General features: G+C 47.6%; 1 long non-coding RNA gene across 2 annotated transcripts; it reads left to right on the forward strand.

Moving 5' to 3' along the window:
* Positions 1-30,627: 30,627 nt before the first annotated feature.
* Positions 30,628-54,182, forward strand: LOC148142397 (uncharacterized). Of its 2 annotated transcripts, XR_015752087.1 has the most exons (7): positions 30,628-30,739; positions 30,848-30,954; positions 38,703-38,809; positions 42,009-42,091; positions 45,240-45,326; positions 49,054-49,158; positions 54,073-54,182. It is a non-coding gene; the product is annotated as an uncharacterized LOC148142397 (long non-coding RNA). The 2 variants fall into 2 exon arrangements; XR_015752086.1 differs by lacking the exons at positions 30,628-30,739; positions 30,848-30,954; positions 38,703-38,809; positions 42,009-42,091 and adding an exon at positions 44,188-44,294.
* The last annotated feature ends 17,907 nt before the right edge of the window (positions 54,183-72,089 follow it).

Genomic DNA, 72,089 nt, shown 5'->3' on the forward strand with positions numbered 1-72,089 from the left:
GCACACACAGCGAGGGAGGGACACACACACACAGCGAGGGTGGGACACACACACACACACAAACACACACACACACACAGCGAGGGAGGGACACACACACACACACACACAAACACACACAGCGAGGGAGGGTGGGACACACACACACACACACACAGCGAGGGAGGGACACACACGCACACAGCGAGGGAGGGACACACACGCACACAGCGAGGGAGGGACACACACACACACAGCGGAGGGAGGGACATGCACACTCACAGCGAGTGAGAGACACACTCACAGCGAGGGAGAGACACACTCTCTCACACACACACACACACATAGCCAGGGAGGGACACACACACACAGCGAGGGAGAGACACACTCTCTCACACACACACACACACACACACACACATAGCCAGTGAGGGACACACACACGCACACACACACAGTGAGGGAGGGACACGCACATACACACAGCGAGGGAGGGACACACACACACACACAGCGAGGGAGTGACACACACACAGCGAGGGAGTGAAACACACACACAGTGAGGGAGTGACACACACACACACAGAGATGGCGGGACACACACACACACACAGCGAGGGAGGGACACACACACACACAGCGAGGGAGGGACACACACACACACAGCGAGGGAGGGACACACACACACACAGCGAGGGAAGGACACACACACACACAGCGAGGGAGAGACAAACACACAGCGAGGGAGGGCCAAACACACACACAGCGAGGGAGGGACACACACACACACACAGCGAGGGAGGGACACACACACACACACAGCGAGGGAGGGACACACACACACACAGCGAGGGAGGGACACACACACACACCCAGTGAGGGAGGGACACACACACACCCAGTGAGGGAGGGACACACACACACACATAGCCAGGGAGGGACAGCCACACACACTTATAGCCAGGGAGGGAGGGACACACACACACACACACACAGCGAGGGAGGGACACACACACACACTGCGAGGGAGGGACACACACACACACACACAGCGAAGGAGGGACACACACACACACACACACACACAGCGAGGGAGGGACACGCACACACAGCGAGGGAGGGACACACACACACACACACACAGCGAGGGAGGGACACGCACACACAGCGAGGAAGGGTCACACACACACAGCGAGGGAGGTACACACACACACACACAGCGAGGGAGGGAGACGCGCACACAGCGAGGGAGGGACATGCACACACAGCGAGGGAGGGACACACACACACAGCGAGGGAGGGACACACACACACAGCGAGGGAGGGACACACACACACAGCGAGGGAGGGACACGCACACACACACAGCGAGGGAGGGACACGCGCACACAGCGAGGGAGGGACATGCACACACAGCGAGGGAGGGACACACACACACATCGTAGTTGGGACACACACACACACACACACACACAAACACACACACACACACAGCGAGGGAGGGACACACACACACACACACACACAAACACACACAGCGAGGGAGGGAGACACACACACACACACACAGCGAGGGAGGGACACACACACAGAGCGAGGGAGGGACACACACACAGCGCGGGAGGGACACACACACAGCCAGGGAGGGACACACACACACACACACAACGAGGCAGGGAGGGACACGCACACACAGCGAGGGAGGGACACACACAGCGAGGGAGGGACACACACACACACACACACAGAGGGAGGGAGACACAAACACAGTGAGGGAGGGACACACACACACACACAGCGAGGGAGGGACACGCACACACAGCGAGGGAGGGACACACACACACAGCGAGGGAGGGTCACGCACACACAGCGAGGGAGGGACACACACAGCGAGGGAGGGACACGCACACACAGCGAGGGAGGGACACACACACACACACAGCGAGGGAGGGACACGCACACACAGCGAGGGAGGGACACACACACAGCGAGGGAGGGACACACACAGCCAGGGAGGGACACGCACACACAGCGAGGGAGGGTCACACACACACAGCGAGGGAGGGACATGCACACACAGCGAGGGAGGGACACACACACACAGCGAGGGAGGGACACGCGCACACAGCGAGGGAGGGTCACACACACACAGCGAGGGAGGGACATGCACACACAGCGAGGGAGGGACACGCACACACAGCGAGGGAGGGACACGCACGCACAGCGAGGGAGGGACACACACACACAGTGAGGGAGGGACACACACACAGCGCGGGAGGGACACGCACACACACAGCGAGGGAGTGACACGCACACACAACGAGGGAGGGACACACACACAGCGAGGGAGGGACAAACACGCGCACCCAGAAGGGGGGACACGCACACACACAGCGAGGGAGGGACACACACACACAGCGCGGGAGGGACACACACACACACACACAGCGAGGGAGGGACACACACACACAGCGAGGGAGGGACACACACACACAGCGAGGGAGGGACACACACACACACACACACAGCGAGGGAGGGACACGCACACACAGCGAGGGAGGGACACACACACGCACACACAGCGAGGGAGGGACACGCACACACAGCGAGGGAGGGTCACACACACACAGCGAGGGAGGGACACACACACACAGCGAGGGAGGGACACGCGCACACAGCGAGGGAGGGACACGCACACACAGCGAGGGAGGGACACACACACACAGCGAGGGTGACACACACACACACACACACACAGCGAGGGAGGGACACACACACACACACACACACAAACACACACAGCGAGGGAGGGAGGGACACACACACACACACAGCGAGGGAGGGACACACACACACACAGCGAGGGAGGGACACACACACACACAGCGAGGGAGGGACACACACACAGCGAGGGAGGGAGGGACACACACACACACACAGCGAGGGAGGGACACACAAACACAGTGAGGGAGGGACACACACAGCGAGGGAGGGACACACACACACACACACAGCGAGGGAGGGACACGCACACACAGCGAGGGAGGGACACACACACACACACACACACACAGCGAGGGAGGGACACGCACACACAGCGAGGGAGGGACACGCACACACAGCGAGGGAGGGACACACACACACACAGCGAGGGAGGGACACACACACACACACACACACACTGCGAGGGAGGGACACGCACACACAGCGAGGGAGGGACACACACACACACACACAGCGAGGGAGGGACACGCACACACAGACACACACACACACACACAGCGAGGGAGGGACACGCACACACAGCGAGGGAGGGACACACACACACACGCACACACACACACACAGCGAGGGAGGGACACGCACACACAGCGAGGGAGGGACACACACACACAGCGAGGGAGGGACATGCACACACAGCGAGGGAGGGACAAGCACACACCGAGGGAGGGACACACACACACAGCGAGGGAGGGACACGCACACACAGCGAGGGAGGGACATGCACACACAGCGAGGGAGGGACACGCACACACAGCGAGGGAGGGACACACACAGCGTGGGAGGGACACACACACACAGCGAGGGAGGGACACACACACACAGCGAGGGAGGGACACACACACAGCGCGGGAGGGACACGCACACACACACAGCGAGAGAGGGACACACACGCACACAGCGAGGGAGGGACACACACGCACACAGCGAGGGAGGGACACACACGCACACACACAGCGAGGGAGGGACACACACGCACACAGCGTGGGAGGGACACGCCCACACAGACAGCGAGGGAGGGACACACACACACACACAGCGGAGGGATGGACACGCACACAGCGAGGGAGAGACACACTCACACACACACACACACACACACACAGTGAGGGAGGGACACGCACATGCACACAGCGAGGGAGGGACACACAGCGAGGGATGACACACACACACACAGCGAGGGAGTGACACACACACACACAGCGAGGGAGGGACACACACACACAGCGAGGGAGGGACACACACACACACAGCGAGGGAGGGACACACACACACCCAGTGAGGGAGGGACACACACACACACATAGCCAGGGAGGAAGGGACACACACACACACACACACACACACACAGCGAGGGAGGGACACACACACACACACACACACACACAGCGAGGAAGGGACACGCACACACACACAGCGAGGGAGGGAGACATACACACAGCGAGGAAGGGACACGCACACACACACAGCGAGGGAGGGAGACATACACACAGCGAGGAAGGGACACGCACACACACACAGCGAGGGAGGGACACGCACACACACAGCGAGGTAGGGACACACACACACACACACAAACACACACACACACAGCGAGGGAGGGACACACACACAGCGAGGGAGGGACACACACACAAAGCGAGGGAGGGACACACACACACACAGCGAGGGAGGGACACACACACACACAGCGAGGGAGGGACACACACAGCGAGGGAAGGACACGCACACACAGCGAGGGAGGGACACGCACACACAGCGAGGGAGGGACACACACACACAGCGAGGGAGGGACACACACACAGCGAGGGAGGGACACACGTACAGACAGCGAGGGAGGGACACACACACACACACACACACACAGCGAGGGAGGGACACACACACACACAGCGAGGGAGGGACACACACACACAGCGAGGGAGGGACACACACACAAACAGCGAGGGAGGGACACACGTACACACACACACAGTGAGGGAGGGACACACACACACACAGCGTGGGAGGGACACACACACACAGCGAGGGAGGGACACACACACACACAGCGAGGGAGGGACACACACACACACAGCGAGGGAGGGACACACACAGCGAGGGAGGGACACACACACACACACAGCGAGGGGACACACACACACACACGCAGCGAGGGGGGACACACACACACACACACAGCGAGGGGACACACACAGCGAGGGAGGGACACACACACACACAGCGAGGGAGGGACACACACACACACAGCGAGGGAGGGACACACACACGCACACAGCGAGGGAGGGACACACACACAGCGAGGGAGGGACACACACAGCGAGGGAGGGACACACACACACACAGCGAGGGAGGGACACACACACACACAGCGAGGGAGGGACACACACACAGCGAGGGAGGGACACACACAGCGAGGGAGGGACACACACACACACACAGCGAGGGAGGGACACGCACACACACACAGCGAGGGAGGGACATGCACACACACAGCGAGGTAGGGACACACACAGACAGCGAGGGAGGGCCACACACACACACAGCGAGGGAGGGACATAAACACACACAGCGAGGGAGGGACACACACAGCGAGGGAGGGACACACACAGCGAGGGAGGGACACACACACACACACAGCGAGGGAGGGACACAACACACACAGCGAGGGAGGGACACACACACACAGCGAGGGAGGGACACGCTCACACAGTGAGGGAGGGAGGGACACGCTCACACAGTGAGGGAGGGAGTGACACACACACACACACAGCGAGGGAGGGACACACACACACACACACACACAGCGAGGGAGGGACATGCACACACACACAGCGAGGGAGGGACACACACACACACAGCGAGGGAGGGACATACACACACACAGCGAGGGAGGGACACACACACACATAGCGAGGGAGGGACACACACACACATAGCGAGGGAGGGACACACACACACACAGCGAGGGAGGGACACACACACATAGCGCGGGAGGGACACACACAGTGAGGGAGGGACACACACAGACACAGTGAGGGAGGGACACACACACACACAGCGAGAGAGGGACACACACACACAGCGAGGGAGGGACACACACACACACAGCGAGGGAGGGACACACACACACACACAACGAGGGAGGGACACACACACACACACACACACACACACACACAGTGAGGGAGGGACACACATACACACAGCGAGGGAGGGACATGCACACACACATACACACAGCGAGGGAGGGACACACACACACACAGTGAGGGAGGGACACACACACACACAGTGAGGGAGGGACACACACACACAGTGAGGGAGGGACACACACACACACAGTGAGGGAGGGACACACACACACACAGCGAGGGAGGGACACACACACACAGCGAGGGAGGGACACACACACACAGCGAGGGAGGGACATACACACACAGCGTGGGAGGGACACACACACACACAGCGAGGGAGGGACACGCTCACACAGTGAAGGAGGGAGTCACACACACACACACACAGCGAGGGAGGGACACACACACAGCGAGGGAGGGACACACACACACACACAGCGAGGGAGGGACACACACACACACACAGCGAGGGAGGGACACGCACACACAGCGAGGGAGGGACACGCACACACAGCGAGGGAGGGACACGCACACACACGGCGAGGGAGGGACACACACACACATGGCGAGGGAGGGACACACACACACAGCGAGGGAGGGACACACACACACAGCGAGGGAGGGATACACACACACACAGCGAGGGAGGGACACACACACACAAAGCGAGGGAGGGACACACACACACACAGCGAGGGAGGGACACACACACACACAGCGAGGTAGGGACACACACACACAGTGAGGGAGGGACACACACACACACAGCGAGGGAGGGACACACACACACAGCGAGGGAGGGACACACACACACAGCGAGGGAGGGACACACACACACACAGCGAGGGAGGGACACACACACACACAGCGAGGGAGGGACACACACACACAGCGAGGGAGGGACACACACACACACACACAGCGAGGGAGGGACACACACACACACACAGCGAGGGAGGGACACACACACACACATAGCAAGGAAGGGACACACACACTCACACACACAGCGAGGGAGGGACACACGTACACACAGCGAGGGAGGGACACACACACTCACACACACAGTGAGGGAGGGACACACACACACACACACATAGTGAGGGAGGGACACACGTACACACAGCGAGGGAGGGACACACGTACACACAGCGAGGGACGGACACACACACTCACACAGCGAGGGAGGGACACACACACACAGCGAGGGAGGGACACACACACACACAGCGAGGGAGGGACACACACACACAGCGAGGGAGGGACACACACACACACACAAAGCGAGGGAGGGACACACACACACACACAGCGAGGGACGGACACACACACACACATAGCAAGGAAGGGACACACACACTCACACACACAGCGAGGGAGGGACACACGTACACACAGCGAGGGAGGGACACACACACTCACACACACAGTGAGGGAGGGACACACACACACACACATAGTGAGGGAGGGACACACGTACACACAGCGAGGGAGGGGCACACGTACACACAGCGAGGGAGGGACACACACACACTCAGCGAGGGAGGGACACACACACAGCGAGGGAGGGACACACACACACACAGCGAGGGAGGGACACACACAGCGAGGGAGGGACACACACACACACAGCGAGGGAGGGACACGCACACACACACAGCGAGGGAGGGACATGCACACACACAGCGAGGTAGGGACACACACAGACAGCGAGGGAGGGACACACACACACACAGCGAGGGAGGGACATAAACACACACAGCGAGGGAGGGACACACACAGCGAGGGAGGGACACACACAGCGAGGGAGGGACACACACACACACAGCGAGGGAGGGACACACACACACACAGCGAGGGAGGGACACACACACACAGCGAGGGAGGGACACGCTCACACAGTGAGGGAGGGAGGGACACGCTCACACAGTGAGGGAGGGAGTGACACACACACACACACAGCGAGGGAGGGACACACACACAGCGAGGGAGGGACATGCACACACACACAGCGAGGGAGGGACACACACACACACAGCGAGGGAGGGACATACACACACACAGCGAGGGAGGGACACACACACACATAGCGAGGGAGGGACACACACACACATAGCGAGGGAGGGACACACACACACACAGCGAGGGAGGGACAAACACACACATAGCGATGGAGGGACACACACACACACACACAGCGAGGGAGGGACACACACACACACAGCGAGGGAGGGACATGCACACACACATACACACAGCGAGGGAGGGACACACACACACACAGTGAGGGAGGGACACACACACACACAGTGAGGGAGGGACACACACACACAGTGAGGGAGGGACACACACACACACACAGTGAGGGAGGGACACACACACACACAGCGAGGGAGGGACACACACACACAGCGAGGGAGGGACACACACACACAGCGAGGGAGGGACATACACACACAGCGTGGGAGGGACACACACACACACAGCGAGGAAGGGACACGCTCACACAGTGAGGGAGGGAGTCACACACACACACACACAGCGAGGGAGGGACACACACACAGCGAGGGAGGGACACACACACACACACAGCGAGGGAGGGACACACACACACACACAGCGAGGGAGGGACACGCACACACAGCGAGGGAGGGACACGCACACACAGCGAGGGAGGGACACGCACACACACGGCGAGGGAGGGACACACACGCACACGGCGAGGGAGACACACACACACACAGCGAGGGAGGGACACACACACACAGCGAGGGAGGGATACACACACACACAGCGAGGGAGGGACACACACACACAAAGCGAGGGAGGGACACACACACACACAGCGAGGGAGGGACACACACACACACAGCGAGGTAGGGACACACACACACACAGCGAGGGAGGGACACACACACACACAGCGAGGGAGGGACACACACACACACAGCGAGGGAGGGACACACACAGCGAGGGAGGGACACACACACACACAGCGAGGGAGGGACACACACACACAGCGAGGGAGGGACACGCTCACACAGTGAGGGAGGGAGGGACACGCTCACACAGTGAGGGAGGGAGTGACACACACACACACACAGCGAGGGAGGGACACACACACACACACACACACAGCGAGGGAGGGACATGCACACACACACAGCGAGGGAGGGACACACACACACAGCGAGGGAGGGACATACACACACACAGCGAGTGAGGGACACACACACACATAGCGAGGGAGGGACACACACACACATAGCGAGGGAGGGACACACACACACACAGCGAGGGAGGGACACACACACACATAGCGCGGGAGGGACACACACACACACACAGCGAGGGAGGGACACACACACACACAGCGAGGGACACACACACACACAGCGAGGGAGGGACACACACACACAGCGAGGGAGGGACACACACACACACACACACAGCGAGGGAGGGACACACACACACACACAGCGAGGGAGGGACACACACACACACATAGCAAGGAAGGGACACACACACACACATAGCAAGGAAGGGACACACACACTCACACACACAGCGAGGGAGGGACACACGTACACACAGCGAGGGAGGGACACACACACTCACACACACAGCGAGGGAGGGACACACACACTCACACACACAGTGAGGGAGGGACACACACACACACACATAGTGAGGGAGGGACACACGTACATACAGCGAGGGAGGGGCACACGTACACACAGCGAGGGAGGGACACACACACACAGCGAGGGAGGGACACACACACACACAGCGAGGGAGGGACATACACACAGCGAGGGAGGGACACACACAGCGAGGGAGGGACACACACAGCGAGGGAGGGACACACACACACACAGCGAGGGAGGGACACGCACACACACACAGCGAGGGAGGGACATGCACACACACAGCGAAGTAGGGACACACACAGACAGCGAGGGAGGGACACACACACACACAGCGAGGGAGGGACATAAACACACACAGCGAGGGAGGGACACACACAGCGAGGGAGGGACACACACACACACAGCGAGGGAGGGACACACACACACACAGCGAGGGAGGGACACACACACACACAGCGAGGGAGGGACACACACACACAGCGAGGGAGGGACACGCTCACACAGTGAGGGAGGGAGGGACACGCTCACACAGTGAGGGAGGGAGTGACACACACACACACACAGCGAGGGAGGGACACACACACAGCGAGGGAGGGACATGCACACACACACAGCGAGGGAGGGACACACACACACACAGCGAGGGAGGGACATACACACACACAGCGAGGGAGGGACACACACACACATAGCGAGGGAGGGACACACACACACATAGCGAGGGAGGGACACACACACACACAGCGAGGGAGGGACACACACACACATAGCGCGGGAGGGACACACACACACACACACAGCGAGGGAGGGACACACACACACACAGCGAGGGAGGGACATGCACACACACATACACACAGCGAGGGAGGGACACACACACACACAGTGAGGGAGGGACACACACACACACAGTGAGGGAGGGACACACACACACAGTGAGGGAGGGACACACACACACACAGTGAGGGAGGGACACACACACACACAGCGAGGGAGGGACACACACACACAGCGAGGGAGGGACACACACACACAGCGAGGGAGGGACATACACACACAGCGTGGTAGGGACACACACACACACAGCGAGGGAGGGACACACACACAGCGAGGGAGGGACACACACACACACACAGCGAGGGAGGGACACACACACACACATAGCGAGGGAGGGACACGCACACACAGCGAGGGAGGGACACGCACACACAGCGAGGGAGGGACACGCACACACACGGCGAGGGAGGGACACACACACACACGGCGTGGGAGGGACACACACACACAGCGAGGGAGGGACACACACACAGCGAGGGAGGGATACACACACACACAGCGAGGGAGGGACACACACACACAAAGCGAGGGAGGGACACACACACACACACAGCGAGGGAGGGACACACACACACACAGCGAGGTAGGGACACACACACACACAGCGAGGGAGGGACACACACACACACAGCGAGGGAGGGACACACACACACACAGCGAGGGAGGGACACACACACACACAGCGAGGGAGGGACACACACACACAGCGAGGGAGGGACACACACACACACACACACAGCGAGGGAGGGACACACACACACACACACATAGCAAGGAAGGGACACACACACTCACACACACAGCGAGGGAGGGACACACGTACACACAGCGAGGGAGGGACACACACACTCACACACACAGTGAGGGAGGGACACACACACACACACACATAGTGAGGGAGGGACACACGTACACACAGCGAGGGAGGGACACACGTACACACAGCGAGGGACGGACACACACACTCACACAGCGAGGGAGGGACACACACACTCACACACACAGTGAGGGAGGGACATACACACACACACAGCGAGGGAGGGACACACACACGGCGAGGGAGGGACATGCACACTCACGGCGAGGGAGGGACACACACACACACACACACAGTGAGGGAGGGACACACACACACACACACATAGTGAGGGAGGGACACACGTACACACAACGAGGGAGGGACACACGTACACACAGCGAGGGACGGACACACACACTCACACAGCGAGGGAGGGACACACACACTCACACACACAGTGAGGGAGGGACATACACACACACACAGCGAGGGAGGGACACACACACGGCGAGGGAGGGACACGCACACACACAGCGAGGGAGGGACACACACACACAGCGAGGGAGGGACACACACACACACACACAGCGAGGGAGGGACACACACACACACAGCGAGGGAGGGACACACACACACACAGCGAGGGAGGGACACACACACACACACACACACAGCGAGGGAGGGACACACACACACACAGCGAGGGAGGGACACACACACACACATAGCAAGGAAGGGACACACACACTCACACACACAGCGAGGGAGGGACACACGTACACACAGCGAGGGAGGGACACACACACTCACACACACAGTGAGGGAGGGACACACACACACACACATAGTGAGGGAGGGACACACGTACACACAGCGAGGGAGGGGCACACGTACACACAGCGAGGGACGGACACACACACTCACACAGCGAGGGAGGGACACACACACACACACACAGTGAGGGAGGGACACACACACGCAGCGAGGGAGGGACACACACATGCAGCGAGGGAGGGACACACACACGCAGCGAGGGAGGGACACACACACACAGCGAGGGAGGGACACACACACAGACAGCGAGGGAGGGACACACACAGACAGCGAGGGAGGGACACACACACAGACAGCGAGGGAGGGACACACACACACAGCGAGGGAGGGACACACACACACACAGCGAGGGAGGGACACACACACACAGCGAGGGAGGGACACGCACACACAGCGAGGGAGGGACACGCACACACAGCGAGGGAGAGACACACACACACACAGCGAGGGAGGGACACGCACACACACCGCGAGGGAGGGACACACACACAGCGAGGTTGAGACACACAGACACAGCGAGAGTGGGACATGTGCTCAGAAAGCGAGAGGGGACACTCACACACACACACACACACACACAAACACACACAGACAGCGAGGGGACACAAACACACACAGTGAGGGAGGGACAAACACACAGTGAGGAGAGTTACACACACACACACTCACACACACACAAACATAGAACAATGGAGGGACACGTGCACACACAGTGATGTGTCTCCTCGGACGTGTAATCGTCCAGCTCTCACTCCAGTCTGCTCCCTCACAGGGTCACCGTCTCTGTGACTCCCAGGTACAACTAGGCCTCGGTCCTCAGTGCTGATTTATATTCTCCCAGGTGTGAGTCAGCCTCATGTTCCTGCTCCAAGTTGCTCCCTCACACGGTCACTCCCTCTGTGACTCGGTGCTGATTTCGAGCCTCCTGCTCTGCTTTTTATCCAAATCCAAGTCCCAGTCGGCCTTGACCCTCGCTGCTGATGTATATTCTCCCGCTTTGTGCTGCACTCGCTCAGGTTTTCTCCCCTTGTGACTCCCAGGTAATGGTCGGCATCAAGCCTCAGCTGAGATTTATTACATCCCATTCCGCACTGCTCTCTTACAGGATCGTCGCTGTGCCTGAGGACAGTGGGAAAGAGGAGGATTAGACAGAGCAGAGGGTGTTGCAGTGATTGAGGGAGCTGTAGGGGATGAAACAGGTTGTCTGGGGAGCAAAGGAAACAGAGAGATGTTGGCTTGTTCATGACGGAGCTTTGTACAGTCTAAAGGGCTTCAAAGTTTGTGAGAAGATTTGTGGCACGGGTGCTCATTTTTGTGGTTCTGTTCGCCGAGTTGGTAATTTGTGTTGCAGACGTTTCGTCCCCTGTCTAGGTGACATCCTCAGGGAGCCTCCTGTGAAGCGCTTCTGTGATCTTTCCTCCGGCATTTATAGTGGTTTGTACCTGCCGCTTCCGGATGTCAGTTCCAGCTGTCCGTTGCAGTGGCCAGTATATTGGGTCCAGGTCGATGTGCTTATTGATTGAAACTGTGGATGAGTGCCATGCCTCTAGGAATACCCTAGCTGTTCTCTGTTTGGCTTGTCCTATAATAGTAGTGTTGTCCCAGTCGAACTCACGTTGCTTGTCATCTGCGTGTGCGGCTACTAAGGATAGTTGGTCGTGGCATTTCGTGGCAAGTTGGTGTTCATAGATGCGGATCGTTAGCTGTCTTCCTGTTTGTCCTATGTAGTGTTTTGTACAGTCCTTGCATGGGATTTTGTACACTACATTGGTTTTGCTCATGCTGGGTGTCAGGTCCTTCGTCCTGGTGAGTTGTTGTCTGAGAGTGGCTGTTGGTTTGTGTGCTGTTATGAGTCCTAGTGGTCACAGTAGTCTGGCTGTCAGTTCAGAAATGTTCTTGATGTATGGTAGTGTGGCTAGTCCTTTGGTTTGTGGCATGTCCTCGTTCCATTGTCTTTCCCTGAGGCATCTGTGGATGAAATTGCGTGGAGTTTGACCCCACCCCACAGCTCACCAATAGGATAAACAACACACTGAGAAATCTACAAAAAACGGAGAGATAACCAGGTTTGACCTACAGAGAATGAAACCTGAAAGCAACAGCACTCCCAGATTCTATGGACTACCTAAAGTGCACAAACCAGACATCCCACTCAGACCCATAGTATCACTACCTGGGACACCATCACACAAACGGGCTAAAGAACTACAGCAGAAACTGAAACACCTAATCAGCGGATCCAGACACTCTATACAATCAACACAGGAATTCTTGGACATCATCAGAAATATACACATAGACAAGAAAAAACTATGGTCTCATTCGATGTCACGGCACTGTTCACCTCTATCGACAAAACCCGAGCCAGAGAAACAATAGCCAACCTGCTGGACATACAGAACAGACAACAGGACGGTGAACCTATCAACAAAGACTGCATACTCAAACTACCGGACCTGTACCTCACAACACACTTCACATTCAACAACCAAATATATGAACAAATCAACGGCACACCCATGGGCTGACCCATCTCTGGACTTATAGCAGAAGTGGTAATGCAAAGGTTAGAACAAACAGTCTTACCGCAAATTCAACCCGCACTCTGGGTCAGATATGTGGATGACACCTTTGTAATCATTAAAAACACAGAAATAGAGAACACACACCGGACCATCAATGCCACACCCACAGGAATCCGATTCACTAGAGAGGAAGGAAAGGACACCCAACTCCCATTCCTAGACGTGACGGTACAGAGAACACCGAACGGAGAATTCACCACAAAGGTATACAGGAAAGCCACACACACAGAACGAGTCCTGAACTACAAAAGCAACCACCCCAACACACACAAAGGAAGTTGCATCAAGACACTGTTCAAAAGGGTCATGACACACTGCAGTACACCAGAACTGCAAAAAGAGGAAGAAAAACACCTATACAATGTATTCGCCAAAAACGGATAACCCCGCAATTTTTAAAGTTGATCTGGGGAGGCTATTTGCAGATAAAGGGAAGTCTGGCAAGTAGGAATATTTTAAAACCGAGATAAAAGGAGCGTTTAGCACCAGTGTGTTCCTGTTAGTGTGCAGCTCAATGCTGACTGAATTCGGAAACACTGGCTGAGTTTCGAGGCTGTGGTCAAGAAAAAACGGGTCACATGTCAGATATAACTGGCTGACTCAAGGGAATCCCTTCAGGAGCATCAGGACTGTAGAAATACACTTAGGATGGAAATCAGGAATGTAAAAAGAGGACATGAGATAGCTTTGGAAGAGAAAGTTAAGGAGAATCCAAAGAGACTCTAAAAGTGTATTAAGAGCAAAAGAAGAGCTAGGGACAAACCCGGTATCCTTAGTGATCATTGAAGCCAACGATGTGTGAAACTACAAGATCCAAAACAAATATTTCACTTTGGAACTTACTGAGGATAAAGACTGGGGCGCTCAGGGAACTAAACAGTGTTTGGCCTGACTACTATTGGAATACTGTGTGCAATTCTGGTCTCAATGCCATCGGAAGTATGTCGTGGAACATGAAAGGGTTCAGAGGAAATGACCAAAGGTGTTGCCAGGGTTGGAGGGTTTGCGCTTCAGGGAAACGCCTGAATAGGCTGGGGCTGTTTTCAATTGAACATGGGAAGCTGAGGAGTTAACCGATAAAAGGTGTTTAAAATCATGATGGTCATCGACAGGGTCAATAGACAAGGTCATTTCCCCAGGCGAGGGAAACCTTTCAAAGGGATCGAAAGGACAACTGGCTCCCGCAGAGTGGATGGAATAAGCTGCCAGAGCAAATAGTGGAGGCTGATAGAAATACATTTAAAAGGCATGTGGATGGGTGTATGAATAGCAAATGTTTAGAGGGATATTGGCAAAATTGTGGCAAATGTGACGAGAAACGTCATGCAGGAGTTGGTCCGAAGGGCCTGTTTCCGTGCTGTACATCTCTATGACTCAATGTCTTGAAATGAGTCCACATTATAGAAAAGGAGGTGCTGGAGGTTTTAAAACACAAAGGTAGATAAATCCCCAGGATCTGATCAATGTCTCAGGACATTGTGGGAAGCTGCAGAAGAAATTGTAGGGCCCCCAGGCAAAGATATTTGTACCACAGAGAGCTATGTGTGATAGGCTGTTAGTCTGGAGGGTGGCATTGTGAACAGTGAAGAAGGTTTTCTGAGATTACAAAGGAATCCTGATGAAATGTGTGAATGGCTGAAAAACTGTAGGTGGAGTTCAATCTGAATAATTGCGAGGTAATGCATTTGGTACAACAAACACGGGCAGGGCTTATACAATTAATGGCAAGACCTTCGGTAGTGTTGTAGAACAGAGGGACCTCAGGGTTCAGCTACATAATTCTTTGAAGTTTGCAACATGGAGAGACAGGATAGTTTAAAAAAAGGTATTTGCCTCACTTGCTTTCATTGCTCAGTCCTTTGGATATAGGAGTTGGGAAGTCGCATTGAGATTATACAGGCCATTGGTGAGTCCTCTTCTGGAATACTGTGTCCAGTTCTGGTCGCCCAGTTATAGGAAGGATATTATTAAGCTGGAAAGGATTGGGAGGAGATTTACTGGGATGTGGCTGGGTACGAAAGGCTTCAGTATAAAGAAAGGCTGAATAGGTTGGTATTTTTCACTGAAACCTGAATGTTGACAGTTGACCTCATAGAAGTTTATAAAATCATGAGGGGGATAGATAGAGTTAATGAGAGTTGTCTTAATGTTTAAAAGACATTTGGATTAGTACAGGAATAGGAAATGTTTGAAGGGATATGATCCAGGAACAGGCAGGTGGGATGAGATCCTTATTAGAGTATGGTTAGCGTTAACTCAGCAGTGCGGTATGACTCTCTGACTATGATCATAATTTTGTGTCATCAATTAAGAAAGGGTGCAAGAGAAAGCCAGGGAACGACAGACTGATGAACGAGACATCAGGGTGGGTCAGTTGTTGGAGGTCATTCTGAGAGGTAGGCCTTACATGCATTTGGAAAGATAAGGCCTGATTACGGACAGCCAGCATGGCTTTGTGCATGGGATAACATGTCCCACAAACTTGAATGGAGTTTTCTCAAGCTGTGACCAAAAAGAAAGATGAAGGCAGAGCAACAGACGTTGTTTCTGGCTTCCGCAACCCCTTGTTCAGGATGTAGCATGATTCATTGGTTAGTAAGGGAATATCACAAGGGATCAGGGAGAGCTAGTCAACTGGATACAAAATGGGATGACATTGGGAGACAGAAGGTAGTGGGAGAGGCTTGCTGTTCAGACTGGAGGCCTCTGACCAACAGTGTGCTTTAAGGATCAGTGCTGGGACCACTGTTGTGCACCACTTACATAAACAATTTGAGTGAAAATATAGGAATCCCTGTTAATATGTTTATAGATACCAAGATTAGTGGAAGAGTGGGCAGGGAATATAGTTATCGAAGGGGATGTTAATCAACTGGGCCAAGGAATGAAAGATGGAGTTTAATTCAGGTGTTGGATTTAGTTCAGACAAACCAGGGAGGACTAACACGGGTAATGGTTGGGCCCTGGACAGTGTTGTAGAAAAGAGAGAGACCAAGGGGTGCAGTTACATTGTTCCTTGGACTGGCATCACAGGGTGACAGGGTGTTGAAAGCGGCAATTGGCACACTTGTCTTCATTGGTCAGAGCATTGAGTACATGAGTTGGAGATATTGGTAACACTGTCGTCAATATTTCTCCTGGGCAGAGGAGGCCACGGGGTGACCTTATAAAGGTTTATGAAACCATGTAGCGTTTAAGTAAGGTGAATTGCCAAGGGTAGGTGAGTCCAAAGCTAGAGGCATAAACGTGAGGCGAGAGAGCAAGGATTTAAAGAGGGAGCTGAGGGGCAACATTATCCAGAGGATGGTGCATAGACAGAATGGACTGCCAGAGGAAATGGTAAAAACAAGTACAATTACAACATGGAAAAGACACTCGGGCAGGTACATGGAGAGGGGAAGGTTTGAAGGGATATGAGCCAAACACAGGCAAACGCGACTCATTCCATTTAGGAAACCTCGGCCGAAGAGTCATGCCCCACAGAAACAGACCCGATGTCTCCAGTTATTGGAGGAGGAGACTATCGAGACAAGGCATGTTGTAGAGACTGAAGCAAGTTACAGCGATACGGATGGTCATCTGGACTGGAGGTTTCAAATATGTCAATTAATTGGTAAGAGGGGAGAGGATGACTGAGATAGGAACTGTTATAGGAGTTAGAATGATTGAAGACACTGGTCCTCTATACAAGCCATAGATACAGTGTTGGAGAGGGAATAGGGAACAGAAAGATCCCAGGCAGCATTAACACCCTCTCGTGGGAGGCCTGCTTTCCCCTCAGTTGTTCTGATGCTCCCTCAGAAAGCACAGGCCTGGACTGATAACTGGGAACTCCCGATGCTGTCACATTACAACAAAACTTGCAGCAGGCGTGGTGATTGAGCCTGGGGTGTGTCTGTACTTTGCTCCCCCTCCAGCACTTTCTCTATGTCATGTCTTGTTAGCTGATGTTTGGATCCCCCTTATTACGTTCTGCTCTGTGCACTGGAATGATCTTACCTGGCAGCAGGATTTATTGAAGACTCCCGACCTCCCTGACTTTGTCTTTCTGGCTGACCAACCATTGTCCCAACCAGCAGTTGGCAAGTCTATTGAGTCAGGAACTCCATGAGTACCTGTAGAAGACACAGAAATAGGCAGAATGGGGAAATTAGACGAATGCTTTGAGGGTTACACATATAGAATGGCACTGAGCCCACAGAGATCTGGAAAATCCCAGTCTCCATTCCTGACCTGTGCTGCCTCATCTCTCTGGAGTGGAGAATTCTGTTTGCTCAGGATCTGGAGTAGCTTCAAGAGTGAGAGACGCTGACAGAGGCAGCAATTAGACCCACACAGTGAGGGATACCACATGGAGAGGTACTGAGTCACATCACCAGAGTGCCGGGTCAAACAATTGTGCAGGAAGAAAGAGTTTTGATTCATGTTGCACTGGGATATACAAACTGTGAGCAGGCGAAGTGATGGCCTAGTGGCATTATTGTGTGAAAATGTATCCAGAAACTCAGCAAGTGTTCTCTGGACACAGTTTCAAATCCCACCATTGCAAATGATTGAATGTGAAGTAAATGCTTCAAAAACGATGTAAATAAAAGCCTGTGAGTGAGTATTAAACAATTGCTGATGTTAAGAAAAATCCATCGGGTGCATTCCTGTCTTTAGTGAAGTAATCTAAAATGGGACTGGGATATCACAGGTATTACAGCTGAGGGAGGGACAGGACAGGCAGCTCAATGTTCCAGGGGACAGATGCTGCAGGAAGGACAGAAGGGGAGCTGAGAGAGGAGGAGAGCTGCTGGTTCTGACTGGGTGAACCATCCCAGCAGGACTGAGAGAGGATAGTCCTGTGGGACCGCCCAGTGACGCTGTGTCCGTGGGATTAATCAGTAACAATTGGTCTTCCCTTTTCTCTGATTGTTCTCCAGACCTCGAGAGCCCCGCCCTCCTGCACCTTGACCTTCTCAAGATGGCGGCCGCCCGCGCTCCCTCTTCCCTCAAACAAATGGCGGCCGCTTTCCTGATCAGAGACCGCCGCCTCCCTACCCGGGCCGAGAGGATATTTTTCGAATTATTTTTAACCTGTATTGGGGACTTGTGAATTCTCTCCGCTCCTTTCTCCCAGCGAGGCTCCCACACACCGGCTCTGAGCGCCGCTCTCTGAAGCCGATCGCAGCCGCTGCCGGAGAAAGCAGCTCCACGTCTCTCTCTCTCTCTGTGACGATAATTGTGACACTGCGCATGCTCCACATAGAAACCAAACTGCGCGTGCGTCTGAGATTACCGGTGAGTTTATAGAGAATATTCATAACTGCACAGGATCATGGGTCAAATAATAGTCATTAACAATTGCTCTGGAGAGTTACAGTCATTGAGATGATTAGTATGCAATTACTAATCATCCAATTTAATCAAGCTGGCTAGGTATGTAAATTACCAATCGTTCTGAGAGTTTGAAAATAAGTTTCTTACTCGAGTTGTGTAAACCGACCTGTGAATTATTCTCAGCTCGTCCCCCTACAATATTGCAAAATCACCCATGTGTTTATCTAAGGATTGTTTAAATCTCCCTAATGTACGTGATCAAATTGATATCTCAACTGTTTCTTAAAAAATCTCACATTGATTCATGGGAGATGTTTAATGCTCCACAATGTAGTGAGGATGATCAATCCTGCAAAATAGTTTGTTTTCTGACCAATCCTGAAGCGTTCACTCCCCGAGAATGTTTTGGCCCCGTTCCTCGCTCACTCTGGTTGGCGGACCGACCGCTGATCGGTCCGCCTGTTCCGCCCCTTCTCCCAATTGCAGAGTTGATTCAGGCTGAGGGATAAGGGAAGTTAGAGTCGATGCCTTGTGATGTGGTGAAAATATCCCGAATCTTGGATCGAGAGGCCTGAGTTCATTTCACAGCTTGTGCAGGTGTGTGTAATAACAAATTTATTAAGAAAAAAACAAGGGAAGGCAGGAACAGAGTAAAAACAATAGAACATGCAAACAATGTGGTGGGGCTCTCAGTGCTCTGGTGATTTTAGTATTTACCATGTGTTCCAGGGCCCTAGTGCATCTCAGTACAGACTGCCACTCCTCCTTGTGCACAGCCAGATACCACGATTGTGGGGCAAAGTGATATGGTGGGGTACAGATTCTGGATTCGTGGTGCTGGAAGAGCACAGTAGTTCAGGCAACATCGAGGAGCAGTAAAATCGACGTTTCGGGCAAAATACCTTCATCAGGAACAAAGGCAGAGAGCCTGAAGCGTGGAGAGATAAGCTAGAGGAGGATGGGGAGAAAGTAGCAGAGAGTACAATAGGTGAGTGGGGGAGGGGATGAAGGTGATAGGTCGGGGGCGGAGGGGAGTGTGGAGTGGATAGGTAGAAAAGAAGATAGGCAGGTAGGACAAGTCAGGACAAGTCACGGGGACAGTGCTGAGCTGGAAGTTTGGAACTGGGGTGAGGTGGGGGAAGGGGAAATGAGGAAACTGTTGAAGTCCACATTGATGCTCTGGGGTTGAAGTGTTGCAAGGCGGAAGATGAGGCATTCTTCCTCCAGGCCCGGTGAAGGAGGCCCAGGACCTCCATGACCTCGGCAGAGTGGGAGGGAGAGTTGAAATGTTGGGCCACAGGGCGGTGGGGTTGATTGGTGCAGGAGATGTTGCATAAAACACTCCGCTAGGAGGCGTCCAGTCTCCCCAATGTAGAGGAGACCGCATCGGGAGCAATGGATATAATAAATGATATTAGTGGATGTGCAGGTAAAACTTTGATGGATGTGGAAGGCTCCTTTAGGGCCTTGGACAGAGGTGAGGGAGCAGGTGTGGGCGCAGGTTTTGCAATTCTTGCGGTGGCAGGGAAAGGTGCCAGGTTGGGAGTGTAGGATATGGGGGGCGTGGATCTGACCAGGTAGTCGCGGAGGGAATGGTCTTTGTGGAAGGCGGAAAGGGGTGCGGAGGGAAATATATCCCCGGTGGTGGGGTCTTTTTGGAGGTGGTGGAAATGTCAGCGGATTATTTGGGTATTTTCGAAGGTTGGTGGGCTGGAAGCTGAGCACCAGGGGTGTTCTGTCCTTGTTACGGTTGGTGGGGTGAGGTCTGAGGACAGAGGTGCAGGATGTGGACGAGATGCGTTGGAGGGCATCTTTAACCACGTGGGAAGGGAAATTGTGGTCTCTAAAGAAGGAGACCACCTGGTGTGTTCTGTGGTGGAACTGATCCTCCTGGGAGCAGATACGGCGGAGGCGGAGGAATTGGGAATACGGGATGGCATTTTTGCAAGATGTAGGGTGGGAAGAGGTGTAATCCAGGTAGCTATGGGTGTCAACGTCAGTGTCAAATCGGTCATCATTAATTGAAATGGAGAGGTCCAGGAAGGGGAGGGTGGTGTCACAGATGACCCAGGTAAATTTAAGGTCAGGGTGGAATGTGTTGGTGAAGTTGATGAATTGCTCAACCTCCTCGCGGGAGCACGAGGTGGTGCCAATGCAGTCATCAATGTAGCGGAGGAAGAGGTGGGGAGTGGTGCCGGTGTAATTACAGAAGATCGACTGTTCTACGTAGTGAACAAAGGGATAGGCATAGCTGGGGCCCATACGTGTTCCCATGGCTACCCCTTTGATCTGGAGGAAGTGGGAGGATTTGAAGGAGAAATTCTTAAGAGTGAGGACCAGTTCGGTCAAACAAATGAGTGTGTCGGTGGAAGGGTACTGTTGGGGACGTCGGGAGAGGAAAAACGGAGGGCTTGGAGGCCCTGGTAATGGCAGATGGAGGTTTGGATGGATTGGATATCCATGGTGAAGATGAGGCATTGGGGGTCGGGGAAACAGAAATCTTGGAGGAGGTGGCGGGCGTGGGTGGTGTCTCGAATGTATGTGGGGAGTTCCTGGACTAGGGATGATAGGACAGTGTTGAGGTAGGTAGAAATGAGTTCAGTGGGGCAGAAGAATGCTGAGACAATGGGTCAGCGAGTGTAGTTAGGCTTGTGGATCTTGGGAAGGAGGTAGAACCGGGCAGTGAGGGGTTTCCGGACTATGAGTTTGGAAACTGTGGGTGGGATATCTCCTGAGGTTATGAGGTTCTGAATGGTCTGAGAGATGATGGTTTTGTGATGGAGGGGTGGGGTCATGGTCAAGGGGGCGGTAGGAAGATGTGTCCTCAAGTTGGGGTTTGGCTTCAGCGGTGTAGAGGTCAGTGCGCCAGACTACCACTGCGCCCCCTTTATCTGCTGGCTTGATGGGGAGGTTGGGATTGGAGGGCTGCACATTGTGAGGGTGAGAGGTTGGAGTGGGGAAGGGGAGTAGACAGGTTGAGGCGGTTAATGTCCCAGCGGCAGTTGGAAATGAAGAAGTCGAGGGCAGGTAATAGGCCAGCGCGGGGTGTCCAGGTGGATCCAGGCGAAGGGGTCTTTGGAAGGTGGGCGGGAGTCCTGATTGTGAAAGTAAGCTCGGAGGCAGAGGCGGCGGAAGAAGTATTCGACGTCACAGCGTGCATTAAATTAATTGATGCATGGACGGAAGGGGATGAAGGTAAGGCTTTTGCTGTGGACTGATTGTTCGTCCTCAGTGAGGGGAAGGTCTGGAGGGATGGTGAAAACTCGGCAGGGCTGGGAACTGGGATCTGGTGTGGGTGTGGAGCTGGGAGTGGGGGCGGAGCCTGTTACTGGAGTGGGCGGGATGGGGGTGGAGTCATGAGCAGGGTTCCACCCCCATTCCCCCCATGCTGACGTAATCATCCTGGGAAAAATACCTCCACTGTCTCCCTTTCTAATCCTCTGGTCATCTTGTATATCTCTATCAAATCCCCTCTCGCCTTATTCTTGCCAATGAGAAGAGTTTCAAGTCTCTCAGCCTTTCCTCACAAGACCTTCTCTCCAGACCAGGCAACGTTCTGGTAAACCTCCTCTGCACATTTTCCAATGTTTCCAGATCCTTCCGGAAATATGGGAACCAGTACTGAACACAATATTCCAAGTGTTGCAGCACCAGCGTTTTGTATAGTTGCAGTATGGTATTTCAACTTCGGAACTCAATCCCTCCACGAATGAAACCGAACACACTGTTTGCCTTCTTAACAGCACTATCAACCTGGGTAGCAACATTCAGGGATCTATGTACATGGACTCAAAGATCCCTCTGCACACCACACTACCAAGAATCTTTCCATTGACCCAGTATTCAGCCTTCCTGTTATTCTTCTCAAAGTGCATCACCTCACATTTAGTTGTATTGAACTCTATTTGCCACCTCTCAGCCCAATTCTGCAATTTATCAAAGTCCCCTTGCAACCTGTAGCATTCTTCCACACTGTCCACGACTACACTGACTTTAATGTCGTCTGCAAATTTCCTAATCCATTCACCTATACCTGCAGTGGTCCCAAAACAGATCCTGGTGGCACGTGACTCGTCACTGGACTCCAGGCTGAATATTTTCCATCAACCACCACTTGCTGTCTTCTTTGAGAATGAAAGTTTCTAATCCAAACTGCTAAATCACCCTCAATTCTATGCCTCTGCATTTTCTCCAACAGCCTACCATGTGGAACCTTGTCAAAGGCTTTACTTTTGTCCATGTATACCACGTCAAATGCCCTACCCTCATCTCTAAGCTTGGTGACCTTCTCAAAAAAACTCAATGAGGTTTGCGAAACATGACCTGCCCTTGACAAAACCAAGTTGACTATCTGAAATCAAATTGATGTTTGCCAGATGATTATAAATCTTATCTCTTATAATCCTTTCCTAAACCTTTCCTACAACAGAAGTAAGGCTCACTGGTCTATAATTACCTGGGTCATCTCTACTGCCCGTCTTGAACAAGGGCATAACATTTGCAATCTTCCAGTACTCTGGTACCAAATCTGCAGACAATGACAACTCAAATATCCAAGCCAAAGGCCTTCTCCCTAGCTTCCCAGAGAATCCTCGGATCAATCCCATCCAGCCCAGGGGACTTGTCTATTTTCACTCCTTCCAGCAATGATAACACCTGTTTGTAACTAACCTTGATAATTTCTAGTCTGATAGCTCATACCTCATTCTCCTCCTCTTACAATATTCTCCTTTTCCTCAGTGAAAACTGATGAGAAATGTTCATTTAGCATCTCTCCGATCTCCACAGGGTCAACACTCATCTTCCCATTCTGTCTGTGATTGGCCCTATTCCTACCCTAATTATCTTTTTATTCCTCACATACCTATAGAAAGTTTTAGGGTTTTCCTTTATTCTATTTCTTAAAGACAGCTCGTGTCCTCTCTTTGCTCTTTTTAACTCTCTCTTTAAATCCTTCTTAGCTGTTCTGTAATTCTCCATCGCCTCATCTGAACTATCTTGCCTCATCAACACCTAAGCCTCCTTCTTCTTCGTAACAAGAGATGCAGTTTCTGCAGTAAACCAAGGTTTCCTTACCTTATCACTTCCTCCTGCCTAACAGGGACATACCTATCAAGGACACGCAATTTCTGTTCCTTAAACCAGCTCCACATTTCCATTGTCTGCATCTCCTGCATTTTGCTACCCCATTCTGTGCATCTAATTAAGATTAGATTAGATTAGATTACAGTGTGGAAACAGGCCCTTCGCCCAACAAGTCCACACCGACCCACCGAAGCGCAACCCCACCCATACCCCTACGTTTACCCCTTACCTAACACTTCGGGCAATTTAGTATGGCCAATTCAACTGATCCTGCACATCTTTGGACTGTGTGAGGAAACCGGAGCACCCAGAGGAAACCCACGCAGACACGGGGAGAACGTGCAAACTCCACAGTCAGTCGCCTGAGGCGGGAATTGAACCCGGGTCTCTGACGCTGTGAGGCAGCAGTACTAACCACTGTGCCACCGTGCTGCCCACAATTCTTGCCTAATAGCATTATAATTGCCCTTGCCGCATCAATAACTCTTGACCTGTGGCATGTACTTATTCCTTTTCATCGCTAAACTAAACGTAACTGAATTATGGTCTCTCTCTCTCCAATGTGCTCACCTACAACTAAATAAAACACCTAGTCTGGTTCATTTCCAAGGACCAGATCCAATGTGGCCTCCCCTCTTGTCGGCCCTTCAACATACTATGTCAGGAAACCCTCCTGTACACATTGCATAAAAACTGATTCATCCGACGTATTAGTTATAGCATTTCCAGTCAATTTTGGGGAAGTTAAATACCTCCATAATGACCACCCTGTTACTTTCACTCCTATTCAGAATAATTTTGCTAATCCTCTCTTCCACCTCCCTGGAACTCTGCGGAGGCCTATAAAAAAAAACTCCAAGCAGTGTGATCTCTCCTCTTCTGTTTCTAACCTCAGCCCACACTACCTCAGGAGACGAGTCCTCATCAAAAGTTCTCTCAGTGACCGTTATACTCTCCTCGACTAATGTGACATGCATGGACCCATTGCAGAGCTTCAAACTCCATGAGGCAGCCATACTCTCTGACAGACTGACTCAGTCTGGAACCTCCTCTGTCCTTAAGACGTTATGCACTGCCTGTGCTCCTCCATTTCCCCTTTGCACATTCCCTTTCCAACACACCCCACCTGCATCACTCCACGAATGCTGCTGGCAAGGGAAGAAGTCTGTGGAATACTCTCCCTAACCTTCTCTATCCTTCTTTAAGATGTATTTTAAAATCTTTCTCTTTAATCAATGTTTTGATCATCCATGAAGCACCTTAGGAGATTTGCCATTGTGAAAGATTCCATACAATGCAAGTAGTTGTTGTTATTGCTGTACATGAGGAGAAACAAGAATGATGCATTCAAAATTCTAACAAGAAAGTCACTGATCGGTGTAGTGTGCAGGCCACCAAATAATAACATCACATTGGGATGGGCAATAAACAAAGAAATAACTAATGCCTGTAAAAATGGTATGGCTATTATCATGGATGCTTTTAATCTACATGGTTGAACCAGCTCAGTCAGGGTAGCCTTGAGTTTATTACGTGTATCCATGATAGTTTTCTTGAGCAGTATGAAATGGAACTGACAAGGGAGCAATCTATCCAGCATCTGGCCCTGTGCAATGAGACAGGAATAATTAATGACCTCAGAGTTAGGGATCCTCTTGAAAGAAGTGGTCACTGTATGGTTGAATTTAGAATACATATGGAGAATGTGAAGATAAAATCCAATACCTGGGTCCTGTGCTTCAACACAGGGAACTACAATAGAATGAGGGAGAACTTGGATAATGTAGACTGGAAACAAAGATTTTATGGTGGGACAGTTGATGAGTAGTGGAAGATTTTCAAATGCACTTTACAAAGTACTCCGCAATGGTATATTCCAGTGAAAAGGAAGGACTGTAAGAAAAAGCAAACTCTGTGATGGGTATCTAAGGAAAGCGATCAAATTGAAAGAGAAGGCATGCAAAGTGGTCAAAAACAGCCTGAAACTAGAACTGGGAAAACTTTAAAGGTCAACAGAAAGCCACAGAAAAGCTATAAAGAAACGTAAGATAGAACATGAGAAAAATAAACTAGCACAGACTATAAAGACAGATAGCAAAATTTTATATTGAAGGAGAAAAGAGTGGCTAAAGTAAATGTTGGTCCTTTGGAAAATGAGAAGAAACATTTAATTATGGGATATCACAGTGGAGGACACTAATATCTTGCCAATAATTAGCAAAGAGACAAAGATAGGTGAGGATTTGGAAACGATCATTATTATGGAACAGTATTATGGAACATTATTATGTTGGACTGTTGGAGGTAATTGAGCTAATGACAGAAAAGTCTTCTGACCCTTATAGAATGCATCCCAGGGTACGAAAGGAGATGCCAGGAGAAATAACAAATGCACTGGCAGTAATTTTCCAAAATTCACTGGACTCTGTGGCAGTCCCAGCAGATTGGAAAGCAGCAAAAGTGATGCCACGTTTTTAAAAAGGAGGTGGACAAAAGGTGGGGAATTATACACAAGTTAGCTTATTCTGTGTAGTGGGAAAGATGTTTGGGTCTATTATCAAGGAAGAAATAGCAGGGAATCTTAATAGAAATTGTCCCATTGGACAGACAGAGCATTGGTTCATGTAGGTCAGGTCATGCTTCACAAAATCTTTTGGAATTCTATGAAGACATTTCGAGCAAGGTGGACAACGGAGACCCAGTGGATGCGGTGTACCTGGATTTCCAAAAGGCCTTCAGCAAGGTGCCATGCAAGAGGCTGTTGCATAATATAAAGGTGCATGGCATTAGGAGAAGAATATTAGCATGGATAGAAGATTGGTTGACTAACAGGAAGCACAGTGTGGGGATAAATGAGTACTATTCTGGCTGGCAATCAGTGACTAATAGTGTGCCTTAGGGATCAGTGTTGGGACTGCGATTATTTAGAATTGATACAGATGATTTCGAGTTGGCGACCACATGTAGGGTGTCAAAGTTTGCATATAACACTAAGATGAGTAGCAGAACAAAGTGTGCGGAGGACTGTGAAACTTTGCAGAGGAACATAAATACATTGAGTGAGTGGGCAATGGTCTGGCATTTCGAATAAAATGTTCATAAATGTAAAGTCCTACTGTTTGGTTGGAGTAACATTAAAAAGGAGATTATTACTTGAATTTTAAAAAAGTTGCATCATTTGCTATGCAGGGGCACCTTAGTAATCTTCTGCATGAAGGTTGGTCACCAGGTACAACAATCAATTCATAAAGCAAATGAAATTTTGGCCTTCATTGCTGAAGGTATTGTGTTTAAAAGCAGAGTTTATGTTCCAGCTGTATTGGGTGCTGGTGAGGCCACACCTGGAGTACTGCGTGCAATTTCTGTCTCCTTACTTGCTCAAGGATGTACCGGCACTAGAGGGGGTGCAGAGGAGGTTAACTGGTTTGATTCCGAAGTTGAGAGGGTTGGCTTTACAAAGACTGAGTAGATTGGGATTATATTCATTGGAAATCAGAAGAATGGGAAACATATAAAATAATGAATGGAGTGGATAGAAGAGAAGTAGTGAGAATGTTTCCACTGGCAAATGAAGCCAGGACAAGAGGGCATCACCATAAGACTAGAAGCAGCAAATTTAGGACTGAATTGAGAAGGAACTCCTTAACCTCAATGGAATTCATTGCCCAGGGAAATAGTTGATGCTAGTTCAGTAAACGTTTTTAAATATAAGGTAACTTTTTTTTTAATTAACTAATTAATTAAGGGATATGGTGAGAACGTTGGTAAATGGTTCTGCGTCCACGAAATGATCAGCAATGATCTTAATGAATGGCAGAGCAAGCTCAAAGGGCAGGACGGCCTTCTCCTGTTCCTAGTTCTTTTGTTGTTATATTTTGCATTCCTCCCGCACTCTTGACTTTTAGGTGCTGGTGTTGGATTAGGATGGACAAAATTAAAATTCACAGAACACCAGGTTATAGTCCAACAGGTTTATTTGGAAGCACTCGCTTTGCAGCTTCTTCATCAGGTGGTTGTGTGATTTTTAACTTTGTGTCTCACTCTTGTAACTGATAAACAGCAAAAAAGCCACGAAGCAGTGCGCATGCTCCAGGCAACAATGGGCCCCTGGTGGTTGATGTCAGCGGAAGACCAATGGAAAGGCAGAGGCACAGCTGGAGGACCTGGCGGGGCATTTGGTCCTCCGACCAATCAGAGTAAATGAGGGACGGGACTAGACTATACCACGTGATCATTCTCACGGTGGGCGCGGGTGTGCGGGACGTGTGGATGGAGAGCTGTTGGTCAGGAAAGAAATAAACAGCAGGAAGTGGGAGGGAAATGGTGTTGGTATGGGCTGAGAGGTTTTTCAAACATTTGGTGCACGTCGGAAGATACAAATTTGAAACTTACAGTCCCGTTTTTGCAGTAAACTGGAAAATAACCTCATCGTGTGATCTCCGCCATCTTTATTCGGGGCAAAGATTCACTGGACACGTGTGCGGCCGCCAGCTTTGTCGGGGGCAAAGTTGAGCGTTGTGTATGTGCAGCCCTCCCTGGTAGAGAGTCATAGGCAGGATTTACACAGAGCACATTCAAACCCAGAGAAATTGATGTTTTTTTTTTCTGGATTTGTTTCTTCATCCATTTAAATGATTTGGATGTGAATAGAGCCGGTACGGTTCGTAAGTTTGCAGATGACACCAAAATTGGAGGTGTTGTGGACAGTGATAAAGGTTGTCTCAGAATACAATGGGATATTGATCAGATGGGCCAATGGGCTGCGGAGTGGCAGCTAGGGTTTAATTTAGATAAATGTGAGGTGCTGCATTTTAGAAAAGCAAATCAGAGCAGAACTCACACTGAATTGTAAGGTCTTGGAGTGTATTGCTGAACAAAGAGACCTTGGAATGCATGTTCACAGTTCCTTGAAAGTAGAGTCACAGGTAGATAGGATAGTGAAGAAATTGTTTGGGATTCTTCCCTTTGTTGGTCAGAGCATTGAATAAAGGAGCTGTACAGAACATTGGTTAGGCCACTTTTGGAATATTGTGTGCAATTCTGGTCTCCCTCTGATCAGAAAGAGGCACTGAAACATGAAAGGTTTGAGAATTGATTTTTTAAGGATGTTGCCAGGGTTGGAGGATTTGAGTTGCAGGGAGAGTCATAACAGGCTGGGGCCATTTTCCCTGGAGTGTCACAGGCTGAGGTGTGATGTTGAAGAGGTTTATAAAATCGTGAGGGGCATGGATAGCGTAAATAGACAAGGTGTTTACCCTGGGGTGGTGGAGCCCAGAACTAGAGGATATAGGTTTAGGGTGAGAGGGAAAAATTCAAAAGAAGCCTAAAGGGCAACCAAAATTGTAACATTTAAAAGGCATTTAATAGGAAGGGTTCAGAGGGATGTCGGTCAAGTGCTGGCAAATGGGAATAGTTTAGGTTAGAATATCTGGTTTGCATAGATGGGTTGGACTGAAGAGTCTGTTTTTGTGCTAGACATCTCTGACTGTGGGATCATAAAAGTGAACACTGCTCTGATTCACCTCTGGGCTCCTTGATGTCCACTTGTTCATTATCTAGCTTCCTCAGTCTGACATGTGTATTTTTGCCATGTTTAGTATTTTACTCCTACGTTCACAGATCTTTTTGTAAATGGATTGTCCACTGCTGCCCAACTCCTGACCGTATGCTGCTCCATTATCAGGTTATTTTTTCCACAATATCTTTGACAGTCAAGAATTTTTGCCAATAGTGAGTGGATTTTTCTTCCATTTCTGAGAGTCAAATTCTGCACCGTTTTCATTCCCTATAATTCATATTGCACTCCCAGAAACATGATGTGTATTTCTCCTTCCACAGATACCAGTGATCATTGCCAAAGTCGTGTTGCTTGTGGAGAGGGTGATGTTTGACTTCCTTGTACAGCTGCAGTTTGAATGGTGAAGGCGCTCCCACAACGTGGTTGGGTAAGAGACATTACAGATTATTTACTCAGCGATAGTGAAAAGTAGAAGACATCTGTACAAATCAACATGTTTTTAATTTCACAAAAACATTGAGAACTTTTGACATAAGGCCACAGCTGGAGAATATTATGTCCAGTGACCAAAACCATTGCCAAATAAGCAATTTTTCAGGAATGCCTTAAAGGAAGAAAGCAGATCTTAGAGGGTGGGAATTCCAGACCGTGTTGCCTTGGAATCTATAGAAACAGTCACACAGCTGAACTCAAAAATAAACACATCATTGGGAGTCTAAACTAAAATGAGTTATTGAGATATGAAAGGGTGTGTGTTGCAGGAATGTAGGAATGATTATAGCCAGGAATTAAGTCAAGGATGTGAAAGTAAATTGTTGTTGCTTATAAATGGGAGCCTTTTGATGGATCAGCTAGTTCTGGTACAAGTGAGCACTTGGGCGGTAGAGTTTTAAATATTCTGGAGATTATAGGGAGGGTGATTGTGGGATGCTGGCCAGGAGTGAGTTTAGATAATGAAATCTAGACTTAACAAAATGAATGAATGAGAGTTTCAGTAAATGAGCTGAGACTGTGGTGAGGTCAGGTAATATCACTGAAGTCGAAATAGTGGTCTTGGAGTGGGACTAGGCTATCACCCTCACCTCACCTCTGGAATTCAGCTGTTTGTCGGTTTGTGAATCAAGTCTGCAACAAGATCAGGAACTGAGTGGCCCTGGCAGAACCCAAACTGGGTGTCACAGAAGGTTATTGCTGAGCAGCTGCGTGACAGCACTGTTGATGACACCTTCCATCACTTCACTGCTGAGCGAGTGTCGACTGATGGAGGGAAATTGGCTGGGTTGGCTCTGTCCTGCGTTTTTGTGTTGAACATCCCTGGGAAATATTCCACAATGTCAGTAGGTGCCAGTGCTGGACTTGTCTTGGTGGGCAGCAAGTTCTGGAGCACAGCCATCAGTATTATTGCCACAATGTTGGTAGGGCCGACAGCCTTTACACTACTTCTCCATTTGTTGATCTGATTTGAAATAAGTTTTCAACCAAGTTGATTCACGTCTGCGATGTCAGGGATCAATGTAGAAGCCTCATCCACTTGGCACTGCTGGCTGAAGATTGCTGCAAATGCTGTTGTCTTGTCTGTTGCATGGATGTGTGAGGCCCCTCCATCAGTAAGGGTGGGGATATCTGTGATGCTTCCTGCAGTGAGTTGTTTAATTGTCCATCACCATTCCTGACTAGGTGTGGCAGAACTGCAGAGCTCAGATCTGATCCATTGGTTGTTGGATCACATAGTTCTATTTGGTGTTGCTTGTGCTGTTTGGCATGTAGGTTGTTTAGCTTCACCAGGTTGGCACCACATGTTTAGGTATGCCTGGTATTGCTCTTGGCATGCCCTGCGGAACTCTCCATTGAACTAAGGTTGATCCCTTGGCTTGATGTTAATGGTTGAATGGGGAATATACCAGGCCATGAGATTTCAGATTGGGCTGGAGTACTGTTCTGCTGCTGTTTTGGCCCACAGTGAGACAGAAGATGCAGGGTAAAGAGGGCTGATTGTGTTGTTGTATTTTCCAGTGCATTGGTAGTTGTAATGTGGTCCATCCAGTTTCATTCCTTTGTTGAGACTGTGCAGTGATTAATACAATGAGTGACTTGATGGGCCACTGTCAGGAATGCAACTTTTAAAAAAATGTTTTGTGATTTACACATGAAAGAAGTGAAACTATCGTGGTATTCGAACAGATGAAAGATTCAACAGACAATCAAGGTATTTTTCAATGGATAATTTCAGTTACATCACACTAAACTTTTGCTATAAATTCTGTGCCTTAGAATTGTGCCCTCCACAATCACCTGATGAAGGAGCGTCGCTCCGATAGCTAGTGTGCTTCCAATTAAACCTGTCGGACTATAACCTGGTGTTGTGTGATTCCTAACTTAGAATATTACAGCACTACTAACAGGACTGCATGTAAACAGGCTCAGTCCAGTTAATCAATACATTCGGAAGGATTTCCTCCAAGTTTGATGACACAATATTCGTCGAAACCGTCAACTTCAACCTGCAATGTTGTTATTAACAAAAACTTCAGGCTGACACAAAGCTCCCCACCCCACTGCAATGTGGTAACCGGGCCCGGCCCAGGAACTGGAACTGGGACATTTGTGGACTGTGATCTCAAAGGAAGCGAGCAAACACAATTCTGACAGATTAGTCCTCAAAGGTGAGTAGCAAGTTTGAGACCAGGCAGGTGATTTGCCTTCTTGCACTTAGCTTAATTGCATTTCTTATTTACAATCGTGTTTTGCAAAGTATAAAGAACTATGCGGTTTTTTTTTCATGGTTGGGGAGTTTTATCCGCGTTGATCACAGTTGCTGCCTCTCGCTCCCCAAGTCAAATCATAGGATCGATAACAAAACAATAAACTGCAGGTGCTGGAGATCTGAACCCGAGAAACAAAGTGCTGGAGAAACTCAGCAGTTCTGAGGGCATCGGTGAAGAGAAAAAATGTTACATTTCAATTTCAGTGACTCTTCGTCTGAACGGACAAATGGTCATGAGACTTGGAGCTTACAATGTTTTCCCCCTCAGAGATGCTGCTGGACCTGCGGTTCTCCAGCACTGTGCTTTCTATAGTGAACTTTATTTACAAAGCAGATCGGAAAAATACTAATCTCCAAAAGTGAAAGGTTCATTGCAAACATGAGCATAGTTTCCACACTTGAGTTACACAAGCACGTCTCAGTTTAAAAACAAGATTTAACTCAAAGTAACATTCCATCTCAAAATTAGCCGAGTTACACCAGTAATAAAGCTCATCCACCCAATGAGGCACTTCAGAACAACATCCTGCAGTGTTGCACACAGCCACTTTTACCAAAGAATGATCACATGTCACAAAATTGAAGGCCAAGAGGATGTCTCTTTAAAGGAGCTGAAGTCAAACTCAATTTTTGGCAAGATTTTTATTAAACCTGATTGAACATTTAAATCTCAGAGCATAATTTTTGCTTTTTTTAAACAAAGAGTGTGGGAAACATCCCACACCTTGCTTAAGGTTCAGTTTGGCCTGATACATAGAGCCAAAGGTCAAGCAAACATCACACTTTCCATTCACTTTTACAAAGGGCTGACATCACATTTCTTCTGGATTTAAAGTATTTTAAAAATTGTTTGTAAAATCATTGTCACATTAAAGAACTGGACAATAAATGTCATTGTATACAATAAGAGTGAAGCCTGTGACAACAGATTTAGCTTTGGAGGGCAGTGTATGCGCATTCTAAATTCTGGGAGCACTTTGGGAGACTGCTCCCAAATGGTGATAGTGAGCACATCTGGAATGCACTGTTTCGATTTGGGAATCCATGGGAAACAATCTGTGGTTTCACTAATACTTGGCTTGCGTTGTTGGTGTACAGTAAGCAATTCATAAAGTTACTTATGTATTGTTGTTGACTACCTGAATGGTATTCAAATCTGCCAGGTTGCCTTCAATAGTGTGAATGCATTTATTGTAAATATTTGGAATATTCCAGAACTGCCCAGTGCTTGGCAAATTCAGGGGGGACAAAAAAATCACATTGAGTAATTAAGAATCCAAGAGGACGTAACCACTGAATTATTCAATTCAAATAGTTAAATGGAGTGTTCACATTTAAAATACCTGTTATCCATATGAATGGATGGACTGACAGAATTGGGACCAAATTCCTGGCTGGGGCATGTGAAATGTGTTTTGATAAAGTCACCTGCATTTACCAACAATAATTTGGCAAACTCGGAAATTTAAAAAACAACACGAGCTTCATTGCTGCTCCAGTCGAGTCTCAAGCTCTGTGAAAAAATAACAATGTTCAGGTTTATTGCATACACTCTGAAATACATGTTCCTTCTACCGATCCTGCAAGTTTCCCCAATGAGCATAGTCCATCGAAATGATGTGGCTAACTTTGGCCAACTCATTTCAAACCGAGCCTCTATCGCCTGAAGAGTGACCAGAAGCAATTACTCCACAAATGTGGGAACATTACTGACGAGGATTTTTTTCCTTCAGAATTGACTTCCATATATTCAGTGCCCAGAACAGATAAAAAGCTTGTTACCTTATATAGAGCAATGATTCAGTGGAAGGAAAACGCTAACCTTTTCTTGCTGAACAATCACGCTGCCTAAATTTTAAACATGAACACTTCTTAATAGTTCACCAGATCCTGACGAAATATTTTGTGTGAAACAAATCACATGATACATAGTTATTCAGATAATAAAACAAGTTTGTTCATTGAAGAACCCAGAGGAAAAGGTCATGAAATAATGAGAGTTTGATATACCTCAATCATCATTTCAAGTGCATTCTCTGCATAAATTCTCCTTTACCTCCTCGAAGTATTCAACTTCTTGAATAACTGAGAGAATGAAGTCACAGTTGTACAACACAAAATCTGACCCTTCATTCCAACTTGCCCATGCTGACCAGATATCCAAAATTAATCTAGTCCTATTTTCCAGCATTTGTTCCATATCCATCTTAAACCCTTTCTACTGATTATCAGTTTATTTTACTTTATCAGCACTTGAAATACTGACATTTTTTTCTCCCAATATTGGTTTAAGAAATCATAAGTTCATTCATCCAAGTTAATTTTGTAATCTTTCACAAAGAAACAAGTGAGAACAACATATAGCTGAGCACAAAACAAAATACTGCAGCTGAGTGTTATCTGGGAACACTCTAAAGGTGAGGCACTGATACTGCACAAGTTTGTCAGCACAATTTCAATTACTGACAATAATTTAGTAATGTCTTAGCCTTCACACAGTTAAGGTAAATGTGAGATATCTGAATTTCATGAATTGGTTCCTATTGCACTGTGATCAACAAAACTTATTCTTGGTTTAATCTACTCAAAGAAGCTGGACATCAGAGACGAAAACTGTCATGCTGGAAAAGCACAGCAGGTCAGGCAACATCCGAGAAGCAGGAGACTTGATGTTTCAGGCATAAGCCCTTCATCAGGAATCACAGGCTACAGAAAAATAACTGGCATAGACTTATGCCAATACATATGTAGAAGGGTCAGAGTTTGTTACTATCAGATTAGAGACTAATTTCAGAATTGGTACCATTCAGTGCAACATTTCAGTATGATATTTACATATGTACCTAAAGGAGAAGTTGTCTAAAATTACAAGCTCTAGAATGATTATAGAATTAAACCTGGAAATAAAGCTGGTGAACAAGAATGGCAAAGTGAAGTCCCATCAGTATCGCCTTGGGCAGTTTCAAGTAAGAATTTGACAACAGGGTTGCCACTTTGGTGTAACCTGCAGTCTGGCCAAATTGCAGCAAAAATCTGTTCAATTTTATCTGCAAACTATTGAATGCAAAATCGTCATTGCACAATAACGAGGCAGCATTTTCGGATGTCATTTTTAACATATTATTTTTAACGTTACTCACAATTAAGAGTGATCACTTGGTGCTGTCTGCATAACACAGTACAAAAAGGAATTAACAAAAAAAAATTCTAACCCCAATTCAGAGTCACTAATTCATTGATACTGCATGGGTCCAGCATTTATAAGTAATCAATTTTTAAAAATAAATACAGATACATTTACTAACTATATTGGAGTACAGTCAAGTTTCTTACTGAACAGTGACAGGATTGGACAGAGTCCGCATGGATTTTAAGTACTTAGCAAATCTACTGAAAGAATCTACAGAATATTAAAGTAAGAAATTGCAGGACATTTAGAAAAGCTTATCATTAAACATGGTAGACTGGGTTTTGTGAAAGAGAAACTATATTTGACAAATTTACGACAGTTCATTGAGGAGATAACAAGCAGAGCTGATAAAGGGCAATCCAATGATGTTCTGTATTTGGATTTTAAAAATGCAATTGATAAGGTGCTACATAAAAGTTAATTGCACAATTTAGGAGCTCATGGTATCAGGGTAATGTATTAGCATGGACTGAGGATTGGTTAACCACACTGGCTGTTGTTGAGTCCTCACTTGAAGTATTGTATACAATGTTAGCTCCCATATTTAATAAAGGATAAACCAACATCAGAGACCATTCAAAATAAGATTCACTTAGCTGCTTTGAGGACAATAGGGTTCACCTATCAAGAATAGATATGCAGGGGTGATCTTATGGAAACAAGATTCTGATGAGTTTGACAGGGTGGATGTTGACTGGATCTTCTAGCACCAGTGAAGTCTCAAACCAGGGGACATTACATAAGGGAACATTCATTTTAGAAAAAGTACAGAATTTTTTCTCTCCGTGAATGGCTAGAATTTTCTCGCCCAAACTTTTGTGAAAATTAAATGTGGGAGGGGAATGGTTGGGTTCCTCTTTGGAGGGTTGTTCTGGCTTGTTGGGATGAAGGGCCTGTTTGTTTCCACACAGTAGGGAATCTATGATTCAATCACAAATTATTTCAAAAGAGGGCAGATAGATTTTTGAAATATTGAGCAGTTGAGGGCTATGCAGATCAAGCATAAAAGAGGTGTTGAGGTCTGGGTTGGCCAAGCCATGATCTGATAGAATGGGGGAACAAGCTGAAGGGAATGAATGCCCTACTCCTGCTCCGATTCCTTGAGGCTCCATTTCATGTTTTTTTTTGTTTCCAAAGAAGAGCGTGATACAATGTGCTAAAGATCTCAGATGTTGTGAAAAAAGTGGTGTTTATGTACTGATTCAGGTGGCATTGATTCATCAATCACAGCTATACAGTCATGAGTTGGAAGGCAATTCCCTCCATGAATAAAGGAAATCTACTGCAGAGCTCACACAAAGGGAATTCTTACCCTCAGTCAACTCTCCCATTTCATTACCCAACATATCAGCTAAAGCAGGACACACTGCGCATGCTCTAGCCAACAAAGGAACCCCAGGTGATTGATGTCAGCACCGGACCAATGAAAGGACGGTGGGCGGTGTTGGAGGACCTAACGGGCGGTTGGTCCTCCAACCAATCAAAGTGAATGAAGGGCGGAGCTAAACTAAACCATGTGATCATCGTCGCGCGCGGCGCAGAGTCGCTGTAATGAATGCTCGGGAAGTTATGGAGAGAAAGGATATGGTAGGGAAAGAAATAAACGGGGAACTGTTGAAAAACTGTGTTGCTATGAGTGGAGAGGTTTTACAAACAAATTGTGCACGTCGGAAAACACAAATTGGAACGTCCCAGTCCCGTGTTTGCAGTAAATGAGGAATGGCCTCAGCGCAGCTGCAGGCCTGAGTGAGCGCTGCCATCTTTATTCGGGACAACGATTCACTGGAAACATGCGCAGCCGCCATCTTTGTAGGGGGCAAGGTGCAGCCAGGCGCATGTGCAGACTTTCTCCAGTTTAGAGTTATTGTGATCATAGCAGCCCATACTACTCTGATTCACCTCTGGGCTCCCTCATGACCACTTTGTCAATATCTAGCTTCCTCAGTCTCGAACCATGGGTGTATTTTTGGTCTGTTTACGACTGTATTGTTACTTTGAAAGACCCTTTGTAAATTAGTTTTTCACTGCGGCCCAGCCCCTGACCATGTGCTGCTCTATTATCAGATTATTTTCTAAAATATTTTTGACAGTCAAGAATTCTTTTTTCCAATAAGCAAGTGTATTTTCCTTCCATTTCTGACTATCAAATTCTGCACCATTTTCATTCCCTGTAATGCATTTTGCATTCCCTGAAACATCAACTGTGTTTCTCCTTCCACAGATACCAGTGATTAATGCCAAAGCCCTGTTGCTTGTGGAGAGGGTGATGTTTGACTTTCTTGTACAGCTGCAGTTTGTGTGGTGAAGGTGCTCTCACAGTGTGGTTGGGTAAGTGGCTTTAAGGTTATTTTCAAATCATCACTGTTGCTGAATGAATATTGTCCAAATCAACAACAGTTCGTATTTTTATTATCATGCTTAAAATACTATTGAGAACTTTAGACATCAGGCCAGAGATGGAGATATTAGGTCAGGTGACCAAAAGCATTGCCAAAAAGCAGGTTTTGAGGGATGTCTTAAAGATGGAAAGCAGACTTGTGAGGTTTTGGCTGCGAATTTCAGATCATGCTGCTTCAGCAAATGTAGAAATAGCCACACAGGTGAAGTAATGAATTAACAAATGGTTGGGAGTCTCGAAGAAAATGGGTTGTCAAGGTCTCAAAGTGTGTGTGGTGCATGGAGCTAGGGATTATCACATTCTGGATCAGTGGTGCTGGAAGAGCACAGCAATTCAGGCAGCATCCGGGAGCTTCGAAATCGACGTTTCGGGCAAAAGCCCTTCATCAGGAATAAAGGCAGAGAGCCTGAAGCGTGGAGGGATAAGCTGGAGGAGGGTGGGGGTGGGGATAGAGTAGCATAGAGTACAATAGGTCAGTGGGGGACGAGATGAAGGTGATAGGTCAGGGAGGAGAGGGTGGAGTGGATAGGTGGAAAAGGAGCTGGGCAGGTCGGACAAGTAAGCAAATGTGGCTGTAGTAGCGGGTTTGTTTCAGGACGTGGTTGAAGAGCTTCAGGGCAGAGGAAATGACCTGGGAGTTGCAGTGGGAGAGAGACTCCCTGAGATTCTTGTGGAGAGAGGAGGAAAACTTCTTCAAGGCAGGCATTCTTGTAGAGGATTCGCAGTAGGGATAATACCTTAGGGATTATCACAGCCAGGAATTAAATCAAGTGTGAGAATTTTAAATTGAGGGATATTGGCCAGGTGCTGGCAGGTGAGACGAGATTGGGTTGGGGTATCTGGTCGGCATGGATGGGTTGAACCGAAGGGTCTGTTTACTTGCTGTACATCTCTATGGCTGTATGCTGTTGATTCTAATTAGGAGCCTTTTGATGAATCAACAAGCAGCAATTAAGACTTTCTTGAGATTACAGGGAGGTTGAATGTGGGAAGCTGGCCCTGAGTGTGTTTGGAAAACGAAGTCTGGAGATAACACACGATGGATGAGAGTTTCAGTATATGAGCTGAGAGGAGGGTGGAATCAGCTCGAATTAGTGGTCTTGGAGTGGGACTGAGCTGTCACTCTCACATCACCTCTGGGATTCAGCTGGTTGCCAGATTGTGAATCAGGGCGGTACCACAATCGGGATCCAAGTTGCCATGGTGGAGCCTAAAATGAGTGTCGCTCAGCTGGCTGTTGCTGAGCAGCTGCTGCTTGGTAGCCCTGTAGATGACATTTTCCATCACTTTACTGCTGATCGAGTGTGGACTGACAGAGGGAAATTGGCTGGGTTGGATTGCCCTGTGTTTTTGTGTTGAACATCCCTGGGCAATGTTCCACATTGTTGGTAGATGCCAGTGCTGGAGCGGTCCGTGACTTGGTGGGTGGCAAGTTCTGGAGCACAAGCCATCAGTATTATTGCCAGAATGTTAGCAGGGCCCGTAGCCTTTGCACTACTTTACCATTTCTTGATGTTATTCAAACTGAATCAATCTGGCTTAAAACTCACATCTGTGATGTTAGAAACCACTGGAGAAGGCTGAGATGGATCATCCCACTTTGCACTTCTGGCTGAAGATTGCTGCAAATGCTGTCTTCTTATCTGGTGCATGGATGTGTGAGGCCCCTCCATCAGTAAGGGTGGGGATTTCTGTGATGCTTCCTCCAGTGAGTTGTTTAATTGTCCATCACCGTTCACAACTGGGTGTGGCAGAACTGCAGAGTTCCGATCTGATCCATTGGATGTAGGATCACTTGGCTCTGTTGCTTGCTGCTGATGCTGTTTGATATGCAAGTAGTTCCGTTTGATAGCTTCACCAGGTTGGCACTTCAGTTTTAAGTCTGCCTGGTGCTGCTCATGGCATGCCCTCCTTTCCTGTCCATTGTGATGGGTGAGACCGGGATTTGCAAACCCATGAGATTACAGATTGTGCTGGAGTACAGTTCTACTGCTGTTGATGTTCCACAGTGCCTCAGAGATATCCAGTTTGAGATCCTACATCTCTTCAAAGTCTGTCCCATTTAGAACGGTGATAGTGTCACTCAACACAATGGAGGTTTTTCTCAACTTTAAGCCAAGACTTTGTCTCCAAAGGAAATGTGTGATGGTCGCTCGTACTGATACTGTCATGGACAGATGTATCTGCAGCTGGTCAATTCATAACAATGAGATCAAGTATGTTTTTCCCTCTTGTTGGTTCCCTCACCACCCGCTGCAGACTCAGTTGAGCAGCTATGTCCTTTAGGACCTGGCCAGCTCAGTCAGTAATTCTGTTGCAGAGCTAGTCTCGATTGTGGACCTTGAAATCCTGTATCCAAGAGTACGTTTGACACCATTTTGTTGCCTGAGTGCTTCCTCCAAATGTTGTTCAACATGAAGGAGAAGTGATTCATCAGCCAGTACAGTATATGGTAATCAGCAGGAGCCATGAGACATCCTGGTCTCCGGAGTCAATGCTGTGTACTCCTAGGGCAAATCCTCCCTGTCTGTACACCACTGTGCCACCACCTCTGCCTGGTCTGTCCTGCCGGTGGGACAGGACATATCCAGAGATTTCAGGAGAAAGGGAACACTGCAGATGCTGGAGATCAGAGTCAAGAGTCTGGTGCTGGAAAAGCACAGCAGGTCAGGCTGATGAGGGGCTTAGGCTCCAAACGTCGATTCTCCTGCTCCTCGGATGCTGCCTGACTGTTGTGCTTTTCCAGCACCACATTCTCGATATCTAGGGATGGTGATGGTGGTGTCCGGTCATTGTTTGTAAGGGATGATTCCGTGAGTATGACTATGTCAGGCTGTTCCTTGACTAGTCTGTCAGACAGCTCTCCACATTTTGGCACCAAAAACCATATGTTTGTGAGGAGGACGTTGCACCATCGAGAGGGCTGATTCTGTGGTTGTAATTTCTGGTGCCTTGTTAGTTGCCAACTGGTCCATCCAGTTTCATTCCTGTGTTGAGACTTTGCAGTGATTAATACAGTGAGTAGCTGGCTGGGCCGCTGACAGGTTGGCAGGATTTTTTTCGCCATTGACAATGGTTTCATGGAGATCAGGAGATTCCTAATACGTTGTTTTTTTCTCTTGAATTCAGATTCCATCATCTGCCAAGATGGGATTCGAACCAGGACTTCAGTCGTTTGTTTTAATATTCTGGGTAAAAGCTAAATACATCAGGTTTGTTCACTCATTTTAAATATCACTAACCCTGGTTTTGTTTCTTTGTGAAACACTGTCCATCATCCTGACTCCTCCATCCTCCCCTCCAACAATGAGTGAGGAGCACATGGAGTTTCTCTGTCACTGAGACTGAGATAATCCGATCTGCTGTTTCTCTCCCTCCCACTAGCCCACTGAGCCAAACTGCCTCAGGTGATGTTCCTGTTTTTTGTCCTAAACCTACATCTTTCTCCAGTCTTGTCAAGCCTTATCAGAGCTCACCTTGACCCTTTACTCTAATCTCACTAAACTCACTTTCCAACTCTCTTTCCTCCGCTGCCGCCTCATCACCCCCCCTCGCCAATTCATAGATATTGTTCCTTGTTCTGTCTGTTGGTCTTTTCTGGTTATGTCCTTCTCTCCCATTCTGTGAAAAACTAATATTTGACCTCACCGTTGTTGGAAAATCCTGCTCCATCTCCACTCTCCATTTCCTTTCTGAATTCCTTGCATTTGGTGTCCCTCAACGATCTATCCTTGGTCTCTCCTCTATCTCACGTACATAGTGCCAGGAGGTGATATCGTCCAAAAACACTGTGTTAGGTTTGACATGTACACTGACGATGCCCAGCTCTCCCTCCCCATCATCCCTCTCCATTACTCCACTGTTACTCAGTTATCAAACTGCTTATCACATTCCCACTACTCAATTAGCTGCAATTTCCTCCAATGAAACGTTGTCACGGTTAAACCCATTGCCTTACCTTTACCTTTCCGCTGAGCCCCTCCCTCTCACTGGGAACTCTCTGAGACAGAACTACATTCTTCACAATATTGCTGTTATATCTGACCCCAAGATGACCTTCTGATCAGACATCCACACAATCACAACACCAGGAATTCCAGTGTCTTAAACGTTGCTTTTCTCCACCTCACCCCAGCTCCATTGCCACTGAAACCCGTTACCCGTGTCTGTGTCGCCTTAACCTTGAATCCAAAACAGAACCCTTGATTCCGTGACTCAGAATCTGGTTTCAGACTCCCCTCTCAGTATTTACCCTCAAACACATCCCTCTCTGTATATATCCTGTCAAACCCCTAAAGAATCCCATCTGTCTCAATGAGATCACCTCTCTTTCTCCAAAATCCAGTGAGTAGAGTCCCAACCTTTTCAGCCTTTATTTAAAAGATAATCCCTCCAAACCAGGGATCATCTCATTGAATCTTCCCTGAAATGCCTCCAATAAAGTGACACATTTCCTTATCTAAAGGGACCAAAACTGCTCTCATTACTGCAGATATGGTGGTCTCACCAGAACTTCCACACGTTACTCTCAGGTATGTACTCCAAACTCTAATACTAAAAACCTTTGAAACAAAACATTCCATTCCCCTTCCTGATTCCCTGTTGTAACTGTGTGGTAGCTTTCTGTGTTTCCTGAACAATTACCCCTGGTCCCTTTGTTGTGCAGCTTTCTACAGTTTCCACCATTTAAATAGTACTTTGTTCTTTTATTATCTCCTCCAAACTGAGCAACTTCCCACTTTTTCAAGTTACGCCCTATCTGGCAACTTGTTGCCCCCTTCTCCTGTGCATCTCTCTCTTTTCATAATCCTCCCAGACATTTTTACAGTTATGCCTTTTCTAGGAGATATCCCCCCTTCCCATTCTTCCAAACATTTACTGGGAGCACTGGGCAGTGGGAAGCAGGCAGCATTGCTATCTTTTTAGGGATACGCTTTGGAGTGATTGCAAGGATCCTCATACCCATTGGTCAGGATGGAGACAACTTGCCCATCGTTAGGCATTAGCCTTTCACACCCATGTCTTATTGATGAGGCAGAGCGGCAGCACGGAATGAAAGAAAAGAAAGTCATTCTTGTTCCCCATATCTCACTGACGCTTGGATCATTTTCTCCAACGTGTCAAAGAACTGCTATGTTCAGTCACATGAGATCTCGAGTTGGAATCTCCTAGAAACCCACAGATTTCCCCCTTACTTGACTGCTGATGTCCTCAAGGGTAATATGTACAGTCATCCTGGGCCACAAGGAGGCAATGGTGTGGGTTTCTAACTTGAACTGGTAGTGACAGATTTTATAAACTTGTATTACAGGATATTACAGGTGGACATTCAGATGGTAATCTTAGTAAATATTCTGCTAAACTCTGATTGAATTACTCAGTATATCAGGATCTGGATATTCGCATTGTGTGTGAGTGAGTATTGCGTTCCAGATCAATCCCATTTGCTGCTTAAAAATTCTCCTTTGAATCATCGCATTCTCGCAAAAGGTCTCCCCAAACCTTCAATGTGTCATGTAATCCTTTTATGATGATGTGATGAGTAGAAGGTTTATTATTCGAATGTGTAATTTTTGTATAAGGATGTCTCAGAGAGGGAGCTGAATATTCTTAAAGGGGAGAATAACCATTTTGAGGGGAGGCTGTTGTTTATTGGTTTCAATGACATAGGAATAGAAGAGTACACATTATTGGATCATTGGAATCTCTTGTGGGGTAGAATTGACCTCCATCAGAAAGATGGATTGTACCTGTACTGGAAGGGAACAGTTGCTAGTGCTATTCAGGAGGCATTAAACCAGTGAAGGAATGTGGGAAAACCCAGAGAGAGAGTGAGGAAGAGCTAAGTCTGACGCTGGTACAGTTCAGACGTCAAACAGTCAAGGCAGACAAGGGCAAGGCACAGAATGAGCAGTTACACTGCATTTATTTCAATGCAGGAGGCCCGATAGGTCGGGCAGAGGAGCTCAGGGTATGGTTTTGAACATCGCACTGGGATATTATAGCAATTACAGAGGCATGACTTAATGATGGATAGGACCAGCAGCTTAATGTTCCAGTGTATAGATGCTATAGCAAAGATAGAAAGGGGGCAACAGAGCAGGGGGAGTGGTATTTTTGATTAGGGATAACATTACAACTGGGCTTCAAGAGGGTATTCCTGGGAGTACATCCAGGCAGGTGATACAGGTGGAACTGAGAAATAAGAAAGGGATGATCTCCTTATTGGGATGGTACTATTGACCCCCCTTCCCCAATAGTCAGCAGGGAGTTGAGAAGCAAATTTACTAAGAGATCACTTCTCTGTAAGAATAGTATGGTTGTGTACAAGACTTGACCTTCTTTGTTATTCATTCACAGGATGAGGGTGTCACTGGCTGGGCTCAAAGGGCAGTAAAGAGTCAACCACATTGCTGTGGGTCTGGAGTCACATGTAGGCCAGATCAGGTAAGGATGGCAGATTCCTTCCCTGAAGGATATTAGCGAATCTGATGAGGTTTTTTTTTTTCTCTCAATAATCAACAATGGATTCATGGTCTGAAAGATTCTTAATTCCAAATTTTTATTGAATTCATATTCCACTCTCTGCCGTGATGGGATCCAAACCCTGGGCCCCAGAATGTTATCTGGGTGTCTGGATTATCCATCTAGTGATAATCTCACAAGGCCATTTGGCAGGATGAGTGACTGAGGTATCCGTAGGGCAGCACATCAGCACCAAATATCCCATGGTCTCTGCGGAAGATAGAAAGGGCTGGGGAGGGAGATATATCCCTGGTGGTGGGGTCTGACTGAAGGTAGCGAACATAGCAGAGATTAATGGCGATGAGTGGGTGGCAGGTGAGGACCGGGGGATTATATTCTTATTGTGGTTGGAGGGGTGGGGGGAAGGCGGAGGTACAGGAAGTGGAGGATATGCGTTGGAGTGCATTGTTGATCAAGTGGGAGGGAAATCCGGTCCTTGAAAGAGGAAACCTTTCTGGGATGTCCTGGAGTGGAATTGCTTCTGCTGGGAGCAGATATGGCAGAGGCAGAGGAATTGGGAGTACAGGATCACATTTTTACAGGAATATACTCGATGGTAATCAGGAGAGCAAAAAGGGGACTTGAAATATCTCTAGGAAATAGTTTTTAAGGAGAATCCAAAGAGATTCTACAAATACATTAAGGATAAAATAATAACCAGATGGAGAATAGGAATTCTTAAAGATCAACAAGGCCATCTATGGAACAACAGGAGGTGGGAGAAATAATATGCTATTCTATTCTAGAGAGTTTGGAGAAATAAATAGTGATAACTTGATAAGTGTCTAGATTACAGAGGAGGAAGTAGTGGATGTCTTAAACAGTAGCAAGGTTGATAAATCCCTGGGACCTGATCAGGTGTATCCCAGAAATTTGTGGAAAGCTAGGAAGGTGATGGCAGTGCCCCTCCCTGAGGTATTTATATCATTGTTTGTGACAGGTGAGGTGCTGGAAGATGCGTGCCATTATTTAAAAAGGTGGTAAGGAAAGGCCAGGGAACAAGAGAACAGTCCACCTAACGTCAGTGGTAGGTAAGTTGTTGGAAGGGATTCTGAGGGACAGAATTTACATGTATTTGGAAAGACGAGGATTGATTAGGGATAGTTAACATGGCTTTGTGTGTGGGAAATTCTCTCTCTCTAACTTGATTGAGTTTTTTTGAAGATATGACAAAGATGATTGATGAAGGCAGACTGTGGAAGTTGTCGAAATGGACACTGAACAATGTTCCACAAAGCAGACTGGTTAGCAAGGTTAGATAACAACATGAAATGGCGGGAGAACGAGCCATTTGGATACAAAACTGGCTTGAAGGTAGGAGGCAGAGGGTGGTGATGGAGGGTTGCTTTGCGGACTGGAGGTCTGTGAGCAGCATTGTCCTGCAGGAACGTATATTGGGTCCTTAAATTAATGACTTGGGTGTGAATATGAGATATGGTCAGTGGGTTTACAGAAGACACCAAAATTGGAGGTGTCGTGGACAATGAAGAAGTGGACAAGTTCAGAATGCAACAGTATCTTGACCAGATGGGCCATTGGAGCGAGGAATGGCAGACTGGGTTCAATTTAGACAAATGTAAGCTGTTGGATTTTGGAAAGGCAAATCAGAGCAGGACTTGTACACTTAATGGTAAAGTCCTTGGGAATGTTGCTGAACATAGAGACCATGGAGTGCAGGTTCATTGTTCCTTGAAAGTAGAGTCGCAGGTAGGCAGACTAGTGAAGGTGGGATTTGGTATGCTTATATTTATTGGTCAATGCACTGAGTACAGAAGCTGGGACGTCAAATTGTGGTTGGACAGGGCATGGATTAAGCCATTTCAGGAATTCTGTTTTAAGTTCGAAATTCCCTGTTCTGGAAAGGATGTTGTGAATCTTGAAAGAGTTCAGACAAGATTTACAAAGACTTTGCAAGGGTTGGAGGATTTGGGCTACAGGGGGAGGCTGAATAGGCCAGAGTTAATTTCCCTGGAGAGTCAAAGACTGGGAGGTGACTTCATGGAGATTTATAAAATCATGAAGGGCATGGATAAGGTGAACAGCCAGGGTCCTTTCCCCCAGTTAGGTGGGATCAAAATAAGATCACATGGGCTTAGGTTGAGAGGGCAAAGATTAAAAACGGATCTAAGGGGCAAAGCTTTCAAGCTGTGTCTGGTGTATGTGTGGAATGAGCTGCCAGATGAAATAGTGGAAGCCGATACAATTACAACATTTGAAAGGCATCCGATTGGATACATGAAGAGGAAGAGTTTCCAACGATACGGACCAATAGCTGGCAAATGGGGCTCCATTTGTTGAGGATTCCTATTTGGCATGGACAAATTGGACCAAAGGTCTGTTTCTGTGCTGTACATCTCTATGACACTAATAAATTAAAATAAGATGTGTTCCTCTTTTGTGGAGAGCTAGCAGAAGCACAGATAATTGTCCTTGGAGCTGAGAAGGTTAAGCAGTGATTTTGACCAGGTGCAAATTTGTTTCTAGGATATCTAATCTGCAGAGAGAGTGGAAATGTTAACAATGTCACAATGTTAGTAACTATTTTCAGGTAATTGGCAAATAATGTGAACATTATTCAGTAAGTTCTGAGTATCTGGAACAGTCTGAATGGCAGCTGGACACAGACTCAGCAGTTATTCATAAACAGATTTGGAATTTTACTTTTTAAGGGAAGATTTGGGGGGTTATGGGCAAATGGGAAGGGAATTTGGACACATTTGCAGCATCTCCATAGGGAAAGGGTACAGTCCAAATAGGCTGAATAGCCCCAACCCCTGTGCTCTGTGATACTGCCCCATTGAGTGTGAATGTTGTAGCTCATCCAGGGCAGAGAGAGGGAGGATCCCACCACTCACCTCACAATGGGCCCTGATGATTGATGTCAGCGCAGGCCAATAGGGGGCAGAGGGCCGTACTGGAGGACCAGGCCGTACCAGTTTGTCTTCCAATCAATCGGAGTGAATGAGGGCATCCTCAAGGCTGGAACTAAAGAAAGGCACATATCGCAGAGATTTGAGAAACTGGAGGACATGAGATAGGGAGCGTTCTGTGACTGGTGAGGAATTATATAAATAAGGAAGAATTGTGAGGCTGGATGAGGTGGTAGTGAACGGGAGAGTTGAGGATGGAGGGATTTAGAGTTAGTGAGGATTAGAGTCATAATGTTATAGAGCAAGGAAACAGGCCCTGTGGTCCAACCAGTCCAGACCAACCATAATTGCAAACTGAACTAATTGTACCTGCCTCCGCTTAGTCCACATCCATCCAAATGTTTCCTATTTATGCACTAATCTGAATGTCTTTTAAATATTGTAATTGTATTCACAGCTACCACTTCCTCTGGAAGTTCATTTCACACATATAATTTTTTTTAAAAACCCTAATGTCTTTTCTCAAATCTTTCTCATTTCTTCTCAAAATGAATGCACCCGAGTTTTGAATCCCCCTCTCCCTCGTCCATTCACCTTATCTACACTCTTTCTGATTTTATAAACCTCTAATAAGGTCACCCCTCAACCTCCTGCACTCCAGTGAAAAAATTCCCAGCCTATCCAGTCTCTCCTTAGAACACAATCCCTCCATTCATGGCAACATGCAGGTAAATCTCTCCTGAACCTGCTCCAATTTAATAATATCCTTCCTATAACAGCACAACCAGAACTGGACAGAGTATTCCAGAAGAGGCCTCCCCAACGTTCTGTACATCCTCAACATAACGTCCCAACTCCTGTACTCAAAGGTCTGAACAATGAAGGTAAGTGTGCTAAGCACCTTAACCACCCTGTCTACATGTGAAACAAACTTCAAAGACGTGAAGCCCTCGGTTTCTTTGTTCCCATATCACTACTCAAGGCCCTCCTTTTATTGAGTGTAAGTCCTACCCTCGTTTGAATTGTCAGGATATTATATTTTGCATTTATTCCAATCCAAAAAAAATTTGAGTATAAAGGCAGTAGGAGTATAATTAAGAGGAAAATCAGGAGGCAAAAAAAAGGAACGTGAGATAGCTTTGGCGAATAGGGTTAAGGATAATCCGAAGGGCTTTTGTAAATACATGAGGAACAAAAGGCTAACTAGGGAGAAAATAGAGACCCTCAAAGATCAGCAATGCAGCCATTGTGTGGAGCTGCAGGCGATGGGCAAGATAGGAAACAAGTATTTTGCAGTAGTGTTTACTGTGAAGCAGTACATGGGAGATATAGAATGTGGGGAAATAAATGGTGACATCTTGGAAAATGTCCATATTACAGAGGAGGAGGAGGTGCTCAATGAGTGGCTAAGGAGCTGGTGCAGGGGAAAAGGATTCATGTTTTTTGGATCGTTGTGATCTCCTCTGGAGTAGAGTTGACCTGCGTAAGAAGGATGGATTGTACCTGAATTGGAAGGTGTCTAATGTCTAGGCAGGGAGACTTGCTGGTGATACTCTGGAGGCATGAAACCAGCGAGGGGGTGTGTGTAAACCCAAGAAGATAGTGAGGAAAGAGATATGTCTGAGGCTGGTACAGTTCAGAAGTCAAATAGTCAAGGCAGGCAAGGGCAAGGCACAGAATGAAGTCGGACTGAGCAGTTGCACTGCATTTACTTCATTGGAAGAGGCCTGACAGGGAAGGCAGAGGAGCTCAGGGTATAGTTTTGAACACGGCACTGGGATATTATAGCAATTACAGAGGCATCACTCAGGGATGGATCGGACTGGCAGCTTAATGTTCCAGGTATAGATGCTATAGGAAGAATAGAAAGGGGGACAAGAGAGGAGGGGGAATGGCATTTTTGATTCGGGATAGCATTATGTTTTTGCTTAGGGAGGATATTCCTGGGAGTACGCCCAGTGAAGTTATTTAGGTGGAACTGGGAAATAAGCAAGGGATAATCACCTTATTGGGGTTTTCTGCATGGATTTTGTCCGGGTGTTCTGGTTTCCTCCCACAGTCCAAAGATGTGCAGGTTGGGTGGATTGTCCAGGCTGAATTGCCCATAATGTTCAGGGATGTGTAGGTTGGCTGGCCCTGAGAAGTGCAATGTTATAGGAGGAGGTTAGGAGGCTTTCCAGGTCAGTATTAGTATGATGGGCTGAATGACCTGCTTCCACACTGTTGGGAGTATCTGATATTTCTACTAGTTTGAAAATAGTTACAGAAAATAATATACCAGATCTAAGAGTTAAGGTTCTGAATTGGACAAAGGCCAATTTTGATGGCACAAGGCAAGAACTTTCATCTGGCCCCTCAAGCCTGCTCTACCATTCAATAAGATCAGGGCTGATCTTCTCATGGCCTCCGCTCCACTTTCCTGATCTCTCACCATAACCCTTAATTCTTTTCCTATTCACAAATCTACATTTTGCCTTCAAGGCATTCAAGTTGATAACGTCAAATGCTGCACTCGGCAGGGAATTCCACAGATTCACAACCCTTTAGCTGAAGAAGCTCCTCCTGAACTCAGTCCTAAATCTGCTCCCCCTTATTTTGAGGTAATGCTCTGTAGTTTGACCCACCCCCAGTGGAAATAGCCTCCCTGCTTCTGTCTTATCTACTCCCTTCATAATTTTATTGTTTCCTATCCAACCTCCCATTCTTCTAAATTACAATGACTATAGAACTAGTTTTCTCAATCTCTCCACATGCACCAATCCTCAACTCCTGACCCAAACTAGTGAACCTCCTCTGTACTCCCTCCAGTGCCAGTACATCTTCCTGAAGTAAGGAGACCAAACCTGTACACAGGACTCTAGGTGTGGCCTCACCAGCACCCTGTACAGCTGCAGCATAACCATCCCTCTAGCAAGGAAGGACAATATTCCCTTCACTGCCTTAATTACCTGCTGCACCTGCAAACCAACTTCCTGTGATTCATGCACAAGGACACCCAGCTCCCTCTGTACAGCAGCCTGCTGCATGTTTTCACCATTTCATCATCCAGTTTGTTGTTAGTCCGACCAAAATGGATGACCTCACATATCCCAGCATTGAACTCCATCTGCCAGATCCTTACCCACCCACATAACTGATCTGTATCCCTGTGCAGACTTACAGTGGCCTCTGCACACATTGTTCTACCTCATCTTTGTATCAAATGTGAACTCTGACACCGTACACTTGGTCCTCAACTCCAAAACATTTGTGTAAATTGCAAACAGTTGTAGTGCCAACACAAATCCAAACACCCATTTATCCCCATTCTTTACATTTTGTTGGTTAACCGATCCTGTATCAATGATAATTACCCATAATGCCATGCATCTTTACCTTATTCAGCAGCCTTTTATGTGGCAACTTATCGAATGCCTTCTGGAAATCCAGGTACACCACATCCACCGAGTCCCCCTTGTCCAACGCACTCGTCGTATCCTCAAGTAATTCTAATAAACGCGTTAAACGTGACCTGCCGTTCATGAATCCATGCTGTGTCTGCTCAATGAGACAAATTCTACGCAGATATCTCACCACTACTTCCTTGAGAGGTTCAAGCATTTTCTCCACTACAGAAGTTAAGCCATCGGATCCTTTTTGAAAAATAGTGGCACCACATTTGCAGCTTCCAGTCTGTCAAAACCAGACATCCAACAAATTTTAGTGAATTATCACGAGGTCTATGTGTTATTCTCCCCCCCAACATCTCTTTTAGTCCCTGGGATACATTCCATCAGAGTCAGGAGACCCATCTACCTTTAGGCTGTTATCTTTCCTAACATTACCTCTTTACTGAGAATGATTGCTTCTGTATCCTCATCTGCCATTGCCTCCATAGGCCTGCGACAATGAGAGTATATAGACAGTATGTTCCTGTTAAGGCCAAGGCTGGTAGGTGTAAAGAATGCTGCCTGACGAAAGAAATTGAGGGCCTGGTCGAGAAAATGAAGGAGGGATATGGCAGGTACAGAGAGCTGTGTTTGTGTGAATCCCTGGAGGAGTGTAGCGGCAGTAGGAGTATACTCGAGGTAAACCAGGAGGGCAAAAAGGGGACATGAGATAGCTTTAGGAAATAGGTTTAAGGAGAATCCAAAGTGATTGTACAAATACACTAAGGACAAATGAGTAACCAGGCAGAGAATAGGTACCCGCAAAAGTCATCAAGGCTGTCTGTGGAACCGCAGGAGGTGAGAGCGATTCTGTATGAGCGGAGAGGTTTTACAAACAAAATGTGCACGTTGGAAAACACAAATTTGAACGTCCCAGTCTCGTGTTTTCAGTAAACGGGGAATTGCCTCAGTGTGGCTGCAGGCATGAGTGCGCGCCGCCATCTTTATTCAGGGCAAGAATTCAATGGACATGTGCGGAGCCGCCAGCTTTGTCGGGGGTAAGGTGCAGCCAGGCGCATGTGCAGCCTTTCTCTGGTACAGAGTCATTGGGCAGGATTTACACAGAGCACATTCAATCTCAGAGAAATGGATGTTTATTTCTGGATTTGTTTCGCCATTCATTTAATTGATTTTGTATCGTAAATGAGTTTGCAGGTCATACAAAATTGGAGGTATTGTGGATAATGAAGAAGGTTACCTCAGATTACAATGAGATATTGATCAGATGGGGTTTAATTGAGATAAATATGAGGTGCTGCAGTTTGGAAAAGCAAATCAGGGCAGGACTTGTACACTGAATGGCAAGGCCCTGGAGACGTTTGCGGAACAAAGAGACCTTGGATTGCAGGTTCATAGTCCTTGCAAGTCAAGTTGCAGGTAGATAGGATGATGAAGAAGGTGTTTAGTATATTTTCCTTTATTGGTTCGAGCATTGAGTATAGGATGTGGGAGGTCATGTTGCTGTACAGGACATTCGTTAGGCCACTTTTGGAATATTGTGTGCAGTTCTGGCCTGCCTCCTATCAGAAGGGTGCTGTGAAACTTGAAAGGTTTCAAAAAAGAATTACAAGGATGTTGTTCGGGTTGGAGGATTTGAGCTGTAGGATGAGGCATAAAAGGCTGGAGCTGTTTTCCCTGGAGTGCCATATGCTGAGTGGTGATGTGATGGAGGTTTATACAATCATGAGGGGCATGAATAGAGTAAATGAACAAGGTGTTTTCCCTGGAGTGGTGGTGTCCAGATGTAGAGGGCATTTAGGGTGAACGGAGAAAATTTCAAAGGGGCCTAAAGGACAACTCTTTCCTGCAGTGGGTGGAATGAATGCCAGAGGAAGTGGTGGAGGCTAGTACAATTAAAACATGTTAAAGGCATCTAAATAGACACATGATATGATTAGGAAGCATTTACAGTGATATGGGCCAAGTGCTGGCAAATGGGAATAGATTAGGCTTGGATACCTGGTTGGCGTGGATGAGGTAGACCGAAGGGTCTGTGTTGGTGCGATACATCTCTATGTGGGATCATAACAGCTTACACTGCTCTGCTTCATCTCTGGGCTCCCTCATGACCACTTTATCAATATCTGGCTTCCTCAGTCTCAAACAATGCGTGTATATTTGGTCTGTTTAATATTTTACTATTACTTTTACAGACATTTTTGGAAGTTAATTTTTCATTGCTGCCCAGCCCCTGACCATATGCTGCTTATTAATTTTTTTTCTGGAAAATCTTTGACAGTCAAGAATTCTTTTTTCCAATAAGCAAGTGCATTTTCCTTCCATTTCTAACTATCAAATTCTGCACCATTTTCATTCCCTGTAATCCGTTTTGCACTCCCTGAAACATCAACTGTGTTTCTCCTTCCACAGATACCAGTGATTAATGCCAAAGCCCTGTTGCCTGTGGAGAGGGTGATGTTTGACTTTCTTGTACAGCTGCAGTTTGTGTGGTGAAGACACTCCCACAATGTGGTTGGGTAAGAGACATTACAGAGTATTCATTACAGCAACAGTGATGATTTGAAGGTAATGTCCAATTAAAGAACAGTTTGTAGTTTTGTTATCCTGCTTATAATTTCACAAAAATATTATTGGGAACTTTAGACATAAGGCCAGAGAAGGATGATATTAGGTCAGGTGACCAAAACCATTGCCAAATAAGCAGGTTTTTAGGAATGTCTAAAGGAGGAAAGCAGATCTGTGAGGTTTTAGCTGTGAATTTCAGACCTTTTTGTTTTGGCAACTGTAAAAGCAGCCACACAGGTGAGGTAATGAATTAACAGATCATTGGGAGTCTCGAACAGAATGGGTTGTTGAGGTCTCAAAGGGTGTGTGTTGCAACGAGCTCGGGATGATCACAACCAGGAATTGAATCAAGGGTGAGAATTTTAAATTGAGGGATGTGGGCCGGATGCTGGCAGGTGAGACTAGATTGGATTGGGATATCTGGTTGGCATGGACGGGTTGGATTGAAGGGTCTGTTTCCATGCTGTACATCTCTGTGGCTCTATGTTCGTTGATTATGAATAGGAGCCTTTTGATGGATCGACAAATTTTCTACGAGGGAGTACTTGGGCAGCAGAGATATAGTGTTTCTTGAGATTACAGGGAGGTTGAATGTGGGCAACTGGCCAGGAGTGTGTTTGGATAATGAAGTCTGGAGATAACACAAGGTGGATGAGTGTATATGAGCTGATACAAGGGGAGAATCAGCTAGAAATAGTGATCTTGAAGTGGGACTGGGCTGTCGCTCTCACCTCACCTCTAGGATTCAGCTGGTTGTCAGGTTGTGAATCAGGCGGTAACACAATCGGGAGCTGAGTGGCCCTGGTGGAGCCTAAAATGAGTGTCGCTCAGCTGGCTGTTGCTGAGCGGCTGCTGCTTGGTAGCCCTGTTGATGACATCTTCCATCACTTTACTGCTGATCGAGTGTGGACTGACAGAGGGAAATTGGCTGGGTTGGATTTCCCTGTGTTTTTGTGTTGAACATCCCTGGGAAATGTTCCACTTTGTCGGTAGATGCCAGTGCTGGAGCGGTACGTGGCTTGGTGGGTGGCAAGTTCTGGAGCACAAGCCATCAGTATTATTGCCAGAATATTGGCAGGGCCCGTAGCCTTTGCACTACTTAACCATTTCTTGATGTTATTCAAACTGAATCGAACTGGCTTAAAACTCACATCTGTGATGTTGGAAACCACTGGAGAAGGCTGAGATGGATCATCCCACTTTGCACTTCTGGCTGCAGATTGCTGCAAATGCTGTCATCTTATCTGGTGCATGGGTGTGTAAGGCCCCTCCATCAGTAAAGGTGGGGATATCTGTGATGCTTCCTCCAGTGAGTTGTTTAATTGTCCATCACCGTTCACAACTGGGTGTGGCAGAACTGCAGAGCTCCGATCTGTTCCATTGGTTGTGGGATCACTTAGCTCTGTTGCTTGCTGCTGATGCTGTTTGATGCAGATGGTCCTGTTTGGTAGCTTCACCAGGCTGGCACTTCATTTTTAGGACTGCCTGGTGCTGCTCATGGCATGCCCTCCTTTCCTATCCATTGTGATGGGTGAGAGCGGGATTTACAAACCCATGAGATTACAGATTGTGTTGGAGTACAGCTCTGCTGCTGTTGCTGTCCCACAGTGCCTCAGAGCTACCCAGTTTGAGATCCTACATCTCTTCGAAGTCTGTCCCATTTAGAACGGTGATAGTGTCACTCAACGCAATGGACGTTTTCCTCAACTTTAAGGCAAGACTTTGTCTCCAAAAGGAATGTGTGATGGTCGCTCGTACTGATACTGTCATGGACAGATGTATCTGCAGTTGGTCAATTCATAACAATGAGATCAAGTATGTTTTTCCCTCTTGGTTCCCTCACCACCCGCTGCAGACTCAGTTGAGCAGCTATGTCCTTTAGGACCTGGCCAGCTCAGTCAGTAATTCTGTTGCAGAGCTAGTCTCGATTGTGGACATTGAAATCCTGTACCCAGAGTACGTTTGACACCATTTTATTGCCTCAGTGCTTCCTCCAAATGTTGTTCAACATGAAGGAGAACTGATCCGTCAGCCAAGGGAGGACAGGACGTGGTAATCAGCAGGAGCCATGAGATTTCCTGGTCTCCAGAGCCAATGCTGAGTACTCCAAGTGCAAATCCTCCCTCTCTGTGCCACCACCTCTGCCTGGTCTGTCCTGCTGGTGGGGCAGGACATATCCAGAGATTTCAGGAGAAAGTGAAGACTGCAGATGCTGGAGATCAGAGTCAAATGTCTGGTGCTGGGAAAGCACAGCAGTTCAGGCTGATGAAGGGCTTAGGCTCCAAACGTCGATTCTCCTGCTCCTCGGATGCTGCCTGACCTTTTGTGCTTTTCCATCACCACAATCTCAATATCTTGGGATGGTGATGGTGGTGTCTGGTCATTGTCTGTAAGGGTTGAGTATGACTATGTCAGGCTGTTCCTTGATTTGTCTGTGAGACAGCTCTGCACATTTTGGCACCAAAATCCAGATGTTCGTCTGGAGGACGTTGCACCATCGAGAGGGCTGATTCTGTGGTTGTATTTTCTGGTGCCTTCTTAGATGCCGAGTGGTCCATCCAGTTTCATTCCTTTGTTGAGACTTTGCAGTGATTAATATAGTGAGTAGCTGGCTGGGCCACTGTCAGGTTGGCAGGTTTTTTTTCCGCCTTTGACAATGATTCCATGGAGATCAGGAGATTCCTCATTCCAGGTATTTTTTCTTGAATTCAGATTCCACATCTGCCAAGATGGGATTCGAACCAGGACTTCAGTCGTTTGTTTTAATATTTTGGATAAAATTTAAACACATTACGTTTGTTCACTCACTTTAAATATCACTTACCCAGGTTTTGTTTCTTTGTGAAACACTGTTCATCATCCTGTCTCCTCCATCCTTCGCTCCAACAACAAGAGTTTGGAGTACATGGAGTTTCTCTGTCACGAAGACTGAGATAATCCGATCTGCTGCTTCACTCTCCTCCCCACCCCTCTCCTCCCCCCCTCTCCTCTCCCCCCCCTCTCCTCTCCCCCCCTCTCCTCTCCCCCCCCTCTCCTCTCCTCCCCCCCTCTCCTCCCCCCCTCTCCTCTCCCCCCCCTCTCCTCCCCCCCTCTACTCCCCCCCTCTCCTCCCCCCCTCTCCTCCCCCCCCTCTCCTCCCCCCTCTCTCCTCCCCCCCTCTCTCCTTCCCCCCTCTCCTCCCCCCCTCCCACCCACCCACTAGCCCACTGAGTCAAACTGCCTCACGTGGTGTTCCCAGTTTTTGTCCAAACCTACATCTTTCTCCAATCTCATCTCATGTCAAACCTTATCAGAGCTCATCTTGACCCTTTACCCTAATCTTACTAAACCATAGACTTTCCAACTCTCTTTTCTCCTCCTCCTCCTCAGTCCCCCTCACCGATTCACAGACATTGTTCCTTGTTCTGTCTTTTCTGGTTATGTGCTTCTCTCCCATTCTGTGAAAAACTGACATTTGACCTCATTTTTTTTTGGAAAATCCTGCTCCATCTCCACTCTCCCTTTCCTTTCTGAATTCCTTGCATTTGGTGTCCCTCATGGATCTATCCTTGCTCTCTCCTGTATCTCACCTACATACTGACAGGAGGTGACATTGTGTAAAAGCACCATGTTGGGTTTCACATGTACACTGTCAATGCCCAGCTCTCCCTCCGCATCATCCCTCTCCATTACTCCACTGTTACTCAGTTATCAAACTGCTTACCACGCTCCCACTACTCGATTAGGTGCAGTTTCCTCCAATAAAACATTGTAGTGGTTAAACCCGTTGCCTGCCGCGGGGGCGGGGAGGTGGGGCGGGTGGCGGTGTGAGATTTGAAGAGAGGCATTTACACATCAAGCACATACCAAGAAAAAAGTATGTCTTTATATTCTTCCTGTACTGACTGTGAGTTTTGTTTTGTGAATTCATTTCATAGGATATTAAATCAGAATAATTGAGGCTGGGATTTCAAAAGCAGTTTTTACAGTCAATGGAGTCATCGGGATCTGAATATCATTGGCATTTAACTGTGGAAGGAGAAAGGTTTGTCTGTTCTGTTTGTGGGAAGATATCTCCAATATTTTTGTTAAGCAGAAAGATGTACAAATTCGTGGTTGGATCACCCTTTGGGTGTGTGCTCTGTTCTGGGCCCTGCAGCTGAGGAAGGAGATATTGGCCTGCGAGGGAGCACAGATTTATCCAAATTACACCTCGTCTCTTTGTAAGTACTCTCAGATTTAGACCCAATCACCCACTTCATGATGTTAACCTGTAAACTTCAATTACCTGCAAACTTCCAATTAAAAATCCTTTTGGACTCAAATTCCAGTACCTTTTCAGGTGGAATGTTCCAGCTTCTAACAACTGCCTGTTCATCCAGAAACTGCTGACGTCCATGTTGACTCTGGGGTTACAAAGGGCTGAATTGAAAGATGAGGTGTGCCCCTGAGCTCCCATTGAGATGCATTCGAACAGTACAGGAGGCTGAGGGCAATATAGGTATGAGCAGACAATGAAAATGACAGGGCTGCTTGGCTCAATGAGAGTGTTCTGGAGTTGGGTGTAAACAGACTGATGTGAGACGGGGAGAAGGTGAGGCTGAAACTCAGTTTTAGTTCAGGCCATTCAGAAATTCACATGGTCCCAAGGTGAACAGCCAGTTTTTAAGTGATACCTGCGGAGTATTTGTTAACAGTTTGTAAAGTATTTTTCCTGAGGGCAGTTGAGAGTAAACCACATTGCTGTGGGTCTGGAGTCACATGTTGGCCCGACCAGGTGAGGATGACCGTTTCCTTCCCTACAGGACATTAGTGAACCAGGTGGGTTTTTAACAATCGACAATAGTTTCATGGTCATCATTCGCCTTTTCATTCGAGATTGTATTGAATTCCGATGCCACCATCAGCCATGTTGGGATTCTATCCCTAATCCTCGGAACATTGCACATGTCACTCATCTGGCAGGAATACCATTAAGCCATTGCCTCCCTTTTAGCAATGTTTAAAAGAAAGTTCCATCATTCTAGGTGTACAATGTGAGATAAAATACTGCAACGTCCATGTGTCAGCCTCTCCGAAAGGTCAATCAACAGAAATTTGTTTGGGGGCGAAATATTTCACTTTTTTTGGGGTGGGGGGTTATTAAACAAAACTGAATCCAAATAAAAATCTTATGCCACGGACATGTAATTTCTGAAGCCGGAGGGGGATTACAGAGACAGGGAGGGATGTGGGGCCAGAGGGGGATTGTTGTCCAAACATCACTGTGGTGTACATGGACTGCAGCATTTCAGGGAGGCGGTTAACCACTACTTTCTCCAAGACAAGTAAAGGTGGCCAAGAAATACTGGTCTGGGAAGCAAAGGCAACCCCCAGTGAGTAAAAACCAAGCAGTGACCTCTCTGAGCTGACTTGCTGTGAAGTTAAAAACCTCTCTGGAAATGGAGTGGGCAGAGAAGAGAAACAGAGACATTTCACAGCTGCCCTCAGAGACACCTCACCCTTGGAAGTACTCCGAGCCGGGGATCAGCTCAATGAGTTTCAGTCTCTTCTAATATCAATCTTAGTCGGTTTTATTTGATTCAATCTACAATAGTGAGTAAGGTGAGGATTTCTTTTTAATGTCTTACGGTCTCTTGATTAAATGTTTAAGATATGAAACGTAAGCATTAAGTTATTCTCGAGCAGTAAGACTCTGCCTTTGTCTTGGTCTGTAGATTGTTAAGATGGAGAGATGGCCTGTTGTAGAGTGTTGTGCTGTTCCTGTCGGATGTGGGAGATTAGGGAGAGTTTCAATGATCCTGATGACTGTCTGCAGGAAGTGTGATTGCTAATCCTATTGGATCGCATGGATTGGTGGAGGAGTGATTAAAGGCAGTGAGGAATTGACAGGAGCCGGGGGGGGGGGGTGTGATAGGTGGCAGTCTCAGGAATGCAGGATACTGCAGAGACAGCCAGGTAGATGGGTTACCGCCAGGAAAGCTAGGGGGGGGGGTAGGTCGGTACTGCAGGAGTCTCCTGTGGCTATCCCCATCTCAGACAAGTATACTGTTTTGGAAAATGTAGGTGGTAATAGACTTTCAGGGGAATGTAGCACTGACAGCCAAGTTAATGGTACTGAGACTGGCTTCTCACATAATGTGAGGTATATCCAGTTCCACATGATCGATGGTGATAGGGGACTCTCCAGTCAGGGGCACAGTCTGCCATTTCTGCAGCTGACAGTGAGAGATCAGAATGGGGTGGTGCCGCCCTGGTGCCAGTGTCAAGGATGTCTCTGAGGGAGTAGAATATTCTCAAAAGGGAAAATAACCAGTGGGAGGACATTGTACATTGGTACCAATGGCATAGGAATGGGAAAGCATGGGGTCCTGATGAGCTGGGAGATTTGTTAGTGCCACTCGGGAGGCATTAAACCTGTGAGGGAGTCAGGGTAATCCTAAAGAGATAGTGAGAAAAGAGGTGAGTCTGAGGCTAGTACTGTTCACCAGTCAGACTGTCAAGGCAGGCAAGAGCAAGTCACAGAATGAGGTGCGACAGACCAGTTGCACTGCATTTATTTCAGTGCAAGAGACCTAACAGGTCAGGGAGGTGGGCTCAGGGTATGGTTTTGAACATGGCACTGGGATATTACAGCAATTACAGAGGCATCACTCCGGGATGGATAGGACTAGCAGCTTAATGTTCCAGGGTATAGATGCTATAGCAAGGATAGAAAGGGGCCAACAGAGCAGGGAGAGAGGTGTTTTTGATTCGAGATAACATTATGGCTGGGCTTTGGGAGGATATTCCTGGGAGTACATCCAGGCAAGTTATTTGCTTGGTACTGAGAAATAAGAAAGGGATGACCATCTTAATGGGATTGTATTATAGACTCTCTCCCAATAGTCAGCGGGGAATTGAGACACAATTTTACCAGGAGACCTCAGTTATCTGTAAGAATAATATGGATGCAATGATAAGTGGTTTTAACTTTACCAACATGGCCTCGGAGTGCTGCAGTGTTAAGGGCTTGGATGGAAAGGTATTTGTTCAGTGTGTACGAGAACATTTCAGATTCAGTTTGTAGGATGTACCTACTAGAGAAGGAACAAAACCTGACCTGTTTTCTTTATTCATTCACAGGATGAGGCTGTCACTGGCTCGGCCAGCATTTATTGCTGCGTTTACCCAAAGGGCAGTTAAGAGTCAACCACGTTGCTATAGGTCTGGAGTCCCATGCAGACCAGGCCAGGTGAGGATGGCATTTTCCTTCCCGAAAGGTCATGAGTGAACAACATTGGTTTTTCCAACAATTGACAATGGATTCCTTGTCGTCACTAGATAATTTTTTCCAGATATTTATTGAATTCCCGTTCCAAAATCTGCCGTGATGGGATTCAAACCCGGGTCACCGGAATCTTCTCTGGGTCTCTGGATTAACTGTCTAGTGATAATTTCACTCCGTCATCACTGCCACTTAGGAAATGAGGCAGGGTGAGTGACTGAGGTATCAGTAGGGCAGCACATCAGCACCAAAGATCCCACAGTATTGTGGCTCAGTGGTTAGCGCTGCTTCCTCAGCACCAGGGACCTGGGTTTGATTCCAGCCTCAGGCGACTGCCTGTGTTCAAGTTGTCACATTCTCCCCAGTGTCTGTGAGGGTTTCCTTCGGGTGTTCCAGTTTCCTCCCACAGTCCGAAGATGTGTAGGTTAGTTGGATGAACCATGTTAAATTTCCCATCGTGTCCAGATGCAGTATATGAGGTTTTGGGATGGGCAGGCAAATCTCTGCCTGATGTGAAAAGATCCTTTTGAGGTCTTGGACAGAGGTCAGAGGGAGGTGTGGCCGCATGTTTTACATCTCCCATGGCGGCAAGGGAGGGTCAAGGGTTGGTGGAAGGGTGTGGACCGAACAAGGAAGGCGCAGCGGGAATGGTCTCTGCGGAACGCAGATAAAGGTGGGGAGGGAAATATGTCTCTGGTGGTGGGGTCTGACTTTAGGTAGCAGAAATGACAGAGGTTGATGCGCTGTATCTGGAGATTAGTGGGGTGGAAGGTGAAGACCGCAGGGTTATATTCTTTATTGTGGCTGGAGGGGTGGGGTAAAGGCGGAGGTGCGGGAAGTGGAGGATATGTGTTGATCAAGTCAGAGGAAATTTACGGTCCATTAAGTAGGCCTTTCTGGGATGTCCTGGAATAGAATCCAAAGAGATTAAACAAATATATCACAGACAAAAGATTAGCTGGACCAGAGAATAGGACCCCTTAAAGGTCAACAAGGCTGTCTATGGAACCACAGGGAGTGCGAAAGATATGCAAATATTTCACGTCATTTTTACTGGAGAAGTATATGGAAGCTCGAGTGTTTGGAGAAATAAACAGTGATACCTTGAAAACTTTCCAGGTTACAGAGGAGGTGGTACTGGATGTCTTAAATCGCATGAAGGTGGATAAAGCCCTGGGACCTGATCAGGTGTATCCTGGAACTTTCTGGAAATCTAGGGAAGTGATTGTTGGGCCTCTCTTGAGGTATTTGTATCGTTGATGGCGACAGGTGAGGTGCCATTATTTTAAAAAACTGGTAAGGAGAGGCCATGGAACAAGAGAACAGTGAGCCTGAAGTCAGTGGCAGGCAAGTTGTTGGAAGGGATTCTGAGGGACAGGATATCCATCTATTTGGAAAGGTAAGGAATGATCAGGGAGAGTCAATGTGGCTTTGTACATGCACAATTGTGTCTCACTAACTTGAGTGAGTGTTTTGAAGTGACAAAGAAAATTGATTAAGCCAGGCGGTGAATGTTGTTTATATGGACATTCAACAAGGTTCCACAAAGCAGACTGGTCAGCAGGGTTAGATAACATGGAATGCAGGGAGAGCAAGCCATTACAAAACTACCTCAGAAAACATTTGCAAGGATTTTGCCAGGGTTGGACGGTTTGAGCTATTGGGAAAGGCTTAATAGACTGGGACTATTTTCCCTGGAGAGTTGGAGGCTGAGAGGTGATCTTATAAAATCATGAAGGGCATGGATAAGGTGAGCAGTCAGGGACTTTTTCCCAAGTTCGGTGGGTCCAGAACTAGAGGGTACAGGCTTAAGGTGAGAGGGAAAAGATTTAAAAGGGATCTCAGGGGCATCTTATTCATGTTGAGGGCATTGCAAGTAGGGAATGAACTGCCAGAGGAAGGGGTGGAGGCTAGTACAATTGCAGCATTTAAAAGGCATTTGATTGGGTATATGAAGAGGAAGGTTTTAGAGGGATAAGGGTGAACCGCTGGCAAATGGGACTCCATTAACACTCTCCGTTATTGGTCAATGCATTGAATACAGAAGCTGGGACGCCATATTGTGGCTGGACAGGACGTTGATTAAGCCACTTCTGGAATTCTGTTTTCAGTTTGAATTTCCCTGTTCTGGGAAGGATGTTGTGAAACTTGAAATGGTTTGGACAAGATTTACAAAAACGTTGTCAGGATTGGAGGATTTGGGCTACACGGAGAGGCTGAATAGGCTAGGGCTATTTTCTCTGGAGAGTCAAAGACTGAGAGGTGACTATGGAAATTTATAAAATCAGGAGGGGCGTGGATAAGGTGAGCAGCTGGCGTCCTTTTTCCTCAGGTTAGGTGGGTCCAAAACTAGAGCACATGGGTTGAAGTTGAGAGGGCAAAGATTGGAAAGGGATATAATTGGCAACATTTTCAAGCTGAGTGTGGTGTGTGTATGGGAGGGGCTAACAGATGAAGTAGTGGAGGCTGATAAAATCACAACATTTAAAAGGCTTCCAATTGGGTACATGAATAGGAAGGGTTTTGATGGATACAGGCCAATAGATGGTAAATGGGAATCCATTAGTTTAGGATTCCTTGTTGGCACGGACGAATTGGACCGAAGGTCTCTTTCTTTGATGTTAATAAATTAAGATGCATTCCTCTATTTTGTGGAGAGCTAGCTGAAGCACAGATAATTATCCTTGGAGCTGAGAACGTGAAGCAGTGATTTCGACCTGGTGCAGATGAGGTTCCAAGGTCTTGAATTTGCAGAGAGAGACACAGAGAGAGGGATTGTTAACACTGTTACAATTTTTACTAACTACTTTCAAGTAATTGGCAAATAATACAAGATGAAAATGTGAACACTATTTTACTCAAAGTTCTGAGCATCTGGAACAGTCTGAACGACACAGATTCAGCAGGTATTCTGAAACAGACTTGGAATTTACTTTTTTGAGGAAAGATTTGGGGGGCTATGGGCACATGGGAGGGGACTTGGGACAGATTTGCAGCATCTCCAGAGGGAGAGAGTACAGCCCCAATGGGCTGAATAGCCCCCAGGCCCTGTGCTCGGTGATACTGTATTCACTGTGAATGATGAAGCTCATCCCAGGGCAGAGAGAGGGATTAGCCCTCCACTCTCATCACAATGGGGCCCGGCTGATTGACGGCTGCTCTAGACCAATGGGAGAAGAGTCTGTGTGGTCCTGCAGCCAATGGGATTGAATGAGGGGTGTGGCCAGCAAGACAACACCTGTCCATGAGCTGTGCAGGTGCAGTGTCACTGTTTGGGGTTGGGAGAGACAGCAGAGACTGGGACAGAGGCTGTTGGACCTGAATTACAAACTCCCAGTAAATTAAAACCAAAATAACTGCGGAAGATGTAAATCAGAAACAACAACCAGGAGGTTCTGGAAAAGCTCAGCAGGTCTGGCAGTATCTGTGAAGAGAAATCAGAGTTAAAGTTTAAGATCCGGTGTCCCTTCCACAGAACAGATGTTATTGAGGAAAAAAAAAGTCAGTTTATTTGCAGAAGTTAGTGTGGGGGAGCAGATAAAATGAGTAAAGGATAGGTGGGGATAGAGTGAGAGGAACAGTTGGATAAAGGAGTGGATAACAAACTAGCTGGGGGAGGGTGACTAGTTGTTAATGGAGACTGTTTGTCACTAACCATAGGCAGTGTGTAATGGCAGGCTGTGAGAACAAGGCCTGGTGTGTGGGGAAGGGGGCTACGACATGAGGTTGTAAACTTATGGTTAGCCACTAACTGTCTCCAGTATAAGCTGTTGCCCACCTATATCACTCCACGATTGGAGCTGCCGAGGACACAAACCTTTGGAATATCCTCCCTCACTCCCTCTCTCCGCCTTAAAGATGTATCTAAAAATCGTTCTCTTTAATCGACGTTTCCATCATTCGTGAAGCATTTTAGGAGATTTGTCAATGTGAAAGGCTCCATACAATGCAGGTAGTTGTTGTTATTGTCTGACATCAGGAGAAACAGGGATGAGCCCTCTCTGTCCGATACCTGATGAACAGCAGCAAAAGCAGGAAGGACTGAGCATGCTCCAGCCCACAATGGGCCTCGGATTATTGATGTCAGCGCAGGACCAATAAGAGTGGGGGAACGGGGGCTCGAGGTCCTAGTTGGTCCTTCAACCAATAGGAGTGAATGAGGGGCGGGACAATACTCAACCACGTGATAAACTTCACGGACAGCACAGTGTTGTTGTGGCCAAGGCATTGGAAATGTGTGAAGGTGAAGGGCAGGGGAAAGGAAAGACATATTGACCAGGAAGTGGAGGAAATTTTCATGGTATGAGATGAGAAGTTTCACAGAACTTAGTGCACATTGTAAAACACAAATTTGAAAATCCCAAATTCTGCGCTATTTTCCCTCCCTATAATGCATTTTGCACTCCCTGAAATATCAACAGTGTGTTTCTCCCTCCACAGATACCAATGGTCAGTGCCAAAGCCCCATTACCTGTGGAGAAGGTGATGTTTGACTTCCTGTACAGCTGCAATTCGTGTGGTGAAGGTGCTCCCACAATGTGGTTGAGTAAGAGCTGTTTTTTATTATTCACTCAGCAACATTGAAAAGTTGACAATGTATGTGCAAATCAACAACAGTTTGTTTTTATCATGTTTATAATTCCGCAGAAATACTATTGAGAACTTCTGACATAAGGCCACGGATGGGGATATTAGGTCAGGTGATCAAAAGTATTGCCAAATAAACAGGTTTTCAGGAATACCTTAAAGGAGGAAAGCAGGTCTGAGAGGGTTAGGGTGGGCATTCCAGACCATGTTGCCTTGGTAACAGTAGAAACAGCCAGACAGGTGAAGCAATGAATAAACTCATGGTTGGGAGTCTGAAAGAAAATGAGATGTTGAGGTCTCGCAGGTTGTGTGGTGCAGGGAGACAGGGATGTTCACAGCCAGGAATTACATCAAGGGTGAGAATGTTAAATTGTTGCTTGTTAATAGGAGCCTTTTGATGGATCAACAAGTTTTGGTACAATTGAGCACTTGGGCAGTAGGGTTTTAGATACTCTTGAGATTGCTTGTAAGTTGAATGTGGGAGGCTGGCCAGGAGTGTTTGGATAATGAAGTCTGGAGATAACACGGATAGACGAGTATTTCAGTAAATGAGCTGAGACTAGGGTGGAGTTGGGTGATGTCACTAATGTAGAAATAGTGTTTTTGGCAGTTGGGCTGCTCCTCCTCCTCATCACACCCCCTCACCAAATCACAGATATTGTTCCTTGTTCTATCTGTCTGTCTTTTCTGGTTACGTCCTTCTCTCTCATTCTGCTACAAACTAATATTTGACCCCACTGTTGTTACAAAAACCTACTCCATCCCGACTCTCCCTTTCGTTTCTGAATTCCTTGTATTTGGTGTCACTTAAGGATCTCTCCTCAGTCCCTCCTGTTTCTCACCTGCACACTGCCAGGAGGTGACATTGTCCAAAAGCACCGTGTTAGGTTTCTCATGTACACTGACACTGCCCAGCTCTCCCTCCCCATCATCCCTCTCCATTACTCAGTTATCAAACTGCTCATCACGCTCCCACTACGCGATTGGCTGCAATTTCCTGCAATGGAACGTTGCAATGGTTAAACCCATTGCCTTAAGTTGCTATTACAAATTACTTTCCCTTACTGCTGAGCCCTCCCACTCCCTGGAAACTATCTGAGGCAGAACCACACTCTTCACAATATTGCTGTCATATCTGACCCCAAGGTGACCTTCTGATCAGACATCTACACAATCACAAACACCAGGAATTCCAATCTCTTAAAATGTTGCTTGTCTCCACCTCACCCCAGCTCCATTGCTACTGAAACCCCTGACCCGTGTCGGTGTTGCCTTAAACTTGACGAATCCAAAGCAGAACCCGTGATTCCGGGCCTATCTCAGAATCTGGTTCCAGACTCCCTCATGATGGGAAACATCCGCTCAGTATTTACCCTGTCAAACTCCTTAAGAATCCTACATGTTACAATGAGATTCCCTCTCATTCTTCCCAAATCCAGTGAGTAGAGTCCCAACTTCTTCAGCCTTTTCTTAAAAGATAATCCCTGCAAACCAGGGTTCATCCCAGTCAATGTTCTGTGAAATGCCTCTCATGAAATGATGTATTTCCTTAAATAAAGGGACTAAAACTTCTGTCATTACTCCAGATATGGTCTCACTCGCACTTTATAGAGTTACTCTCAGGCATATACTCCAAACAACTCCCGTTAAACTTGCACAGATGCTGTTAGAAATGCTCAGCAGGTCATGCAGCATCTGTGAAGAAAAATCAGTTAAAGTTTCGGGTCTGGTCACCCTTCCTCAGATACGTTAACTCTAATTTCTTTTCACAGATGCTGCTAGACCAGCTGAGCTTTTCCAGAAACCTCTGTTTCTCTTCCTGATTTACAGCATCTTCAGTTGTTTCGGTTTTCATTTCCTTTAAACTTGCCATCTCTCCTCTAGAATTTGTCATTTCCACCTTGGAAAAAAGATTCACATTTGTTTGGTCTCCCCTACCTGGGAAAAAAGAAACCATGACTAGTCACCCTATCATTGCTGCTCATAATTTGTTAAAGTTCGATCAAGCCACCTAACGTGTCCAGTGCTGCAGGGAAATAGCCTCAGCCTATTCAGCCTCTCCCTACGGTTCAAATGTGCCAATACTGGCAAAAACTTTTCTGAACTCTTGCAAGTTTCCCAACATCTTTCCTATAGCAGGGAGACTGGAATTGAAAGTAGTATGGGGATTCCAAAAGTGGCCGAGCCAATAAACTATACAACCGAAACATGATCCCCCAACTCCTATCCTCAATGCACTGCCCAATAACAGCTAGCTTACAGCACACCACCTTCACCGACCTGTCTACCTTCAACCACACTTTCAAGGAACTATCCACCCACACTGCATGGTCTGTTTGTCTGTCAACACTTCCCAGGAACTTGTCATTAAGAGGTTGAGTCCTATTCTTGTAACATCTTTCTGAAATCAGGGAGACCACAATTGAATGCAGTATTCTAAAACTGTCCTCACCAATGCCCTACTCAGCCACAACGTGACCTCCTAATCCCTATACTCAGTGACAGAAGCCCCACAGTGTGGAAGCAGGCCTTTCAGCCCATGAGACCATACCAACCATCGGAACAGTATTCCACCCTAACTCTATCCTGCCATTACCCAAAGCTAATCCAGCTAACCTGCATGTCTTTGGATTTGTGGGAGGAAATTAAGAGCACCCAGAGGAAGCCCACGCAGACACACGGGGAGAATGTGCAAACACCACACAGAGAGTGGAATCGAACCAGAGTCCATTTATTCATCAGCACATTCCATTCAATGTTAGTGTCCCAAATGCCACGTTCGGCACCTGATCTCCCTGAAACTCTACTTTCCAAGAACTATACAGTTGCTCTGAGCCCTTCACAGAGAATTAAGGTGAGAAGGAGAAAACAGGAACAGGGTTGAGTTTTAGATCTATAAAATAACTCTCCATCATCCCCCTCTGTTCCCCCCGTCTCCCCCCGCACTGTCTGTTCCCCGTCCCCCGTCTCCCCCACTCTGTCCATTCCCCCCCTATGTCGGCCTGTTCCCCCCCACGTCGGCCTGTCCCCACCGCCCCCCCTCTGTCGGCCTGTTCCCCCTGCCCCCTCTTCCCCCCCCCCGCCCCCTGGTCTGTTCCCCCTTTCTGTCAGCCGCACCCCCCGTTCCCCCTGTCTGTTCCCCTCCTCTCTAATCCCACTTTCTGTCCCCACCCATCTGTGCCACCCCTCTCTGTCCCCCCCTCTCTTTCCCCACCCCTCCCGATCCACACCTCCCCCCTGTCTGCCTACCCTCCCTCCCAGTCCCCTAGTTCTGTACTCCCCCACTACAGGGCAAATATCTTCTCTATTTACCGTATCCATGCCCAGTCTGATTTTAAAAATCTCTTTCCGGTCACCATTCAGCCTCTGATGCTCCAGCGAAAACAGCCTATCCAACCCTGGCAACATGCTATAATTCTTTTCTGATCTCTTTAAAGTTTAAGAACATCCATCTGATAGGAAGGAGAACAGAATTATATGGAATATTGATTCAGCAACTTTTGCAATGTCCTGTACAGCCGCAATATGACCTCCCAACCCCTATACTCAATGCTCTGACCAAGAAAGACCCTGTATCCCTTGCCCACCAGGAAATAGTGCAAGTGTCCTTACCTCTGGACTAGGAGGATCAGGCTCAGAGTTGAGTAACAGCATCTTTGAAGAGGCTGATTAGTAAACCTGCCCAAGCCACCAGGCCATACTGTCTCCCAGCTGTCCCTGCTTGAGCCTCCAAACAGAACCTTCCTGTAGTTTCTCTCCTGTCAGACTCTCCCATTGCTCAGTTTGTCCAGGATTCCCTCCTGCTGCTGCACTGATCCTGTCGCTCACTGACCTGTCCATCCCCCAATGTCCTCCATCTTCATTCATTGTTTACAATCTCATTACCCCAGTTCTCCAGCCCCGCCCCTTCCCGTCTATAGAGACTGCTCAGTGGTTAGCACTGCTGCCTCACAACACCAGATACCCGGTTTCGATTCCAGCCAAACCCAGAGTTTGTGCATTCTCCCCGTGTCTGAGTGGCTTTTCTCCGGGTGCTCCGGTTTCCTCCCCCAATCCAAAGATGGGCAGGACAGGTGAATTGGCCATTCTAAATTGCCCATAGTATTAGTTACATTAGTCAGGAGTAAATATAGGGTCGGGGAATGGGTCTGTGTAAGTTATTGTTTGGAGGGTCATTATGGACTTGTTTGGCCGAAGGGCCAGTTTCCATACTGGAGGGATTCTGATATATTGGGCAGCAGCTGCTGTCAATCACCCAGGCTCCTGTATGATCGGGAGCACGTGCTGTAGGAGAGGAGACCAGTGTATGGGCGCAGTGCTAGACAACTGTGGGAGTATGCACAGTGCCTGGGAAGGAGGTTGTGGTTGTGAGGGATTAATCTGTCATGGGCATCTTCCTCCCTCTGGGAGCAGGACCCAGGGGAATGGCCCGTTTCCTGGCCCCCTGACATGTGATCAGACTATCAGTGATGCAGCATTTTGCAGAAAGTTATCAGAACTCTTTTGTGAAGATCCAGGGTTTTTATGGAAAGCGACAAGGATGGGCCTGCAATTAGAATTCTAATTTGGTTCATTTTAGTAAGACGGGTTTTGGCCAGAGTGTGCAGGAAGCGGTGTATGCAGGATGGTTGTCATCAGAGGATTCACCAACAACTCCCCCACCCCCCACCCTGGTGGACTCAGAGTCAGACTCATTGATTTGGTTCTTAGTCCGCAGACAAGAGCTAGGAAACTGAATTCAAAGAGAGGATAGAGTTTGAGAACTGGGTGTGAAGGAAAGGAGTGAGGAGATTGGTTTGGATTTCAGTTCACAGAAGAAAGAAATTGTTTGACTGAGAGTTAAAACTTTGGGGAACAAGAAACTACAAATTAATACTATAATTGTCTTATAAAGATCCATCCTGTATTAACATGGTGAGTTGTTTTCTCAGTTGTAGGGTACTGAAAGGGTGGATTTGTGGATGAGAAATTCAAGTTGAACTTCATGTTCAGATCTGATAGTTACTTGATCCGTGCCAATCTGAATATCATTGGCTTTTTCATGTGGAAGGAAAGGTGTGTATTCTGTCCGTGGGCGAATATTTCAAATGTCAGTGTGACTGGAAACATTACTGAGACACAGCCAAGTCCATATTAGTGTGGAGAGTGTGGAGAAAGAGCTCATTTGTTTTTGAAAGTCTGAAAAATCATGGCACGTTTCACAGGAACAATTAAGCCACAGCTTTGCTTTGTAGAAGGACAAGTCTTTAATTAACCATGCAACCAGAAAGAAATAAGGATACCTGCACCATGGGAAACACTATGAAAACCGGATTGTTATAAAGGAGTTCATTCTCGATCATGGATTGTAATCCATTAGCGTTGTCACGTCGGTTCCAGCACCGTGGGGAAATACTAGAAATATGAAGAATGCAGTGTAGGTTTCAGTTATTAAACTGTAAAAAGTGCAGAACAAATTACAAGGATGTTGCCAGGGCTCAGGGGTCTGAGTTATAGGGAGAGGTTGGACAAGCGAGGATTTTTTTGTTTAGAGCAGAGGAAACTGAGGGGGTACTTTTCTAGAAGTGTATAAGAGCATGAGGGGCATGGATAAGGTGAATGCACTCAGTCTTTTTCCCAGGGAATCAAGGACTGGACGGCATCAGTTGAAGGTTAGAGGGGAACGAATAAAAGGGAAGCTGAGGGGCAAGTGTTTTACACAGAGGGTGGTAAGTATATGGAATGAGCTGCCAGTGGAAGTGGTTCAGGCAGGAACACTCACAACAGGTAAAAGACATTTGGACAAATACATGGATTGGAAAGGGTCAGAAGCAAATGGGCCAAGTGCAGGGAAATGGGGTTAGTGTGGATGGACATTCTGGTCGGCATGGGCCAGTTTGGGCCAAAGGGCCTGTCTCTGCTGTCGGATTCTATAACTCTAAGTGCATCTGCTATTTCTCCCACTAACTCTGTTGGTATCCTGGGATGTGTTCCATCAGGGCAATGAGACTTGTCTACCTTTAGCTCCATTAGCTTGCCCAGCTCTAAC

The sequence above is a fragment of the Chiloscyllium plagiosum genome, unplaced genomic scaffold (genome assembly GCF_037043375.1).
Source record: "Chiloscyllium plagiosum isolate Xiang-an unplaced genomic scaffold, Cpla_swu_hap1 HiC_scaffold_29, whole genome shotgun sequence".
Classification (NCBI taxonomy): domain Eukaryota; kingdom Metazoa; phylum Chordata; class Chondrichthyes; order Orectolobiformes; family Hemiscylliidae; genus Chiloscyllium; species Chiloscyllium plagiosum.